Genomic DNA, 71,494 nt, shown 5'->3' with positions numbered 1-71,494 from the left:
TTGAAGAAATGTTGTTAACTAACTAACATGTAATGCTATATATACAAGGTGTGTGGATTGTTTTAATTTACTAAAGTTTCTAGTTTACTCCTTTTTATTTTCAATTAAACCAAACTAATATATGCTAAAAGGGTAAACTATACTAATTAATCCACATATTCTATAACTAATAAGTTTAGAATTGCAAACTAAACTAAATGTCTAAGATATAAACTAGAGTGCAAAATGCGGAAATAAAGTAAAAATACAGCAAAAGAACAATGCACAAGTACTGAAAAATAAAAATAAAGATAAAAATACAGAAAAATAAACAAAATAAGATAGAAGAGTCTGTAGTGGTTCACCAAAAAGATAAGCCAGGGATGGCGACCTCCCCACACTTAAAATATATCATCGTCCTCGATGCTCACTCAAGATGGGTGTGAAGAAGTGTCATCACCGGAAGGATGGGCTGCTGGTGTCTCTGTGGTGGTCTGAGGGTCTGCAGGCTGGATAAGTGTAGGAGGATCGGTCTGCTGCAGTGGAGGATCTGACTGTAGAGGAATCTCCGGGTCTGCAGCCTGGATCTGGTGTGGCTCCTCATGCTGTGGCACAGCCTGCTCTGGTCCTGCCTGCTCAGCCTGGTGATGAGCAGATAATTTATACGCTTTTTGACATTGTTTTTACATAGTTTTCAGTATGATTTAGTTAGTTTTTAGTATATTTTTATTAGTTTTTAAACAAAAACCATATTTCTGGACTTTACTATGAGTTTGTGTGTTTTTCTGTGATTTCAGGTATTTTTTGGCTGAAATTGAGGGACTTGAACAAAAATCAGATTCAGAGGTTGAAGAAGGACTGCAGATGCTGTTGGATTCTGACCTCCCTGCACTCAAAGTGGATTTTCTGGAGCTAAAAAACTCCAAATGACGCGCTCTTAATTGCGTTAGAAAGTAGACATCCAGGGCTTTCCAGCAATATATAATAGTCCATACTTTGCTCGAGTTTAGACGACACAAACTGGCGTTCAACGCCAGTTCCATGCTGTATTCTGGAGTTAAACGCCAGAAACAGGTTGCAAAGTGGAGTTAAACGCCAGAAACAGGTTACAAACTGGCATTCAACTTCAAGAGAAGCCTCTACACGTGTAAAGCTCAATACTCAGCCCAAGCACACACCAAGTGGGCCCCGGAAGTAGATTTCTGCATCATTTACTCATTTCTGTAAACCCTAGTAACTAGTTTAGTATAAATAGGACTTTTTACTATCTTTGTAAGGGATCTTTGATTAGTTTTTATGCTATCTTAGACTTTCATGGGGGCAGGCCATTCGGCCATGTCTGGACCATTATCACTTATGTATTTTCAAACGGTAGAGTTTTTACACGCCATAGATTAAGGTGTGGAGCTCTGCTGTTCCTCATGAATTAATACAAAGTACTACTGTTTTTCTATTCAATTCAAGCTTATTCCTATTCTAAGATATCCATTCGCACCCAAGAACATGATGAATGTGATGATTATGTGACGCTCATCATCATTCTCACTTATGAACGCTTGCCTGACAAACACTTCCGTTCTACATGCAAACAAGCTAGAATGAATATCTCTTAGATATCTAATACAGATGACCGAGTCCGAGATATTAGAATCTTCGTGGTATAAGTTAGAACCCATGGATGGCCATTCTTGAGATCCAGAAAGTCTAAACCTTGTCTGTGGTATTCCGAGTAGGATCTGGGAAGGGATGGCTGTGACGAGCTTTAAACTCGCGAGTGCTGGGCGTAGTGACAGACGCAAAAGGATAGTAAATACTATTCCAGTATGATCGAGAACCGACAGATGATTAGCCATGCAGTGACAGCACATTGGACCATTTTCACAGAGAGGATGGGATGTAGCCATTGACAACGGTGATGCCCTACATAAAGCTTGCCATGGAAAGGAGTATGAATGGTTGGATGAAGACAGCAGGAAAGCAGAGGTTCAGAGGAATGAAAGCATCTCTATACACTTATCTGAAATTCTCACTAATGAATTACATAAGTATCTCTATCCTATTTTATGTTTTATTTATCTTTTAATTATTAAAACTCTATATCCATTTGAATCCGCCTGACTGAGATTTACAAGGTGACCATAGCTTGCTTCAAGCCGACAATCTCTATGGGATCGACCCTTACTCACGTAAGGTTTATTACTTGGATGACCCAGTGCACTTGCTGGTCAGTTGTGCGAAGTTGTGACAAAGAATTAAGATTATGAACGTGCGTATAAAGTTTTCAGCGCCGTTACCAAGGAATGGAACCGTCACGATTTTTGCGCACCAAGTTTTTGGCGCCGTTGCCGGGGATTGTTCGAGTTTGGACAACTGACGGTTCATCTTGTTGCTCAGATTAGGTAATTTTATTTTAATTTTAAGCTTTTTATTTCTTATTTTCGAAAAATACAAAAAAAATTCTTCTTTTTTCGTTTTTCCCAATTGAATTTCGAAAAAAAAATAAAAAATAAAGTTTAATAAAATAATAAAACCAAAAATATTTTGTATTTCTTGTTTGAGTCTAGAGTCAAGTTTTAAGTTTGGTGTCAATTGCATTTTTTTAATTTTCTAAAAAATTATTTTCAAAAATTTCATACATTGCATTCTTCATGATCTTCAAGTTGTTCTTGTCCAGTCTTCTTGTTTGATCTTCATATTTTCTTGTTTTGTGTCTTTTCTTGTTTTTCATATGCATTTTCAATTTGTTAATGTCTAAAGAATAAAAATTTTTAAGTTTGGTGTCTTGCAAGTTTTCTTTTCTTGAAAATTTTTCAAAAATAAGTTCTTCGTGTTCATCTTGACATTCAAAGTGTTCTTGGTGTTCATCTTGACATTCATAGTGTTCTTGCATGCATCACATGTTTTGATCCAAAATTTTCATGCATTGAGTCTTTGGGTTGTTTTTCTCTTTCTTCATTGAAAATTCAAAAATCAAAAAAATATCTTTCTCTTATTTCACTCATAATTTTTGAAAATTTGATTTGATTTAGTCAAAAAATTTTAAAATTTAGTTATTTCTTATGAGTCAAATCAAATTTTCAATTTAAAAATCTTATCTTTTTCATTTTTCTTTCATAATTTTCGAAAATTCCAAAATGATTTTCAAAATTTTTTTTCTTATTTTGTTTCATAATTTCAAATCTTTACTAACAATTAATGTGATTGATTCAAAAATTTTAAGTTTGTTACTTGCCTAGTAAGAAAGGTTCAATCTTTAAATTCTAGAACCATATCTTTTTAGTTTCTTGTTAGTCAAGTAATCCTTTGATTTCAAAATCAAATCTTTTTAAATTTTTTTCAAATCTTTCTCAAAATAAATTTCAATCACATCTTTTTCAAAATCAATTTCAAAATCTTTTATAACTTCTTTTTTAACCTCTTATCTTGTTTTAAATTGATTTTCAAATCTTTTTCAATCAATCTTATCTTTTTATTTCAATCATATCTTTTTCAAAACTACTTAACTAATTCTCTCTCTAATTTTCGAAAATCCCTTCCCTCTTTTTCAAAACTCCTTTTTAATTACTATTTGTTTTAAATGTTAATTTGATTTAATTTTATTTTCCTTTCTTAATTTCCGAATTTTAACCTTAATTTAAAATAAAAACAAAAATATTTATATTTTATTTTATTTTATTTTCAAAATTCTCTCCCCCTCAGCTCTTTCTAATTATTTTATTTATTTACTAACACTTCTCTTCATCTCAAAATTTGAACCCTCTCTTCCTCTTGGTGTTCGAATTTCTCTTCTTTTATTCTTATCTTCTTCTACTCACATAAAGGAATCTCTATACTGTGACATAGAGGATTCCAAATTTTCTTTTCTGTTCTCTTCTTTTTCATATGAGCAGGAACAAGGATAAGAACATTCTTGTTGAAGCTGATCCTGAACCTGAAAGAACTCTGAAGAGGAAGCTAAGGGAAGCTAAAGCATAACTCTCTGGAGAAAATCTGACATAAATTTTCGAAAAAGAAGGAGACATGGCCGAAAATAATAACAATGCAAGGAAGATGCTTTGTGACTTTACTGCACCTAATTCCAATTTACATGGAAGAAGCAACTCAATCCCTGCCATTGGAGCAAACAATTTTGAGCTGAAACATCAATTAGTTTCTCTGATGCAACAGAATTGCAAGTTTTATGGACTTCCATCCGAAGATCCCTTTCAGTTCTTAACTGAACTCTTACAGATCTGTGATATTGTTAAGACCAATGGGGTTGATCCCGAGGTCTACAGGCTTATGCTTTTCTCGTTTGCTGTAAGAGACAGAGCTAGAGTATGGTTGGACTCTCAACCTAAAGATAGCCTAAACTCTTGGGATAAGCTGGTCACGGCTTTCTTAGCCAAGTTCTTTCCTCCTCAAAAGCTTAGCAAGCTTAGAGTGGATGTTCAAACCTTCAGACAGAAAGAAGGTGAATCCCTCTATGAAGCTTGGGAGAGATACAAGAAACTGACCAAAAAGTGTCCTTTTGACATGCTTTCAGAATGGACCATCCTGGATATATTCTATGATGGTCTGTCTGAGTTATCAAAGATGTCACTGGACCATTCTGCAGGTGGATCCATTCACCTAAAGAAAACGCCTGCAGAAGCTCAAGAACTCATTGACATGGTTGCAAATAACCAGTTCATGTAGACTTCTGAAAGGAAACCTGTGAATAATGAGACGCTTATGAGAAAGGGAGTTTTTGAAATTGATACTCTGAATGCCATATTGGCTCAGAATAAAATATTGACTCAGCAAGTCAATATGATTTCTCAGAGTCTGAATGGATTGAAGGAATCATCCAACAGTACTAAAGAGGCCTTTTCTGAAGAAGAAGCTTATGATCCTGAGAACCCTGCAATAGCAGAGGTAAATTACATGGGTGAACTCTATGGAAACACCTATAATTCCTCATGGAGGAATCATCCAAATTTCTCATGGAAGGATCAACAAAAGCCTCAACAAGGCTTTAACAATGGCAAAAGAAACAGGTTTAGCAATAGCAAGCCTTTTCCATCATCCACTCAGCAAAAGACAGAGAGCTCTGAGCAGGATCCCTCTAGCTTAGCAAACATAGTCTCTGATCTATCTAAGGCCACTCTAAGTTTCATGAATGAAATGAGGTCCTCCATTAGAAATTTGGAGGCACAAGTGGGCCAGCTGAGTAAAAGGATCACTGAAACCCCTCCCAGTACTCTCCCAAGCAATACAGAAGAGAATCCAAAAAAAGAGTGCAAGGTCATTGAATTAACCATCATGGCCGAACCTACAAGGGAGGGAGAGGACGTGAATCCCAGTGAGGAAGACCTCCTGGGACGTCTAGTGATCAGCAAGGAGTTTCCCTCTGAGGAACCAAAGGAATCTGAGACTCATCTAGAGACCATAGAGATTCCATTGAACCTCCTTATGCCATTCATGAGCTCTGATAAGTATTCTTCTTCTGAAGAGAATGAAGATGTTACTGAAGAGCAAGTTGCCAAGTACCTTGGTGCAATCATGAAGCTGAATGCCAAATTATTTGGTAATGAGACTTGGGAAGATGAACCTCCCTTGCTCATCAATGAACTAAGTGATCTGGATCAACTGAGATTGCCTCAGAAGAAACAGGATCCTGGAAAGTTCATAATACCTTGTACCATAGGCACCATGACCTTTGAGAAGGCTCTATGTGACCTTGGATCAGGGATAAACCTCATGCCACTCTCTGTAATGGAGAAACTGGGAATCTTTGAGGTGCAAGCTGCCAGAATCTCATTAGAGATGGCAGACAACTCAAGAAAATAGGCTTATCGACAAGTAGAGGACGTGCTAGTAAAGGTTAAAGGCCTTTACATCCCTGCTGATTTTATAATCCTAGACACTGGGAAGGATGAGGATGAATCCATCATCCTTGGAAGACCCTTCCTAGCTACAGCAAGAGCTGTGATTGATGTGGATAGAAGAGAATTGATCCTTCAACTGAATGAGGACAACCTTGTGTTTAAAACTCAAGGATCTCCTTCTGTAACCATGGAGAAGAAGCATGAAAAGCTTCTCTCACTGCAGAGTCAACCAAAGCCCCCACAGTCAAACTCTAAGTTTGATGTTGGGAGGCCACAACCAAACTCTAAGTTTGGTGTTGAACCCCCACATTCAAACTCTAAGTTTGGTGTTGGAAGGTTCCAACCTTGCTCTGATTATCTGTGAGGCTCCATGAGAGCTCACTGTCAAGCTATTGACATTAAAGAAGCGCTTGTTGGGAGGCAACCCAATGTTATTTAATCATATCTATTTTATTTTCTCTTTGTTATTTCATGTTTTATTAGGTTGATGATAATATGGAGTCACAAAAACTACTGAAAAAAAAATCAAAAACAGAATGAAAAACAGCATTAAAAACAGCACACCCTGGAGGAGAGGCATGCTGGCGTTAAACGCCAGAAACAAGCATATGTCTGGCGTTTAACGCCAGAACCAAGGATCTACCTGGCATTAAACGCCAGAAACAAGCTGCATTTGGGCGTTTAACGCCAGAAACAGGCAGCAGTCTGGCGTTAAACGCCAGGATTGCACAGCAAGGGCGTTTTACACGCCTAATTGGGGCAGGGATGTTAAGTCCTTGACCCCACTTGATCTGTGGATCCCACAGGATCCCCTCAGGATATGTGGACCCCACAGGATCCCCACTTTTTCTTCTCTCCTCTTCACACCTTTTCATAACTCTCTTCCCCAAATGCCCTTCACCAATCACTTCAATCACTTTTTCCCATCACCCCCTCATCACTCACATCCATCTTCTCTTCCCCATAAACCCCACCTACCTTTAAATTCAAAATATTTTCCCTCCCAAACCCAACCCTAAATGGCCGAACCTTAACCCTCCCCCCACTCCTATATAAACCCCTCATTCTTTCTTCATTTTCACACAACATAAACCTCTCTTCTCCCCCTTGGCCGAAACAACCTCTCTCTCCCTCTCCTCCATTTCTCTTCTTCTCCTTCTTCTTTCTTTCTTCTTTTGCTCGGGGACGAACAAATATTTTAAGTTTGGTGTGGTAAAAAGCATTGCTTTTTGTTTTCCATAACCATCAATGGCACCTAAGGCCAGAGAAACCTCAAGAAAGAGGAAAGGGAAGGCAATTGCTTCCACCTCTGAGCCATGGGAGATGGAGAGATTCATCTCAAAGGTCCATCAAGACCACTTTTATGAAGTTGTGGCCAAGAAGAAAGTGATCCCTGAGGTTCCTTTCAAGCTCAAAAAGAATGAGTATCCGGAGATCCGACTTGAGATCCAAAGGAGAGGTTGGGAAGTTCTCACCAACCCCATTCAATAAGTTGGGATCCTAATAGTTCAAGAGTTCTATGCAAATGCATGGATCACTAGGAACCATGATCAAAGTGTGAACCCGAATCCAAAGCATTGGCTCACCATGGTTCGGGGAAAATACTTAGATTTCAGTCCAGAAAATGTAAGGCTAGCGTTCAACTTGCCAATGATAGAAGAGAACGCACGCCCCTACACAAGAAGGGTCAACTTTGATCAAAGGTTGGACCAAGTCCTCATAGACATATGTGAGGAAGGAGCTCAATGGAAAATTGACTCAAGAGGACAAGCCCATCACCAAGAAAAGGATGGAGCAAATAAGAGATCATGGACCTCAACATGAGCATGAGGAAATTCCTCACCATGAAATTCCTGAGATGCCTCAAGGGATGCACTTTCCTCCACAGGATTATTGGGAGCAAATCAACACTTTCCTAGGAGAATTAAGTTCCAATATGGGACAACTAAGGGTGGAGCACCAAGAGCACTCCATCATCCTCCATGAAATTAGAGAAGATCAAAGAGCTATGAGGGAGGAGCAAGAAAGACAAGGAAGAGATATAGAGGAGCTCAAGAGCACCATTGGTTCTTCAAGAAGATGAAGACGCCACTTTCACTAAGGTGGACTCATTCCTTAATCTCCTTGTTTATTTATTTTCTTGTTTTTCGATTTTTAAGCTTTATGATTATTTATATTTGTGTCTTACTATATGATCACTAGTGTCTAAGTGTCTATGCCTTAAAGTTATGAATATGAATCCATCACCTCTCTTAAATGAAAACTGTTTTAAAAACAAAAGAACAAGAAGTACAGGGTTTTGAATTCATCCTTGAAACTAGTTTAATTATTTTGATGTGGTAACAATACTTTTTGTTTTCTGAATGTATGCTTGAACAGTGCATATGTCTTTTAAAGTTATTGTTTATGAATGTTAAATATGTTGGCTCTTGAAAGAATGATGAAAAGGAGAAATGTTATTTGATAATCTGAAAAATCATAAAAATGATTCTTAAAGCAAGAAAAGCAGTGAGTACAAAAGCTTCCAGAAAAAAAATAGCGAAAAAAAGGAAAATAGAAAAAGAAAAAGCAAGCAGAAAAAGCCAAAAGCTCTTAAAACCAAAAGGCAAGAGCAAAAAGCCAAAACCCTTTAAAACCAAAAGGCAAGGATAAATAAAAAGGATCCAAGGCTTTGAGCATCAGTGGATAGGAGGGCCTAAAGGAATAAAATCCTGGCCTAAGCGGCTAAACCAAGCTGTCCCTAACCATGTGCTTGTGGCGTGAAGGTGTCAAGTGAAAATTTGAGACTGAGCGGTTACAGTCAAGGTCCAAAGCAAAAAGAAGAGTGTGCTTAAGAACCCTGGACACCTCTAATTGGGGACTTTAGCAAAGCTGAGTCACAATCTGAAAAGGTTCACCCAGTTATGTGTCTGTGGCATTTATATATCCGGTGGTAATACTAGAAAACAAAGTGCTTAAGGCCACGGCCAAGACTCATAAAGTAGCTGTGTTCAAGAATCAACATACTGAACTAGGAGAATCAATAACACTATCTGAATTCTAAGTTCCTATAGATGCCAATCATTATGAACCTCAATGGATAAAGTGAGATGCCAAAACTATTCAAGAGGCAAAAAGCTACAAGTCCTGCTCATCTGATTGGAGCTAAGTTTCATTGATATTTTGGAATTTATAGTATATTCTCTTTTTTTTTATCCTATTTGATTTTTAGCTGCTTGGGGACAAGCAACAATTTAAGTTTGGTGTTGTGATGAGCGGATAATTTATACGCTTTTTGGCATTGTTTTTACATAGTTTTCAGTATGATTTAGTTAGTTTTTATTATATTTTTATTAGTTTTTAAACAAAAATCACATTTCTGGACTTTACTATGAGTTTGTATGTTTTTCTATGATTTTAGGTATTTTCTGGCTGAAATTGAGGGACTTGAGCAAAAATCAGATTCAGAGGTTGAAGAAGGACTGCAGATGCTGTTGGATTCTGACCTCCCTGCACTCAAAGTGGATTTTTTGGAGATAAAGAACTCCGAATGGCGCGCTCTCAATTGCGTTGGAAAGTAGACATCCAGGGCTTTCCATCAATATATAATAGTTCATACTTTGCCCGAGTTTAGACGATGCAAACTGGCGTTCAACGCCAGTTCCATGCTGCATTCTGGAGTTAAACGCCAGAAACAGGTTGCAAAGTGGAGTTAAACGCCAGAAACAGGTTACAAATTGGTGTTCAACTCCAAGAGAAGCCTCTACACGTGTAAAGCTCAATGCTCAGCCCAAGCACACACCAAGTGGGCCCCGGAAGTAGATTTCTGCATCATTTACTCATTTCTGTAAACCCTAGTAACTAGTTTAGTATAAATAGGACTTTTTACTATCTTTGTAAGGGATCTTTGATTAGTTTTTATGCTATCTTAGACTTTCATGGGGGCTGGCCATTCGGCTATGCCTGGACCATTATCACTTATGTATTTTCAAACGGTAGAGTTTCTACACGCCATAGATTAAGGTGTGGAGCTCTGCTGTTCCTCTTGAATTAATACAAAGTACTACTGTTTTTCTATTCAATTCAAGCTTATTCCTATTCTAAGATATCCATTCGCACCCAAGAACATGATGAATGTGATGATTATGTGACGCTCATCATCATTCTCACTTATGAATGCGTCCCTGACAAACACTTCCGTTCTACATGCAAACAAGCTAGAATGAATATCTCTTAGATATCTAATATAGAGGACCGAGTCCGAGATATTAGAATCTTCGTGGTATAAGTTAGAACCCATGGATGGCCATTCTTGAGATCCGGAAAGTCTAAACCTTGTCTGTGGTATTCCGAGTAGGATCTGGGAAGGGATGGCTGTGACGAGCTTCAAACTCGCGAGTGCTGGGCGTAGTGACAGACGCAAAAGGATAGTAAATCCTATTCCAGTATGATCGAGAACCGACGGATGATTAGCCATGCAGTGACAGGGCATTGGACCATTTTCACAGAGAGGATGGGATGTAGCCATTGACAACGGTGATGCCCTACATAAAGCTTGCCATGGAAAGGAGTAGGAATGGTTGGATGAAGACAGCAGGAAAGCAGAGGTTCATAGGAACGAAAGCATCTCTATACGCTTATCTGAAATTCTCACTAATGAATTACATAAGTATCTCTATCCTAGTTTATGTTTTATTTATCTTTTAATTATTAAAACTCTATATCCATTTGAATCCACCTGGCTGAGATTTACAAGGTGACCATAGCTTGCTTCAAGCCGACAATCTCCGTGGGATCGACCCTTACTCACGTAAGGTTTATTACTTGGACGACCCAGTGCACTTGCTGGTCAGTTGTGCGAAGTTGTGACAAAGAATTAAGATTATGAACGTGCGTATAAAGTTTTCAGTGCCGTTACCAAGGAATGGAACCGTCACGATTTCTGTGTACCACCTGGGCATGTGTCTCCGCCTCATGGTCGCTCGCCTCTGCCTCAGATGTATCAGAAGGGGTGTCAGGCTCGGAGGGGATGTCGCTGCCGGATCGGATCATCAACTTAAGGTGCTCATAGCGCCGCTTGTTGTGACGCTCCATATGATCCAGGCGGGCAAAGAGTCGATGCACCAGATGATAAATGGGCTCAGGAGCAGGTGGATGTGCAGTGGATGAGGCTGGTGCAGCAGTGGTGGCAGATGGGGCAGCTGAAGATGTGGCTTCCTCACCAGAAGCGGTGAGGAATGGGGTTCTGTAGCCTAAAGCCTGAAACTTCCTGCTGTGAGAAATGATCTTCTTGCAGTCTGCAGTAGTCGGCTTTGCATCAGCCAGCTCCCAAGGCACGTCAGCTTGGCGGCCTAGCTGGGTGATCAGATATGGGAAAGGGAGAGTGCCTCTGACATGGGCTCTGGCCATGTAATGCCTGATGAAACGTGGAAGATACAGGTCCTTACCCTCCATCACACACCAGATGAGGGTGATCATAGCAGCGGGCAGCTCTGTCTCATGAGTGCTCGGCATCACATAGTTGCTCAGAATCTGGTGCCAGAGCCGAGCCTCATCATTCAAGTAAATCAGCTTGATTCCCTTAGGCATCGCTGTATTCTTTCCCATGACCCATGGGATAGTAGGATCAAGGGCTATTCTCTGCTTGACAGCATCCCAGTCAAATCTCATAAATCGCATATCCTATTCAGCCTTTTAGTAACCGTCAGGCTAATCAGACTTAGGCTGAAGGTGGAGGATGTCCTCAATAGCTTCCTCAGTGACCAAAATATGTTTCCCTCTGAGGTGCACTACATCCAGGGAAGTCTTGAAATAGTTGCAGTAAAACTCTCTGACCCAGGAAGCATTGACCTCTGTCAAGTTTCTTTCCAAGAAGAACCAGCCTCTCTATTTTATCTGTTCAGAGGTGTACTGCTGTAGTTCTTCTGGAATTTTTAGAGTTCTTTCCAGGTATAGGTTCCTGAAAATGGCAAACACTGGATACTTAAGCTCACAGTATCTGTTTACAAATTTAACTGGATCTGTGGCAGTGAGGAGCTGGTCAGCCTTCTCCTGCGGGGTAAAGTGCTTTTCCCGCCGGGAGTCATCATGCAAAATGTCCAGGATGGTCATAGAGGATTCGCCTCTTTTCCTTTTTCCAGTGGTTGCTTTGCCCTTTCCTTTGTGCTGAGGGTCAGACATCTTGAAAAGAAGAAATTACAGGATATAATTGAAGAACAAAAGCAGGAAAACAAGTAGGCAAATAGAATAATAGCAATATAAGCACAGAGTGGCGAAAGAGCAAGAGAAGCATGAAATGAGTTGAATATATGTGCAATTTGGATTGTAATCGAGTGAAAAATTTTGAAAAGAAAAAAATGCAATCCAAAAGGAGTGATAAGCGAAATTCAAGTTAAATAGGAAAAATAATGATCATGCCCTGAGTTAGAAAGTTGAAGTAGTTAGGTTAAAAGCAAAAGAGAAGTTAGAAAGTTAAAAGCGGTTAATAGGTGAAAAGGAAGTTAGAAAGTGAAAGCAGTGAGTTAGTAAAAAGGAAGTTAAAGTAGGGGGCATGATAATGATTTCCTAGTTAACAATAAATTTCACAAGTTTAAAGAAAATAATCAACTCATAGTCAAGCAAGGATATCAGGTTATTGATGATAATTCATATAGATACCGGAGTAGCTAAAATTAAAATAAAATCATCAATAATGCAAGTTATTAACCAGGGAATCTAAAGGAATAAGAATGCGAGCCCGTGCATTCATGAATTGGTTTGGTTATAGCTAAGTAATGCAAAATGCAAAATTGCCAAAACCAATACATGAATGAAAATGAAACAATTTGCAAAAAATTGGGCAATATTCCGGCTAAAATTGGATGTTCCCGGGTAATAAACAGCAGGAAAAATCAGTTCATATAAATTTAAATAAAGCTGCAAATAGACACAAGTAACATGAACATGAAAGAGCAGTGTAACAGCAGCAACAAACATGGAAGAACAATATATGAACAATATGATCATCACAGGAAAATCAGAATTCCAAAATAGATAAAACAAGTAGCAAGAACGGCGCAATTATCAGGTCTAAATCTACTAACCACATCCTAGCTACCTAACCACCTAAAATCCACTACAAACATGCATCTCTAACTATCCTATTCTGAACAAAAATTGAAAAACTAACTAAGGAATCGAAAAGAGGAATTGCAGTATAGCGGAACCTGGTGTGTAGAAGTACAAATGTATGGAACAGAGATGAGGGCAGAGAGATGGTGGTGGTGACGCGGCGGCGCTGGGAGGGAGCACAGCGGCGCGGTGGTGGAGCAGGGGTGGGTTGGGGGTTGGGGTTTGGGTTGGGTGAGGTGGTAGAGGAAGGAAGGAGGGGGCGAGGGTTGTGGGGGCTATGGTGGTGGGAGACGGTTCTGGGCGGTGTGGCGGGGTGGTCGGGGCTGGCCACGGGTGGGGGGGGCAGCGGTGGTTTAGAGGGGTGGAAGAGGGTGGACGGAAGAAGGGAGGGGAAGAAGGGGAGAAAGAAGAGAGGGGGTGTCGGTGGTGTGGTGCGGTGGTCGGGATGGCGGTGCGGTGGTCGGAGTGGGGCTGGGAGTGGTGGTGGTTGGGTGGCAGAGGAGGGAGGGGGTTGTAGAGAGGAGAAGAAGAAGGGGGGTATGGGGGCGCGACGGGTAGGGTTTCGCGTGAAGGGGTTAGTATTTTTGAATCCACGCGAACGCGTGTGGCACGCGATCGCGTGACTAGGGTCAAATGGGTTCGACGCGGTTGCGTGATTGACGCAATCGCGTGGGTTGGGTAAAAGAAGGGTGACGCGGATGCATGAGGCACGCGACTACGTCGCTGAAAATTGTGCTAGACGCACACTTCCAGCGTCGTTTCAGCGCAACTCTCTGTCTCCATTTAGGGGGCCATAATATCCACGCGACGCGGACGAGTCGCTCACGCTTTCGCGTGGGATGAGTGTTTTGCAAGTGACGCGTTCGCGTCAGGGACGCAAACGCGTGGGCCGTTTTGTGCTAAACGCACACCAGCCGCACGATTCCAGCCTAACTTTCTGGGCGTTGGATATTTACGCCGATTTCCTTCTCACGCCCACGCGTGGCCTACGCGCTCGCATGGGGTGATCTTTTTTTTTAATGCCATTATGCAATTATGCAGTATGCAATGCTGATGCAAATGCTATGAATAATATCCAGTTTCAATGAAAGTAAAATAAAATAAAGACAAACAATCATGAAAATTGAAAAAGAAGCGATCATACCATGGTGGGTTGTCTCCTACCTAGCACTTTTAGTTAAAGTCCTTAAGTTGGACATTTGATGAGCTTCCTGTTATGGTGGCTTGTGCTTAAATTCATCCAGAAATCTCCACCAATGTTTGGAATGCCAACAGCCTCCGGGGTCCCAAACTAGGCATGTGAAGCTTTTGAGCAGCTTCAAACAGATTCTCAGGCTCCCGGGGTGACAAATGTCAGAATAGATTCTAGGATCCCAAACTTTGCTTTTAAATCCGCCTTTGTCTTAATCTATATTCTTCCATCCGGGCGGTTTAGAAATTGTATTCTCACCAAGATGACCAAACGCCTTCCGAGACCCATTCAATTAAACTTGATACCAATCCTTGCACTTCGAATTGAAGCTTGGAACCTTATTGAATCTTGCACACCAACTCTGAGTACGAGCCGTTTCCCTCTTACTCTTAAAGCCGCAGAGAGCTCTAAGCTGGCCATCTGTTTCAAGCAAACTATATTCAAGTGAAAAAGTAAAGATAAAGATTAAGGATTGTACCCACTTGAAGCTTGTATTAGGTGGTAATGGCCTTGGGATAGGTGTTTTCAGTGGTTCTGTAAGCTTTACTCCCTTATATTCTTCTATGAATTCCTCCACTTCTTTGCAAAATTCTTCAACTGCAACTGCGTCTTGATCAAAGTCTTCTATGTCTTCCTCGTCACTCAAGTCATAAGCTGGAGGTTGAGAGAAATCTACTTCGACATCATCTTCATATTCACTTGGATAAAGTTCTTCAGGCTCAAGGAGTTCAGTTGCAGATGCAAGTTCATGACTAGGAGAGGTTGATTCATGATCATCACTGCCTAAGGAATCAATTTCTTGGTTTGTTTCGTCCAATTTTTCACAAGGCATATGCTTTGGAGGTTGTGCACTATCCTCCTTGGCATCAAATTCGAACTTCTCGGTGGAATCCTTTATAGTTCTCGATTCCCATGGAGGTTCAGCATCTCCTAAATCTTCAACCACTTTTTCTTCTACAACTATTATGGCTTTCTCCACTTGTTCCAATACAAAGCCATGCTCCTCATTGTCCACCGAAGTTTCTAGTGTCTCCTCCATACTACGCTCTTCTTTTGATTCTCCACATGTAGCCATGGGAGTACTTTGAGTGCTCAGATGTTGGGAAGCTATTATATTTACTACCTCGGTTAAGGCAGTAGTGAGTTCCAGTACGTCCCTTTGCATCTTTGCTTGCCCTTGAAGAAGAACACGAAGTTTGTCATCCATTGGAGATTGGGGTGGATATGAGGGTTCATTGGTTGGGAGAGAGGGTTCATAATAAGAATGTGGTGGTTCTTGCAAGTAATTGGATTGGAATTGTGGTGGATAAGGATCATACGGTGATGAATGGTGAAAAGGAACTTGTGAGTGTGGTGGTTCAAAGCTATATTGAGAGGATGATCTATAAGCACAGAGTGGGGCTTGTTGGTAAATACAAGGGGGTCCACCATATCTATCAGCTTGGTATGCATTGTAGAGTGGTCCTTTCCCATGATATCTTGGAGGGTGTTGTTGCCTAAAGGGTTGATCAGATCCTCTTGGCTCCATCCATCTTTGATTGCTTAGACCTTGATGCATATTCTTGTTATAGCTTCCACTCCTTTCAACAAATTTAGAACCAAACTCAAAGCGAGAGGGGTGAGAATTCATAGTAGCTAATGGAAGTAAAAGGGAAAAACAAAAACAATTAAACAAGTAAAAGAAAAATATTTACAATAACCAATAATAAGGCACACGTTTGCAACTCCCCGGCAACAGCGCCATTTTGACGAACTGGATTTCCTATCGGTAAAGAAGTTTACAAATATAATCGCGTTGTAAGTATAGCTCCTAAACTAACAGAAAATCCTTTTGTACAAACGTTTGGTTGTCACAAGTAAAAAACCCAATAAAATTTATAAACCGAAGTATTCAAACCTCGGGTCGTCTTCTCAAGGAATTGCAGGGAGGTATGACTTATTATTGGCTATGAAAAAGGTAGAATTTTGGGTTTAAAAGGTTTGAACAAGGAAAATAAATTGCTGGAATTAATAAATTAATATCTAATAAAACTCTTGGCAAGGTATGAAAATTGGAAGTCCTATCCTAGTTATCCTTATCAATGGTGATGAGAATTTAGTTTTAATCCCACTTAGTTAACCTTTACTAAAGCAAAGGAAAGTCAAGTGGACTAATTAGTTAGATCCTCAAGTCATAGCCAACTCCTAAGGAAAGACTAGAGTTATCGGAATTCAATTCAATTAGCAAAAATAACAATTATCAATCATGATGAGTTTCACAACTCAAGAGTTACCAATTAATCAACCAAAGCCAAAAGGAAAAAATCTAAATTAAATTAAAAGCATTCATATAAATAAAGCAAAGCCAAGTCAAATCTGAAATACCTCAAATTATATTAAATAAAACATTCAAATCTAAATATGAAGAATTCATAAGCCAAATTGGTAACATGAGTCAGATACGAATAAAAGCATTAGAATAAATAAAAATATAAAAGGAATATTGAACCTGAGAGGAAGTTGAAATCCTAAATCCTTTAAGAGGAATCCTAATCCTAAAACCTAAGAGAGAGGAGAGAACCTCTCTCTCTTTAAAAACTACATCTAATCCTAAAATTATGAATGTATCATCTCCTCCTTTGATTCCTCCATTCTCTGGCTTATATTCTGTGTTTCTGGATTCAGAATTGGGCCGAAAAAGGATCCAGAAATCGCTGGGGGCATTTTCTGCAGATTCTGCACGTGGCGTCTGTCACGCGTCCGCATGGGTCACGCGGTCGCGTCATCTAGAGTTCTGCTCTTCCACGCGGTCGCGTCTATCACGCGTACGTGTCATTTGCGTTCTGCTCAAGGCACGCGTCCGCGTCAGTCACGCGTTCGCATCGCTGCCTTTTCACGCTAGGCACGCGGCCGCGTCGTCCATGCGTTTGTGTCGCTGCCTTTTTCTTCAAGACTCCATTTTTGTGTTTTTCTTCCATTTTTGTATGTTTCCTTTCTGTCCTCTAAGCCATTCCTGCCTTAGGAGATCTGAAAATACTTAACACACAAATCACGGTATCGAATGGTAATAAAGGGTAGTTAAAATTAATATTTTTAAAGCATAGGAAACATGTTTTTCACATATATCACATAATAAGGAAGGGAAAGTGAAACCATGCAATTTACATGAATAAGTGGGTGAATAAATCACTTGAATTGGGCACAAAATACATCATAAAATATGGGTTTATCATTAGCTTCTGAACCTCCTCCCTAAAGTCGACAACTTTATGGGGATTGGCAAGGTTGGTGGCAGAGGCAAAGGCAGAGGAAGTTGCCAACGCGGAAGAGCGGAGGCTACTGACGAAAAACGACCCCAACCCGAAGCAGCAATTCTTGTGGGGTTCAGAGGCAGTCTCGCGTCAAACCCTATCAGGATCTACCATTGAGGTCTCAGAGCCGGTTTCGTCGTTCCCACTAGGCAGTTGAGATTGCTGGGTCACGACATCTAACCTCTGGGTGTAATCCTCTTGTGTCACAGACGTTGTGATTAAGATAACAATTAATTGACTTTAAACCAAATAAATTTGAAACTTAGAATTAATTTAAACTCACATAATGGATCACAGACCGCTCGTCAGCAAATTTCTCGTTGTTGGCCTTCAAAGTATAGGTATATACTTGAAGGTATCCGCTAGTGTCGCCTCACGGTTCAACGACTTAGACTACTAATTAATATATCAACCAATAAAATAAATGAATAAATTAACCAACTAATTCAAGTAACTACTAAAAAATTAAATAATGACAAAATTCTTACCAGTCTGCTCTTCGTCTTCATGAAGGCCGCTGACCTACCCGTATACTTCGACGACCTAGGCGAAGTCCTGTTAGCGACATTCGTCATATGGCGATACTTGAACCCCTCATCATTGTTAAAATAGGCCTCCAGTTCTTTCTTGATGGCTGGACATATCTATAACGTTAGGTGGTCGCACCCTTACGAAAGTCGCTCATCATCTGCTGAAGTTATTTAGCTATCCGGTGGTCGTAGATCTTCCTGATCATGAGATTATGTTCTACATCCTATATGAATTTCAAGTGCACAAAGTGATTCAGCAACATTTGTTTTTTCCAAAGTTAGGAGTGAGACTCGAACCCGCGACCTCTAGGTGAGTATGGAGAGACTATGCCATTTGAGCTATAACTCGTTGGCGATTCAACAACATTAGTTAGTTGGAATAAAATATAGTTAATTAGTTCAATATTATTGGGTTCTTACCGCCCACTTTTGAAACCATCGATCTCTGGTCTCAACCGGGATCTTCGTGTAGGTCGGCCACGGGTGGTCAGACATCGACTTAATGACCTCAGAGATCTCTTATGTGCAAGCATTATTGTTTGGTGCAAACCTATTAGAGAAAAAAACCTAACATTAACAAATACATAGAAACGCATAAACTTAAGATTAACAAATTTAACCTTAAAAAATTGTATGTACTCACGCCTGCATGCCATCGGGCCAGATTCTCAACCGGATGACGGGCAGTGGTGGAGGGGCATCCTGCTGGGGACACTGGAGGAATCACCTACCATAGGCTCTGTCGCTGGATCTGCATGGGGCGTAGCAGAAGGAGACACGTTGTTCGGGTTTGGGACCATGATGAACTGCTGGTCCGCTGGACCCGCCTGTGATGTCACAGGGGTCAACGGGGGTAGTCGGAGTAGAGGGCGAGGACTGAACAATCTCAGGAGATTCGGTGGAAACTCTCCCTCTACCACGACCACGAGGTCCACTAGGTCTACCTCTACTACCTGTCGTCATGTCTGCAAAAAGAATGTATTATTAACACTAATCAACTTACAATTAAATTCACTAACTCTAAACATATTAATACACTCAATACAGTAAACATATTAATAACATCACAAACACCAATAAATAAAACATAAGAAAAAATTCAAGAAATAACAAATAATTATAAAAAATATGAGAAAAGATATGAATAACAAATAATTAGTTTAATTATAAGTTAGGAAGTCAAAGTTAAGTACGAATTATTCAATATTTAAGATTATATTGCAATGTTACAATCATACGAAAAAACTCAAGAAAAAAAAATTGTACATAGACATAACTCAAAACACTTAAAATAAGAATTTTAAGAAGAAACCAATTTATGTCACAATTAACACAAATATCTATCAACCCTAAACATAATTCTAAGACTTTCGAAAATATAATTTTAATTTTTCAATTTTACTCAAAATCTTACTAAAATTTCAATAGAGTCTCCCCTAAAATTTGGATTTTTCCATCCTTCAAAGGTTCCATCAAAGTCAAATATCCATCCAAACTAATATACAAGGCCACCCACCAAACAAACCAATGGAATTTACGTCAAAAATTAAAACAAAAAAATTTCTCATAGCTCATGATTTTCCAATCTAACAAAAACAAGTAAAAACAAAACACAAATAATAATCAAAAGTAAGAATAAATTCTAAATTATTATATGATAACCATGACACAAATCCTAAATTAATTTAACCCTAAATTAACATGACCAAAAAATATAAATTATAATTTAGTACTGTATGTTCTGATATTCTAATATAACAATTAATAAACACAAACATATAAACTAAACATGATTTTTGAACTAATATTCTCAGACATCCTGATTTCTAAAAAAATGTATAATACTCCAACTAACTCAGAATTATTCAACAGCCACAACCTTCACTAATCAAATTTCTAACACTAATAGAATAACAAACTAACAGATAACACACTAACAATTAAAAATTTTGGTTTCTAATTTTGAAATGGATGTCATGGAGATAGAGAGTGAGGATGTACCTAAATCTGGAGCGGTGACAAAAGGGCTGGGTAGAGAGAGAAACAAAGAAGCAGCGATAGAGCGGGACCAACGACGGTGGGCTGGAGCGGTGGCGAAGGGGCTGGGCTGGGTAGAGAGAGAAATGAAGAAGAGGGTTTAATTTAAGAGAGAGAGAGAGAGAGAGGGTTTTTGAAATGAAGGAGAGAAGGTTCGCGCTCTCAATTTTAGAGCTGAAACCGTCGGATTCACCATCGGATAAATCTGACGATAACCCACTGCGTGTCACCAAAATACAACATTTAACTAAAATATGTTACTGTCGGATTACTGTTGGAACAATCCGACGGTAAATCTGAGAAAATAGTTCGCGCCTATTCCATACCTTTTTCGTCACCAACCTTTTTTGCATACAAAATTGTCCCTAAGGTTTAAAACCAAGTTTTAAAATCATCCTTTTTACTTAAATATTAAAATTTTGGACCAAGTTATTCATAATAAAAAAATTATAAAATAAAAAAAAAAGAGAAAAAAAAAGAAGGGGAAAGGGAAGAAAAAGAAGGTGGAAGGGAAGAAGAAGAAGAAGCTGTCTACGATCAGCCTCTGTTTCCATCGCCACCTCTGTACGTTTTGGTCCCTAAAGTAAGGACGATTTTAAAACTAAGTTAAATCTTAGGGACGATTTTTTATGCAAAAAAATGTTCGGGACGAAAAAAATTTTTGACTTATACCTTAGGAACCAAAATCGTACTTAACCCTTTATGTTAGTTGTCATACTTTATCTTCTCATATGGTATTTTTTGGATTGTAATAATTAAAGAAAAAAATTTTTAAAAATGAATGAGAATGAGAAACACAAAAAATATAAATTAGTTTTATAATAATGATATATTTGAATATACTTAGTAAAGAGATGTACCAAATTTGAACTTACTTGGGTTTAGAAAAATGAATAATAACGAAAAATACAAAAAAAATTAAATATAAAATTATGAAGTAATTTATAATCATGATATATTTTGAATGTATTTAGTAAGAAAATGTGACAAATGTAAACTTATTTGAAGGAGTTTTCATTAATTGGTATGAGAGATTCAAAAATAAAGAGTAGTAGAGTCTTATGTAGCATGCATAAGTAGACCAAATGTAGTAATAAGGGTATTAATATGTATAAGTTGTAGAATTTATAATTTTTAACTGAAAATTTTTTAATTATTATTATTATGATACTTTTAATGTATATTTATTATATTTAGTTAGCTTTTTATGTTTTAATTGAATAATAATAGATAAGAATTTTTTTTATTTTTTAAAAATCTTTTACTAAAAGATTATTAGTTGATTTTCAAATTTCGCTAAGTAACAAAAATTGCTGACATGGTATCGTTAGAAGAGGAAATATGGCCTAAACACACTATAAAAGAAGGGCAAATCACCCATATAAACTATAGGCTTGAAAAAATTATGTAGATCACCCAAATCAAAATACAATTTGCACATGTCCCTAATGGACATTCTTATATATATGATACAGGTAGAGTCGAATTATCCATGCTGGTACTAAATCGAATGAGCATCAATCGAATTAGTATGTACACGTGTAAATCGAAGGAGGTTGATTCGATATACTCATAACCCTAGTAAATTGACTGAGGCAAATTCAATTTACTCATGCCAATAAAAAACAAGTAAATCGACTGGAGATGCTTCGATTTACATGGAGGAAAGCCAATGAATAAAACTACACAGCTCAATTCGATTTAGTATGAACATACGAACTAATATAAATGGATGGAAGCAAATTTGATATACTATGGTACAAACGTATATAAATAGTTGTTGAGTGTGAATTCTTCATCATAGTAAGCATCACAATGGCTAGTGATGAGAGTTTTTTAGTTTTGGTGCACTATAGATGATAAATTAAGAAAAAACGCGTTCCAGAATTAAGTTTACTAATAAGGAGCCGCTTAGTGTTTTTCTCAAACCTTCAACGAGTTTCACTGAGTTTCAGAATACTATAATCTGAAGACTGGGGCTGCAAGGCGTGAAATGGGTGGAGAAGTTATTCTACAGAATTCTGATTTCCATTTTGCAGGATGATGTGAAGTATTATTTGTTTGTTATAGGCAGCGACGAAGATTTACAAGTTATGTTCCATTGTCGTCGCCAATTCCCGGAAGTGAGGACCCTTGAGTTGTTAGCCAAGCTTGTGGATGTGGTCTTTACTTCAGGAGGTTCTAACCAGAATTCTCAGCATTCTACCATGGCAACCTGCTCTAGTTCGAGGCCTGTTGGAGCCTCTTCATCTCTACCTGTGCTTGAGCCTGAGGCAGTTTTGGTTGCATCCCCGTCCTTCGCTGCTAAACCGCACTCGTGATGGAGAAGTGGGCGACACTGATGTGGTACCGAAATCCCGACAGGGTGGAGCACCGAATGGTGTGAAAGATGTATATCAGGATGAGGATGATGATGATGTGGAGCCCGCCACAATTACCGATGATAGCAATGATGAGGATGCGAGAAGTACTCCAGCTGGGGGTGGTGGAGTGGCTAGTTCAGGAACTCCGCAATACCCCCCACACTTTTCAACTTTGGACTTGGATGCCATGAGATAGCAGGAAAAACCTGCCGTGCCTAGAGGCTTTATGGCCAGAGACACACAGGATACAGGAGGACTAGCTGAGTTCCAAGTTGGCAAGCAGTTTCAGGATAAAGGGGAAGCCGTGCTGAGCATGAAGACTTACAACATCCGACGTGGGGTTGAGTATAAAGTGTTGGAATCCAATTATCATAAGTACCATGGGAAGTGTAAGAAATTTGGCAACGGGTGCACATGGTTGATTCGTATTAGTCTCCGCCAGCGCAGGGATATTTGGGAGGTAAAACGGTACAATGGACCGTATACTTGTCTGGCCACTTCGATTTCTAGTGGTCACAGGAAGCTTGATTACCATGTGATCTCGACTTTCATACTGCCTATGATTAGAGCTGATGCTGCCGTGTCGATATAGGTACTGCAGAATGCGACAGAGGCCCATTTTGATTTTTGACCGACTTACAGGAGGGGTTGGATAGCTAAGTTGAAGGTCGTGACTCAGATTTACGGAGACTGGGAAGAGTCATATAATGAGTTGCCGCGGTGGGTGCTAGGTGTGCAGATGATGATGTCGGGTAGTGTGGTAATGTTAAGGACGAGTCCTGTGCAATTGGGTGGCTAAATCGATGAGGAGCAAGCTTATTTCCACCGTTTTTTTGGACATTCTCACTGTGTATCGAGGTCTCTCGATATGCACGACCAACAATATGTGCAACTCCATCCAAGCGATATATTCGATTTGGGTCGTCTTTCATTTTTGTGGTATCAAATTTGTAGCACAGCCTTATTTTCTTTGGATTTTGGGATGTGGTGGGGGTAGGGAGGTGAAATGTAATTCAAATGAATTTAATTCGAATTCTATATATAGGGTGAAAGAGAGTAAATCGAATTAGGGGCCAAAGATTTACATTGAAACTACATTGTATATAAATCGAATTATGCTGCTTCGATTTACCTCAATTCGAAAACCATTGCTAAATCAACACTCCCTTATTCGATTTACTATGGGCGAGCTCAAAACCATTTGCTTCCCTAGTAAATCGAAACTCCCTGTTTCGAATTACATTCTTACATACTAATTCGACATACATTGATTCGATTTACTATTATTACTCGTAATTCGACAAAGCCTAATTCGATTTATATAGGACTTGTAATTCGACAAAGACTGATTCGATTTACATAGTTACATGCATTAGGGACATGTGCATAAGATTTGGGTGATTTACGTAATTTTTTTAATCCTATGATTTATATGGGTGATTTTTCCATAAAAGAATTTAGTATCAACTTTTATATAATAAGAATAGAAGTGAAATTTGAATTTGACAGATGCTTTTCATGTTAACCAATGCTTTTTCTCAAGAGATTTTAACTTTTTGGAATTTAGATTTGACAGTAACAACGTTAAAACGAGCAATGGACAACGTTATTTACTCAAAGTCAAAATCTGATAAAATTATGAACTTTGGCAAGAGCAAGAGAAGCTCATACGGCGGCAGTAAAAAATAAAAACTTGTTCTTCGGCCAATCGCAATCCGTTGTCACAGCCAAGGACAACAACAAAAATAAGAGGAAGTCTCCAAATTTGAGAGAAAATAACAGTAATGACGGTATATTTTCCTTCACATCCGGCGTAATTCTTCCATTATGGAAGTGAAGAGCCGGATTCTTCCATTATGGAAGTGAAGAAAAAAGAAATATGGGTTGATGAAGAAAGAGAAGAGTGGATGGTTATAGTGATGGAATTGATGAATGGAGAAGTTTAGTTTTTGGAAAAGAAGAAAAGGGTCAAGGGTAGAAAAAAAATTTAGAATTTATAATATATTTTTAACTATTTAGTTTCATTATTTAATTGAATTTTCATATCAATGTCACTTAGAAGTTAAAACACTTAATTTACATGTAGATAAATCATTAACGGTATCACTAAATAGAAAGTCTAGGGAGCTAGTAATTTTTGTGTTTTGTAGTAAGCATTTAATTATTAAAAGAAAAGAGTGATCTTTCATCATTAGATATAATCTCACACTGTTAAAAATATTATTGATGACTAATTAATGGTTATAAAACACAAAAGTTACTGGCTCTCTAGTACTCTTCGTTACTAAATAATTGACTATTGGTTAGATTTGTCTAATAGAAATTATTTTTTGTGGGCACAATTTAGTTTTAAATTTTCTATGATCAATGTTATCAGTGTTTATATTTTTTATAGTTAGTTTTGATACTTTAGTTTTTTTTTATATAATAAAACAGGGCTAACAAACTAAATTATGAGACATGTAAAAGACATTCCGCTAAGGCGCTATCATCATCATTAATTAAAGGATGTAGTTAACACGTATTTTAAAGGCTAAAAACACATAATAAATTTATTATTAAAAAACTTTTTAAATATTTGTATTTAATAAATACAAAACATTAAGGACTAAAATTAAAGAGTGATAGTTTGTTTAGGAGATTAAATATACATTATTTATTTTTTTAATTAATTAATACTGTTAAACTACTAAAATGAAATGAAAATTTATATTACTAAAAAAAATAATATCAAAAAATATGAATGACAAATAATTTTTTAAAAAATTAAAAATATAACAAAAATAGTCAAATATTAAACATATATTCTTAAAAAATTTTGAAGATCGGATTTTGACACTAAGCTTAATTAAAAAAAAAAGCCTTTTTATTATTAAAATTTGGTGATTTTATACTATAAATTTATTTTTTAATTTTTTTTATGTGGTATTTTGTAATTTTTTTAAGAGTTTAATTTTGATGTATTGATAGTGTAAAACATTTTACACAATCATGCAATTATAACCCTTTTTTTGAATAATCATTCACACAATCAATGTAAAAGGTAGTTATTTTTGCTAATATGCCATTATGTGATTAGATGCACATGTAAATATGTGATTAGATGCACATGTAAAACGGTTTTACACAGTGCATCAAAATTATTATTTTTTAATACTGAAAATATTTAAAAAAAACAAAAAACAGAAAACAAATTTTGTTCATTCTAAATAGTTTGCCTTATTAATACATGTAAATTAACTGCTGGGACTAAAATCCCGCGAATATTAGTTAATAGCTAGTATCTGAAAACTGAAAAGCATGCAAACCTAATCCACTCAACAAGTCAATGCACTGAATGACCCTCTATTCCTCCTTGCTACTTCCATTATGAAATTATTACACAATCTTTGAAACCTAGTCTTTTAGATTTGCGTTGACTTGGTTTAATTTCATCTTAACTCAGTGTGTAGTGGTTTTGTTCATTCAAGTTTGAGAGTAATGGAAAGAAGAATAGATACACGTTTTGAAGCTGCCCAGAAAGCAATAAACTCAATTGGTTTGGGTTTTGACATAACCCAAGATATAGATTTTGGTAACTGTAAGAAGGGTTCACGGTTGATCCTCATCAATGAGAAACAGTGCCGCCATCTTGATATTCCTGAAGGCCTTTCAGTTCCAGATGTCCCTGACTCCATCAAATGTGTCAGAGGGGAATCCAATAGAGTCCACTCTGAAGTTCTCACCTTACAAGAGGCATCTTCATCTTCGTCTTCATCTTCATCTTCTCTTGCTTACTTGCTTTAGTTTAATAAACTAATCCTTTCGATGTTTAAACATGTTTGAAGATGTTGGAGCACTTCAACCAAGAAATGTGCTTGGGAGGGAAAACTGCGTCTGGTCATTTCTGTGCATCATTTGGATTATCTGGGAGATGCATAAAAGAGTTGACTACCATTAAGTCTCTTGCATATGATGGATGGTTCATCAAACGTTATGCCATTGAGTTAGAAAGGTATCATGGTGAGCTCCAAGACCATGTTAAAGAAGCAGTGCCATCCTCATGGGACCCTGAGTACTTGGCTAGGTGAGTCTGATCTGTGCTTGTGACTTCAAAATGATGTTTAATTAATTCTTTTTTATTTTCATCATCAAAGGTTTATAGAGCGTTTTGGAACTCATGTTGTGGTTGGGGTAAGCATGGGAGGGAAGGATGTGATATATGTTAGGCAAGATGATCCATCATACCTTCATCCAACTAGTATTCAGAAAATTCTCAAGGATACAGCTAACAACAACTTCATGGATTCTGCAGAGAATAATTGCGTTGCTTCTCAAGAATTATGCAACACCAAAGAGGTATATATCCATGGCTGCATGCCCATATTTACTTTGCATCTCGTTCAACTTTCGCTACTGGTTTAGTTGCCTCTCATCTTTGTTTCCAGAATATTGTTGTGATACACGATAGAAGAGGTGGTAGAAGAGGAAAGATGTATCATGGTGAATGGTTGGATACTTTAGACTCAGAACCTGATGTGATATCAATGATTCTTCTGCCTCTGACAACACTATTGAGAAGTATCCGAGGAAGTGGATTTGTGAGCCATGCCATAAACCTTTACCTTCGTTGTAAGCAATTATTTGATATATTAGCTTCACCACAAAACAGAATATGTGCCATGAATATCTGAATTAGCTGAACCCTGCACATGAATTGTGACTTTTTAAACAGACAAACCTCCAACTGAAGACCTTCATCAGTTTTTCGAGTTTCAGCTGCCAAGACAATGGGCACCTGTACTTAGTGAAATTCGTCTCGGTTCTCATTGGAGGCACCAAGTCAACACCTGGCTTCGATTTAGTATCTTTGGCCCTAAGCTTTACATAAACACGATTCCTGTGAGTATTGAATCATATCATCAGCATTGGTATTGGTGAATTTTCAAGAATGTTGCACTCACCTTTGATCACATTAGGTTGATGTAGGCAATAGACCAGTGATTGGATTGAGATTACAATTGGAAGGAAGAAGAAGCAACCGATTGGCAATTCACTTGCAGCATCTGGCTTCTCTGCCAAAGTCGTTTCCACTCTCAGACAACGCGAACGCTTACTTGTCATGTGACTCTTACAGCTGCAGCAACCACAAGAAAGTGAAATGGAACTGCTTCTCATATGTGTGTACAGCTCCTGTTGAATCAGATGACAGTCTTTCCATGGTGACAGGAGCACAACTACAAGTTGAAAAGAAGTGCCTGCTTTTGAGGCTGCGCTTCTCCAAGGTCATCGGCGCCACGCTTCAGAAGCCACCTCAGTGGGATCAGTCCTCTAACATTGGCTATTTCAGCCGCAAGTATGGTGGCATATTGTCATTCATTTCGAAGGAGGGACAAAAGGGTCGTCCGAAACCTGGTGACAAGACCATTGGCTCTAATACATATTCTGCTGCACGCCCTGCTCCGGTTCACACTCCTAAGCTTCAAAGATTTGTGGACACAACTGAAATGATCAGGGGACCAGAAGATACTCCGGGATATTGGGTTGTTTCTGGAGCAAGGCTTTCTGTCCAGAATGGCAAAATATATCTGCTTGTTAAGTACTCACTCTTGAGCTTTGTTGTGCAATGTGAAACTCAAGCTTCAGAGCAGTGCTTTATATAAGGCTTATTTGAAGTCAAAGTTGTTGAATGTGTCTGCAGAATCTGCTGGTTTTTTGCTGATTGTCTAGGACAAATGTTATCAGAATTTCAAGCTAATATTGGATTGATTATATATATATATAGTGAGACTGATTCAATGACTTGTGTAGGTTTGTTACTTAAAGTGACTCACTTTAGTCAACGTATTTAACTAGTATAAGATCCTAATACTATTAGGCCTGTAATTTATTAATCAAAATTTTTCGCTTTGTATTTTTTTTTTGTGACTAGTAATTTGACATGGTCAAAATTATTTAATGATAACAATCAAATTGGTATTTCAATTTTTACATGATTAAATTAATTCCTTAATTGATTTAATCAACTTTTCAGCAATATTAACTTGTTTGGTATTTGTATGTCTATGTATTTTTATAGGAATAACAAGAATGAATCATTTTTATCTTGTTTGGTATCTATTATAATTTATAAATAGACTTAAGCAAGCATGAAGCATTATAAATTTAACGTTAAAAGAGAGTGATTATATTTGCGGGCTCTACGTTATTGTCATTGTCGTCTTTTTTCCTTCATGTTCCTCCTTCACCTCCTCCCCCTCTTCCTTTTTCTTCTTTCTTTTTCTTCTTCGCGTTTCTTCTTCTTTACGTGTTTTCTCCTCATCGTCATTCTTTTATTGCTGCTGTTATTGCTGCATTTTTTTCTTTTTCTCTTTCTCTCAATAATTTTGCAACATTGTAAGTTTCTTCTTCTTTTTTATTTGATTTTTCTTCTCTTTTTCTTGGTTTTATTCCTCTCAAGAGAATGAAACAAGAAGAATTATAACAAAATAAAATAAGAAGAAAATGAAAAAGCAGTAGAACATGAGGAGGAAGAGTTTTGAATTGTGCAAAACAACGAGATTAAATGCACCTTAATTCACTTAGAAATGAACTGAAATTACATCCAAAATGAACAGAAAATTAAATTTCAAATGAACCGAAATTACTTAATTATGACGATATACAAACAAATTCGTTTCAAAACAAGCACAGATCAAATGCAACTTATTTAAATCCAGAATGAACCGAAATTACTTAATGATTGCGTTCAAAAACAAACACACAAACAAAATTGAATGATCATAAATTCACTAAAAAATGAACCAAAATTACATCTAGAATGAACTTGAAATTACTTAATGACGACGATACACAAACAAACTCGTTTCAGACCAAGTGCACCTTATTTAAATAAAGAATGAACCGAAATTACTTAATGATTGCGTTCGAAAACAAGCATATAAACAAAATTGAATCATGAACAAAAATACATCCAAATCCATCAAGTGATTTTGCAGCATTATACATTTCTTCTTTGTTTGATTTTTCATGTTTTTATTATTGTTAAGAGAGTAAAACAAGAATAATTATGAGAAAAAAATAAAAAAGAAAAGATGAATAAAACAAGAAGAAGAAGAATCTGATGAGGAGTTTTGAGGAGTTTTTTATTCTTCCTTTTTCTTTTTTGTTTGATTTTTCTTCTCTTTTTCTTGGTTTTATTTCTCTCAAAAGGGAATGTGAGGAAGAAGAGTTTTGAATTGTGTAGAACAACAATATCAAATGCACCTTAATTCACTCAGAAATGAACCAAAATTGCATCCAGAATGAACTGAAAATTAAATTCCAAATGAACTGAAATTACTTAATAATGACGATACACAAACAAATTCGTTTCAAAACAAGCACAGACCAAGTCAATTTTAAACAAAAACACATCCAAATCAATTTTGGATCAGACAATGTCATCAATACAGCAAAATTCGATGATAACGATAACAATAACGACGACAACGATAACGACGATACGTATTAGAAGAAGACAATGACGATAATGATGATGATCATGATAATGATGATAGAGGAGAAGGATGAAAAAGAGGGAGGATAAGAAATTCTAATAAGAAAAGGAGAAGAAGAAGACGTAGCATCAGGGGTGAAAAAGAATGTGCGTGCCTAAATTTGAAGGAAGAAGAAGAAGAATGCATGAAAAAAAAGTGTGTAAATCTAAAAGATTTGGTTGAACTTGGTTGATTAAATTACTTGGATGTAGAGTTTTATTCTATTTGATATTATTTTGTCCGTAAAGTATGAACTTTATGATGAGTGTGCTTCTAAAAAAAAGGCTACTCTGAAGTTTTATCTCTGTAGCCCCTCACAGGAGGAAAAAAATTACAGGAGCTGGCTTTTGACCATCTCAAAGTAACCATTATTCACTAACCAATTAAACTAATACTCTTGTATCTCTAGCCCTAAGCAGTAAGCACCAAGATCTCAAGTTGAAGAAACTAATGCTTTCTTTTACTTTTTCTTTTCTAATCTTGTTTTACCTTTTATTATTATAGAAGAGGCTCAAATATCAATTACTTCAATTTAAGCTTCTCTGCTGAATAAACCCCTTCAGTAGTCCTCTTTGCTTTTGGTGGTGAATATTTCTTACTCTCTTCTTTACCTTCATCATTAAATGCCTTACTTGGTTCTGGATTTGCATCTTTGTCTTTGTCATTCCTCCTATCATAAAACACAGATTAGAACAACAAAATAAAAAACTAAAGGAGGCCAAATCAAAGAAGAAACAGAATAAAAAATACCTGACAACCTAAAAAACGAGTCAAACACGAACCTTAGGTGCAAAAACAGGAATAACAAACCAACAGCAGTGGCACCACCAAACACTGATTTCAGTATTAGCTTCTTTCGGGGTTTTGACTTTGATATTTCTGCAATTTTCTCTTCTTTCTCATCTAAATTGTCAAAGGAGTGCGCACTCTCGTTGTCCGGATTTATTACTTCCTACACAAGAAAATTGCAAGAGGCTCAATCTGCATATAATGGAAAAGAAAAGTAAGCATTGCTTGATAAAGCATCAGAAAAACTTACTTGAACAGGTAACTCAGGCTCAAGGGTATGTTCTGTATGGCAAACGAGAACCATGTCGTCTTGACTTGATTGATTACCATCATTGCATTCAAGTTCTGAGCTTTGATTTGTTATGCAGATCCGAGTGTTAGATACATCTTCATCATAGTTGGCAGGAACAGTGGCATCATTGGTGATCATATCTATTACTCCTTCACTTCCATCTTCACAGTTATCCAAACTCATAGCATTTGATGCTATAGCCTCACTATCATTTTCTGGCTGTTCATCATCTACAAGTGACTTGAAATCAGTTGCACCAACCGCATACGCTTCAGCAGTTTCTTGTTTATGAGTCATAGTTTCCTCATGTGAGGATTCATTGTTGTCTATAGCTCCACTTTTTGTCATAGGAAATTTTCCTTTCTGGTCCCATTTACAAAACTGGGGTAGTGAAGAGGACTGGCAAGACAGCAGCTTCCCACATTGGCTACAGCTATTAAGCGACGATGAAATTGAATCAACTTGAGACTTCCAGTCCTCATATACAAGAAACTTTTCTGATATAGTTGCATTTATGTCATTGCTGTCGGAGACAGCTCTGTTCGAAGAATCAGTCTTATTACATAGGAAGCAATCAGGAGAATATAATGAATGCTCGGTTTCCTCAAGTTCCTTGACAAAATATGTATACTTTCCATAAGTGATTTCATGTTCAATTTCCTTATACTTCATTTTCTCCTGTGATTCATATTCTTTTATACCTTCCCACTGATCGCTTTTCTGATAATCATTCTCTGCTTCAAATTGGTCTCCCAAGTTCAGTACTTCATGTAGAACCTCCATATTCTCACCAGCTCCAAAGCATCTACCATTTTCAATACTCAATGGAGTTGCGCATGAGCCATGAGAACTAGCACTTTTATGTACATCTGCTGGAATATTTTCTTCAATGAGCAGATCCTGGTCCCAACTATCTTTCGCATTTGAGCTAACATCTCTTATCACTGACATCCTGTTATTCATAGGAGTTCCAAGGATCGAATCATTATCTCTTAATAATTCATTCTGTGTGTAACCAAATTCCATCATTCTACTTTCTTGGCCCCTAGTATCTAAATGAGGTATACCACCACTAAAGTCAACATGTACATTCCCGGAATAAGGAGTCTCAGAGATATGATATTGTAATAATTCCCTTGAGCATAACAATTGAAACTCATCATCAGAAATTCTTGGTCTCTGCCGGCTTCGACTGCCCAGTTCATCTAAACTGGTGGACATAAAATCATTTTCAACCATTGAAGAAGTTGAATTGCACTGTATCTCTGATTCATAATCACACAAGTCATCAAAATGATGTACTAGATGTCTGATTTCTGTGTCATTAGATTGGTCTGAATATGTTTCCCAATCTTTGATCGAGTCTGTAACGGAGTAGTAGACCTACAGAAGCATCATTGTTTTAGAGATACAAGTAGCAAAATCATTTAGCAGTGGCTCAAGGGTACAGAACATGAAACTCACATATGTGACCATTCATTGGCAATATAGTAATTTTGTTTTTACTTATTAGTGAAAACAAGGACACACCTCCCTGGATTCTTGCCCTGAATTCTTCTGTAAGTAATAAGTGGAAGAATCTGCAGGCCTTCTGTGAGACAGCTCTATGCTTTTACGTATGTATCCAACCACATCCTTCGGCATGGTTACGGCACAAGTAACATTAACAATATCAAAATCTGGAACCTGGCAACATGTTTTTATGTTATCAAGAAGCAAAATTTAAAGGACAAGATACAAGAGCAGGTGACTGGAGTTCATAAGTGATATTTTATGCAACTTACTTACATCTATATCCTTAGACCTTAATTTTTTGGAGAATGAGCGTATACACATGCATACTTTTCGAGTATTTCTTCTCTCAACAACATCTGATGGAGAGAATAGGTCAACTCCAGTCAATTCCAAGATTTTGCAAATCTGTATAGGAAAAAAAGAGAGATAACTTTGATACCCATTCATTAATGTCTGTTTTCACCAACCAAAATTTGAAAATATTTAGAACTAACTGAAATGAGGCTCCAGAGTTTCTCTTTCTTCTACTAACGTACTCATATGCTTAAATCAGTAGACATGATTTTGGCAAATCTTCCTTTGAATTCTGTCGAAAGGAAAGGTCATGTAATAATTTACCTTCAGGAATGAATCAACATTAGAATAAGGTCTATATCTCCCACTGTTACTCTTAGAAGCAAATGGCTGGCTTTTGGAAGCTTTTATGTGTTTTAGCTCCATATGCTTTGCCAACAGCAATTTCCACACCACTTTTGACACTAAAAACCTATAAACCAATTAACTTGTATTTAGATTCCAAACAATATACTGAAATGCCAATGCAAAAGCTTCATGTTCAGCTCCATTCCTCTTGGAGTTTAATCCTTGTACTAATCATTTAAAGTGGTCCTAGTTTTAGCTTTTAATTCAATTAAAGATATTAAGGCTAAAAAGTAGCCTCTTTAATTTATGACAGGTGAAGTCAATTAGTCAAAGTATTTAATCTCAAATTGATTGAATCTTGCTGGAGGTTTGCTTGGACTAAAACATACCATTTATTATTCTTTACAGTAACCAATAACCATGTAACTTCTTGCTTATTGGGAAAAGGTTCAAAGAGGAAACAACTATTGCATGGTGCAAACAATTATGGCAAAAATTCTGGTTCTTAGCAATTTCCAAAACTTAATTACATACCAAAAAAATAGGAATAACGGAAAGTGTAGGCTAACAAAAGAAAAAGAGAGAGAGAAATAGAGAAAGTTAAGTACAGCAATTCTCCATCAGCAAGGAGTTCGGATATAATGAGTTGCTCATTCAATCTTATCTTCAATACTTCCCCGAGCCAAATTCTCGTTTGAGTCTGTAAATTGAAGGCGAAAAAAATGACAGTGACACGAAAAATAAACATAAACTAACAGCAAATCCAGAGAATAAAGAAACGATAAAGTCTAAGAATAAATCATGGATTACTTATGTTGTTACCGCCAGAGAATTGAGATAGTTCCAAGACTGAACTCAACCTTAGCGATAAACATAAACTAACAGCAAATCCAGAGATAAACTAACAGTTCCAGGAATACATCTATCTATTTTGATCCTTATTAGATTAAAAGAAAGAAATGAAGATGCAATGCAAATCCAGAGAGTGTTAATCCTGATTCCAATTCCCTCAACTTGAAAGTTAAAATCAATTTTGATCGGTGACAAGATGACACAGCAAGAAGCAAACACGAAAAACGAGCAAGATCGAAAGAGAGAGTGAGAGAGTGATAAACCTGCAGAAAGGCATCATCGAGTTCACGAAAGCTGGATTCCGCTGAAGAAGGAGAAGCAGTTTTAAGAAGCTCCGGCGATGGAGCAGTCTCCGATGACGAATCTTGGCAAACCATGGCTTGGTTTTCCCGCCAAACAGAGAGAGATGAATTGCAGTTTGCAAAACGAAAAGAAAGACACGACAACCTAAACAAAGAAGATAGGATTGGACAAAAAGTGAAGTGCAGGTGAGCAGGTCACATAAGACAGTGCGAGGATTCTGTGTGTCCTTTTTGTTTTCTTTTTATTTAGCAAAGTACCCTCCCCAATCCCCATGCTTTCTCTCTTCATCTCTCCTTCAACTTCAATTCATTGTGCCGCTTCCGCGGATAGAAATACGGGTCAACATCTTCATTACCCTACTTCACCAATCACATTTACCCTCCTGTCTCATACAAAAATTATACAATTTTTTAGTGCATCTCTTATGTTATGTTATGATATAGTGTTACTTTAATTAATTTTAGAAGAAGAATGGTCACATGGTCTCGTTATGGGATTCTGTATTCAGTATGCACTGTAATTGGAAGCTTATGATTATGGGACGGCTTTCTTGGAACATTGTAGATCAGAAATACTACCATTACTAAGGTTTTTCTACATATGAACCAAAGAACTCGCCTTATAAATTAAAAAGATGTTTACCAATACTAACAAGGTCCAATCCAACATTCCTTTTTTAATTCGTCCAGTTAGATATAATTATTAATATATATTTATCAATTAATTTAAATTTTTAAAGTAAACAATTTTATGATTTGATATTAAACAATTCATGTAAATCCCAAAAAAAATTACATGAAAAATTGTATTAGTTACAATTATTTATATACTTTTACTATTACTTTAAATTGTTAGAATAATTAATATATTGGAATTGACTAATAAATAATATTGGTATTGTTTTCTTCGTATTAATAGTAACAAGGTGTGCCTACATTTAAATGACGACGCATGTTCGGTGCAGTATTCATCGCAGTTTTCACACGTTAAACAAAGGACGTTAATTAAGGTTAAATAAATAATAATTTTTTTAAATAATATAAATAATTATTAATTAAATTAAAATATATTATATTTTTAAATTATTTATCTAAATTTTAATATTAAAATAATTATTCATATATTTAATAAAATAAATATTTAATATATTTATTAATTATATTATTTAATATTTTTATTGTCTATCTATATTTTTTAATTAAATATTAGTATATGGGCCTAATGGATATTAAATAGCAGTAGCAAGTACAAGTAGGAATGCGTTTGGCATCGAAGATAACAACGTGGATGAGTGGAAATCAGGCACCGATAAATGTGCACAATATCCACCTTCTCCTTATGCGACGATTGCGTTACGTGTCCCTTCCATAGACACTGCCTCTATTTCTGTTTTCTTTGTCCCATCCTTGCTGTCTTTTTTTTGTTTCTTTCCTTTTTTTTTTTTTTCTCTTTTCTCTTATTTCTACCTTTCACAAATCACAAGTTTTGTTTCTCCTTACAAAAATATTGGCAAATTTTGACCAGACTTCTATCAGTCGGATAAAATATATCAAAATCATGGATAAGGTTGTAATGCATTGTTGGTTTACCGTGAAACCTGCAAATAAAAAGAGATAAATAGATAGAGGATAAAAAACCTAAATAAGCTAAAGGGAGATTAATTTTACAGAGATAAACTAAAGCAAAATCTGATTCATCAATCAATCAAAGAATATTTCTATATAGTTCGAACTAAATAGGTTCGAATTCACTTTCCAAGTAATTCGAACCAAATAGGTTCGAATTACACTTATAGAACAAAGCAACATAATTCGAACTAAATTGGTTCGAACCCTAACTTAATAATTTGAATCTAATAGGTTCGATTTACACTGAAGAAATATTTATAAAGTAATTCGAACCAGTTTGGTTCGAATTACTCAGAATTCGTTCCAGCAAGCAATTTAAGTTACGAACATAGTTTCCGCATCATGTCTTAATAAAACTTGTAAAGTTATTTTTGCTGGTGTGCATTAGACATACATTTCGTTTAAAACTGCGGTGACAGAACATATTCATTAACTAAAATCTCATTCAAAGTACATCGCACTAACGTTAACGATTCTATCAGTCACCAACTACAAGCAAGAAAACCGATAATAGTAGAATCTAAACGCGAAATTGAAATAACAAAAGTACCAAAGCCACCAATACACCTAATCATGTCCCCGTGTGTGCTCTGCTCCTCCGAGCTGTGGGCAACTCCGACGTGTGTGGTCGGGCTGCCGACAAAGCCCACATCTCTTTGACCGGTTCGGATCTGCCTCGTCCATATTGGTCCGTATCCGAGTGGACCTGGGACGACCCTCTCTCGCACGCCTCTTATTGGGGTCAAGGATGACAGTCGGCCCGTCATATGGTGGCCAGAAACCCTCCGGAATGGGAGGTGTGAAACCCATCTGATACACACTGAAAACCGAACTAAGACGATACACCTGGTGGACATAAGGCTCCCATGTAAGCCGTGAGTAGGCACAGCATGCCAGTGCGTGGGGACACGGGAAATGAAGTGCCTGGAAGTATCCGCAGTCACATGTGTGAGATGCAAGCGAGACTCTGTAGGTACCCAGTGAGAAAGAACCAGTCGGAGTTGTCTCTGCGACGATGAACTCGGAGTTATCCCTGTCGTACACAGTTACCGTGAAGCACCTAGCCGTCTTCAAGTTGGCCTCTATACACTTCACCAAGTGCTGACTAAATTGTTGTCCGGTACCCATCTGCGCCTCAGCCTCCCTCCCTTTGCGAACAAATAATTCGGCCAACCTTCCGTATGTTGCCTTGACTAGCGAGCACACAGGAAGGTTTCTGACACCCTTGAGGATCGAGTTCACACACTCAGATATATTCGTCGTCATGTGTCCGAATCTACGCCCCTCATCACAATGCTATGTCCACAAGGAATACTCAATCCGGTTAGCCTAGTCACACATCGTCGGGTCTTCGGTCCTAAGAATATCAAACCAGTACTGGAACTCGACCTCGGTCTTAGCGTACGCCGCATTTACAAGTAGCCTCCTTGCGTCTTTGACCTTGAAGGTGAGGGCGAAATTTGCCACAACATGTCGAATGCAGAATGCCCGGTATGCAGACGGAGGTAACCAGCCTCCGTCAGGAGCCTCAAGGGCGGCTTTGATGCCGTTATGCCTGTCCGAGATAACCAGCAGACCCGGCTGCGGTGTCACATGCTCACGCAGGTGGGAGAGAAAGAAGGACCACGACTCAGCATTCTCACCCTCGACTAATGCGAATGCAACAGGGAGTATGTTGGAGTTCCCGTCCTGTGCAATCGCGACAAGCAACGTTCTCCCATACTTGCCATACAGATGGGTGCCGTCAATACTAACTAGGGGCTTGCAATGACGGAATGCCTCGATACATGGTGGAAAGGTCCAGAATAGTCTGTGAAAATAAGCTCGAGACTCGTCCAACTGTCCACCGACACGAACAGGGCTCGTCCTTAGCACTGCAATAGTACCAGGCATCGTCAACTGCACTCCTAACACCCACTTTGGGAGCTCGTTGTACGACTCATCCCAGTCACCATAGATGAGGGCAACAGCCTTCTGCTTCGCCAACCAGACCCTTCTGTAAGTCGGCCTAAACCCAAAGTGTGCGGCGGTGGCATTTATGAGCACTTTGATGCTGACGGATGCATCAGCCCTCACCATTGGCATAATGAATGCCGATATGACATGGTAATCCAAACTCCTGTGGTCGCTGGAAATGGAGGTGGCGAGACAAGTATGCGGTCCGTTGTAACGTTTGACCTCCCAAATCCCCTTGCGCTGTCGGAGACTGAGCCGAATCAACCATGTGCACCCATTTCCGAACTCAGAACACTTGCCCACATACCGGCAATAGTCAGACTCCACGACCTTGTACTGTACCCCTCGCCGGATGCTGTAAGTCTTGACACTTAACAGGGCCTCTTCTTTATCCGAAAATTGCTGACCAACCTGAAACTCTATCAGACCTGCAGACCCTTCAGCATCTCTAGCGCCAAATCCAGCCGGCTGCCCAGCAACCCCCTCCTGCCTCATGGCATCCAAGTCCAAAGAGGAAAAATGTGGAGGGTACTGCTGCGTGCCAGAGCTAGAACCACCGCCCGGCCCAGCAGGCTCACTTGCTCCAACATCATCGCCACTGTCATCAGCAATCATATCCGGCTCGACATCATCGTCCTCTGGATCATCCAAGAATCCATCTCCAACCCCAGCCGGTGCAGCACACTGTAAAGATGTCGGCAGATACCCACCTTCACCGACCTTGTCGCCTACACTGCCGATGAGATCAACAGCGAACGAAGGGGAGGCGACAGGTTGGACGGGTGGCTCGTACGCAGGGACGGAGGAAGATGCAACGGCAGGTCTGGAGCTAGAACCGGCTACCGTGGCTAAAGTGGTGGTATTCCGATTTGAACCCCCAAGCTGGACACCGCGTCAACCAACTTTGCCAACAGTTCTGGTGTCCTAACCTCTGGAAACTGCCAGCGACAATGAAACATGACCTGCAAGTCCTCATCACTCCCGATCGTGAAACAATCGTACTTTACGGTGTTCTGGAGCACCGTGATTGAAAATCGATAAAAAAAACTTCTTAACCCGTTTCACACCTTCCAGACCGAGTTTCGGCAGTACAGAGCTAACAAGGTCCTCATACCTCGTCGTAGGCGTGACGATAATACAGAGAGGATCCTTATCAGTGAACTTCACACTGGAACGAGTTTTCTTCTTAATGGATCCTCTGTGGTGAACCAACACAGTGAAACTCTCCTCACTAGCCATGTAACCCCACTCTAATAATAGCAACTCATCTTCACACCATATATATACAGCTCTCCTCCTCACTAATTCGAACCATGCTAGTACGAAATACGGTCTGTGTAATTCGAACCAAGCTGGTTCAAATTATGGAGGTTGAGTTCGAACCAAGGTGGTTCGAATTATGTGGCTATGGGAACATGTGTAATTCGAACCTATTTGGTTCGAATTACTTGGAAATTGAGTTCGAACCTATTTGGTTCAAACTATATAGAAATGTCATTTGGTTGATTGATGAATCAGATTTTGCTTTGGCTTATTTGTGTAAATTTGATATCCCTTTGGCTTGTTTAGGTTTTTTACCCATAGATCGAGGTCTAAAATTAAATAATACCTTTTGTCTGTTGTACATCACCCGTTCATGGATCCAAAGGGTAAAAAACACAAATAAACCATGGGAGGAAACTTGTTACATGAATAAGCCAAATGGAAAAGTGACTCACGAATCAGCCAAAGCCTATTTTTATATAATTCGAACCTATTTGGTTCGAACTCCATTTGAACATAAATCGAACCTATTTGGCTCGAACTATACAGTTATAATTCGAACCTAATTGGTTCGAATTACTCTTGATTACGTGCCTCCAATAATTCGAACCTAATTGGTTCGAACTATGAACAATTGGGCTATATAAGGAGTTCGAATCAAGCAAATTCGAACTACTTATCCTTTTCCATACCCCACCAAATCTCAGAGAAAACGACCCAGATTCGATCCGAGAAATAGTAGAACCGAAGACTCAGCTGATGGGGGACGATCCTGCAAGGCTGTACCGGTTGGACGGGGTTGCTCATATAGCCGGGGTCATCAACGACGAGGTTAGTAGATAGAAAACTTTATGCACACGGTTTATCTGAGTTAGTGGTTTTGCATGTGGTTTTAGTGGCAGTTTATGTTAGTGGTTTATCGTGGTGGTATTGTTAGTGGTTTGTTGTAGTGGTTTTATATGCGCTTCTGTTAATGGTTTATGTAAGTGGTTTATGTTAGGTGGTATTGTTAGTGGTTTGTTGTAGTGGTATTGCAAATGGTTTATTTTAGTGGTTTTGCATGCGGTTTAGTTGGTGGTTTAGCGTAAGTAGTTTTTTGTACGTGGTTTTATATGCGGTTGTGTTGATGGTTTATGTAAGTGGTTTATGTAATTGGTTTATTGTGTTAGTTTATTTTTTGGTTAGCAGTATTGTATGTGGTTCTAATAATGCGGTCCGTTTAATGCGCAGCCACAGCGATGCATCAAGAGCATGCGGCGGCAACAAGGCATGCCACTCGATGAGCATTATGTTTCCTACTTGCAGATGGCCGGGTTATACCATCTGGCTAGGCTGAATGATAGATGGTTCCGGTTAGATGAGCCCCTTGTCAGCGCCTTCGTCGAGAGGTGGCGTCCTGAGACGCACACCTTTCATATGCCCTTTGGAGAGTGCACGATCACGCGTTATGTCAGCGGTTGCCTTACAGACTTCCATGTGTATATCGAGGGTGGACGTCCAGCTTGGGTGTGGTTCGAGGAGTTGCTTGGAGTGATTCCTCCTCCGAGCCAGGTTCAGAAGTTCGTAGTAAACTGCACCTGGTTCCAGGAGACTTTCGGAGAGTGCCCCGAGGGAGCCGATGAGGAGACTGTGCGAGGGGCGTTCCTATTCCTGTCGAGGCGTCACAGAGGGGTCCTGGGCGAGTTCCTGACATGGATCGAGTCGACGACGTCCCTGATAGGCGTCGGGTTGAGAGGAGAGCTCGTGTTAGGACACAACGGAGCCAGCGTGAGGGGAGGTGGCTAGAGCAGGCTATCGACGAGGCTGATGAGGCAGGTAGGGGTGGTCGTCGAGGACGAGGGCGTGGAGGCAGACGGAGGGCACCCGTTGCGGGCTAGGACGATGGTGAGGCTGGTGGCCTTGGTGGACAGGGGTACGCCACCGGAGATCCCACTGCCCATGCTGAGGCTAGACTTGGGGAGGGGACGCTCGGAGATTACTTTGTTGGAGTTCCCCCTGACGACCACACACGTCAGGAGAGTAGGCCATGGGTGAGTCCAGGCAGCACGTTTTCAGACTTACTTGCCGGTGTTGGGTTTGATGAGGATCTTGGATCCCCCTTCTTTGATGACATCAGTGCCATCATGCATGATGATGAGGCTGTCCCTGGGCGGAGTCAGACGACGGGGACACAGGTACCGTTAGATGTCGATCTGAATGAGCTGCCTTCCGTGCCTCCTCCTGAGTATTTCGCTTTGGGTGGTACCCCAGCTTCGGCACATACTGCTGGGTCACATTCAATTGCCGGGCCATCCTCATCCCGACCGGTACATGTCCAGCCTAGGACGCCTGCACAGCCAGCCCCGCAGGACGAGGACGAGGACGAGGAGATCGAGGATCAGGAGCCGTTTATCCGGAGAGGTCAGAGGACACGGGTTCCACGTCGTTGCTTCACGGGGTCGCACCTTTTTAGATGATTTCTGTGCCGAGTTGTATGTTACCTATGTTCGTCTATGTATTTTGTTACCAGTGTTACTTCGTATCCACCTTTAGATGTATGTGTGTGTTACTCTGAAAACATCTGTACTTTGCATTTTGATGTTATTTAATTGCCGCATCATGTCTTGATTAATTTAACTCGTAGAATAATTTATTCCCATGCGTGTTCAATACACATTTTGTTTAAAACTCCTTAAACGAAACATATTCATCAATTCCGATCCCATGCACGTAACATATTCAGCTCTGTTCCTTACTAATTCGAACCATCTTGGTTCAATTTGCATTTAAAGTAATTCGAACCAATTAGGTTCGAATTAGTTGAGGCACGAAATCAAGAGTAATTTGAACCAATTAGGTTCGAATTATAACTATGAAGTTCGAACCAAATAGGTTCGATTTATGTTCAAATGGAGTTCGAACCAAATAGGTTCGAATTATATAAAAATAGGCTTTGGCTGATTCGTAAGTCACTTTTCCATTTGACTTATTCATGTAACAAGTTTCCTCCCATGATTTATTTGTGTTTTTTACCCTGGATCCAAATCCCGAATCTGTATTATCTTTAAAAGCATAGTTTATATGAACGAACTCTACTAATAACTAAAGCAAGTAATCATCAATTTGCCAGAGTTATAGGACGACTAACATTAAACAGAACATATCATTTATGAAAAAAACTCCAAACGAAAAAAAATATTATTTTTAGTCAGTATCTTTAATTATTAATCTAATTTTTTAGTTTAATGAGAGGTGTTTGAGATTCAGTTCAACTTGAAATTCAATTTAAATTTTAATCTATTTTATTGGATTCTAATTTATTATTTTTATTTGATGTTATTTTTAGATTAGATTCATATTGTACTTCGGATCACTCGATTCATCGAAAAATTACTTTTTATGATAAAAAATATATATTTTCAAGTGAAATTAATAATGTCATATTATATTTTTATATTTAAATTAATATTTTTATATTATACGGTATTGATTTTGTTAAAAGTAATTTATTTTGATATAAATATGATATAATATTTATTAAATTTAATTTTTAAAAATAAAATCTTATTACTTTAGTATATAAAATTTAAAATTTTGTATATACTAATTTTATATCGGGTTAATCCTATTTAATCCATTTTATTTCGGGTCGCATCAAAATAGACCCTATGACCTTTTAGACATAAATCAGGATTTAATTAAATTTGGCTCGATTCATGAACATTACTAAATATAATAATTTAATAATATATTTTTAGTCCACATTTTTAAATATTATTGACTAATTGCTGGTTAAAAATAATAACTTCTATTTGTTTTTTAGCATTCCTCATCATTTATGGTAACGGTGACTTGTTGGGCCAAACCTGCCAAAAAAAAAGGCAAAACGGGGAGAGATTTTGGACCGACCAAACTTTTAAAACCTACCAATCCCCGCACTGCCGAACCTGCAGCATTTGGCGGTGCAAGGTGGGCTGTCTTTTTTTTTAGGTTATTTTAGTAACTTTAAAGATTAAGTGTTGTTTTGGTCCCTAAAGCTGAGCGTGAAAATTGAAACCGTCCCTCATCTAATTTTCGATTTAGAAACGTCCTTAACGTTTTTTTTTTTCGTATTAAAATCATCCTTTTAAAATTTTTTGGACAAAAATACCCTTCATCACTACTGGCACCTTTACCTCCACCACCGGCACCGGCACCGGCACCGGCACCGACACCGGCACCGGCACCAACACCAACACTAACACCGGCACTAACACCGGCACAAACACCAACACCTCCACCTCCACCTCCAAGAATAACAGCATCAACAGAGAAGAAGAAAATCAACAAATCAACACAAATTTAACACAAGCAAAAACAGAAAGTAACAAATCAACAATGGAGAAGCAGAAGCAGAAACTCAACAATGGAGAAGCAAAGCAGAAACTCAAGCACAAAGCAGAAAATTCAACAAGAAAGAAAAGCAGAAGCAGAAAATTCAAGCACAAAGCCAAATCAACAGAGAAGCACAAAGCCAAATCAAAAATTCAAAGCACAAAGAAGCAGATGCAGAAGGCGAAGCAGGACCACCGGCAGCTCGTGGGCGACGGAGTGACGGCGGCTGGGTAGATCGGCGGTGGCAGGAGCATGCATGAACGGCGGCGACACACTCCATGGCTGGGTAGATCGGCAGCTCGGGCTCCCCTTCCCGGCGACGCACTCCACGGTGGCGGCAGAAGCATGCATGAAGGGAAGGCGGCGACGTCTTCCTCTGGTCGTGGTTCTGGCAGCGGCTCGTGGGCGGACTGGAGACTATGCAGGTGTCGGATGATAGCGGCGGCTATGGCGAAGGACTCCTCCCCTCCCTCCCGCGTTTCCTTTCCCCCACCCCCCACCCCAACGCGTTTCCTTCCCCCCCCCCACCCCCAACGCGTTTCCTTTGCCCCCTCCCCCAAAACGCTTTTTTTTTTTTAAATTTTATTTTTTTATTAAAATAGGGGTAGTTTAGGAATTAAATTAAAAATTTTATTAAAAGGACGATTTTAATACGAAAAAAACGTTAAGGACGATTCTAAATCGAAAATTAAATGAGAGACGGTTTCGATTTTCACGCTCAACTTTAAGAACCAAAACAGTACTTAACCCTAATTTTAAAGATGATATAAATACAAAATTTGGATTAGGGATTCACACTTTCACCGTTTCAAATGCAGCCTCCTTACTCCCTAAGCTCCCTCTTCACTCTCGTCTTTCACTCTCGCATTCTTTGCAGCGACGACAGCAGCAGCAGCAATTCCATTGCATAGTCACATCAGCGTCCCTTGCTCAGAGCATCGGGGAAGGCGTCTCCCTCTCTCATAGCTCTCCATCTCATCCCTAGCTCTCTCTGTGTCCTCCCTTTCTCTCCCTCACATTCATGGTAGCAAGATACAGTCGTCTCTCCTCTCTCACAACTCTATCTCTCGTCCCTAGCTCTCTCTGCGTGTGTCTCTCTCTCCCTTGAATTCACGGAGGCAAGGCGCGCTCGTCTTTCCTCTCTCAGTTCTGCGGCAGACGACGGTGAAGTGCTCCTATTCTCTTCCGGAAAGCTCCTCCTTTAGTAAGCTATTTGTTTATTTGTTTATTTTTCTTTTATTTTTTCTGTTTGTGGGAGGGATGTTTAATACTTTGATTATTTTATTTGATTGCTGATTCTGTTTATTATTGACCATTGATTTTGTTTGATACTTTGTTTATTATTGAATATTGATCAATAATAAACAGAATCAGTAATAAAATAGAATCATCTAAGTATCAAATATCTCTCCCACAAATAGAAAAATAAAAAATAAACAAATAGCTTACTTGAGGAGGAACTTTCCAGTGGTCAAAACAGAATCAGTAATCAAATAGAATAATCAAAGTATCAAACATCCATTCCACAAATAGAAAAATAAAAAAAAACAAATAAACAAATAGCTTACTAGAGGAGAAGCTTTTCGGCAGAGAACAGGAGCACTTTACTGCTATCCGCCGCATACCTGAAAGAGGAGAGATGAGCGCGCCTTGTCGTCGCGAATGCGAGGGAGAGAGAAACGCGACACATAGAAAGTCAGAGACGAGAGGTAGAGCTGTGAGAGAGGCGAGACGACGGTGCCTTGTCACCGCGAATGTGAGGGAGAGAGAGACATGATGAGAGAGGGGGATGATATGGAGAGTAGGGGTGTGCATAGCCCGGTCCGGTCCCGAACACTTTAGGGGCTAATTTGGTGTGATTTCATCGGGTCTAGGGTCGGGTATGGGTCTCAAAAATAGACCTGGTCATTATTTTGGGTCGGGTCCGGGCCATAGCTTAGGTCACCCGAAATTGGCCCGGTGGCCCGGTCATCATACATAATTAATATTTTGTGTTATTAGTGATGGATGATGGCTATTATTATGTGAAATTTAAGTGTTGTAAACCTTAATATTTTGTGTTATTAGTCATTATATATAAGACTATAAGTTAATATTTTATGTTTAAAATGCATAAGACTTTAGACTAATGCATAATCTTGTGTTATTTGTATTGATTTAAATATTTGGTGTTATTAGGCAATATTAGTATTGATTATGGTTATGCTTTAATTTTAGAGAAGAGTTGGTTCTTATTATATTTTTCTAAGTGAATTTTACCATGTCAAATAATGATTGGAGTCTTGGAAATTTGGATATTTTTACATGCTAACTTACAAGAAGGATCAAGGTAATATAATGTTAATGGCCCAGTTTTCACCCGGTTTTTACCCGGTATAATCATGGCCCGAAAGTGTATAGGTTTCATCGGGTCTAAGATCAGGTTCGGGTCTAACAAATAGGCCCGGTATATATTTCGGGTCGGGTCTGGATCACATCAAACCCGGTTTCACCCGGCCCATGCACACCCCTAATGGAGAGCTGTGAAAGAGGGAGACGCCTTCGCTGTGCTCTAAGGTAGGGACGCCGATGCGACTGTGTAATGGAATTGCCACTTTTGCCACTGCTGAGAGAGTGAGAGACGAGAGTGAAGAATGAGCTCAGGGAGTAGGGAGGCTGTGTTTAGAACGGTGAAAGCAAGAAACCGTAATCTAATTTTTGTTTTTATATCATCTTTAAAATTACCAAAATAACCTAAAAAAAAAAAAGGCAACCTGCTTAGCCAGCCCGCCCTGCCAAAGTCTGCGGGTTTGCAAGTCCAAAATATCTCCTTGACCCATCTTTTTTGGCGGTTTGGCCTGACGAGTTCAGCCTATTTTTCTACCACTAAAATTTGGATACCCATTTAATTGTAGGTGAAAGTGAAGATGTGATTCCTCAAGGTGCTAGGTGAGATACTTCTAGAACATATTCAAATTTTATTGATTTGGAAGTTGACAATTAATTTATGTGTTGATTTATGAATTATGTTTGTGTGTTTTGACTTAATTGTAGTTTAATTATTAGATATAAATTTATGTATGGATTATTTATTTAATTATTTATGTTGTATTGTTGTTGTGTTTGAAACTTAGTAAGTTATTATGGTTAATTTTATGATTTAAATGTGTTTGAAATTTAGAATAATATTATTTTGAGATGTGCCATTTCGTCTTTTGGCGAAATGGGATAACGAGTTGAATCCATATCAATTTAATAAGATGGATCGATCCACTCCATATTTGAGTGGGCTTTGGGGGACAGGCAGACGGATTTCCTTTGCCACTCTTAATTTATAGTAACTTGGTTAATATAAATTTAAATTGAATCAATTTATCGCTATAAAATAAAATTTTCACAATTGTAATGCATAGATTTTAAATTTAATATAATATCTAAAAAAACATCAAAACATAATTCTTTTATTTTTATTTAACATAAACTTAAATAATTAATTAAAAAATTATATTTGGGATACTAAATGTTAGACATAATTCGAAAATTTTTAAATTTTATTTAGTTTTAAAATAAATTTATTTTATATAAATTTAATAATTTTTTTAATGATTATTCATGCAATTAATGTAAAATGTAGTTATTTTTTTAATATGATATTACATAATTGGATATAGGTGTAAATTTAATTTATACTTTAAAAGCATCAAAATTAATTACATTTTATATTATCAACATATTTTTTTTTAGGTTAAATACTATTTTATTCCTTAACATTTGGATTAAATCCTAGGATTTAGTCCGTAATATTTTAAACGTCAATTTTTGTCTTAAAAAATTTCAAACAGGTTCAATGTTGTCAGTTAACAGAGTAAGCAATATAGACATTACAACCTTATCACTTAATTCACGTATTCTTTTGTGTGTTAAAAAAATATAATTAAAACATTTTTGTAACACTTCTTCTTCTCAACTTGCTTCTTATACAAAACTCAAAATTCTATCAATCAATAATCAATGTTTCAAGATTAAAGAAAAAACTTTTAAATTGGTCAATAAATTTTGTTTACAAATTAAAATTAAATATTATTGTCTCTTCAATATGCGATTTGTTTGTGTCAAATTTAATAATAAGATAACCTATTTGAAATTTTTGAGAATTGTAACAAGACATCTGAAACTTTTTTAAGATTGAAATAAAACTTTAAAATGTTAAAGACTACATTAAGACTTGGCTCAAATAATAAGGACCAAATCCTTTACTCTTTTCTTTTTCTTTTCCTTTTTTGGGTTTGATTCTTTTCTATTTTGGGCCCATGTCCTATAAGTATCATTGTTACGAAAGTTGTTGAGTTTTAGGTAAGGGCCACATAGGATTATTGAAAACGTTTCTAGCTGTGGGCTACGGCTACCAAATCAGCCCAGACTCACCAAGGTTTGCCATAAATCATAAATTCCATACTGATCTATATCTAAAAATGTCATAGGGTCCAGGGTTGATACCAAAAACACGCCTTTGCACATTTGATTTTCCTTTTCTTTTATTTTTTTTTTAAATTTAGAAAATGGAAATTGTATGCTCTGCCCGTGCAATTAAATTCTTACAAAAAGAAAATATAATCTTAAAAAAAAATTATTATTGCTAAAAATTGGAATTAATATATTGTCACCAAAATTTGTTTTGAACATTCTCTTCTATGGTTCTACGTAAAAAATTCAAATTAAAAATTAAACACATTTTGAAAATGTAAGACAAATGCATTTTTTAGCCTGCATTTAGAAAAGAGATTGAACCAAAGAAATAAAGATTAAATTAAGTCTTTGTATTATATTTAGTGTAAAATATATAAGACTAAATTATATTAAGATAAATATAAAAACTGATTGATAAATTTAAAATTAAAAAATTTAAATGACAGTATTTTATAAAAAAATATTATTAAAATTTTAATTTTTATTGTAAAAATTTTAATTTCTTATATGTGATCACCAAGCACAATACTAAATCCCCAATCTCCAGTATCATGGCAGTCTCATAAAACAAATGCAGTCTTACGGTATTTGGTTGTAGTGTTATAGAAAGCGTGAAAACTGAGAAGTGATGAATCGAACTAGGACAAAGAGGCTCAAAATTTATAATTTTGTTAAACGGGAAAGGAGAAAATTAAATAGTTTGTTTAAAATAAATAAATAAATAAATATTGATGAAGAGACAGAGACACATAATTCTGCGAAGTGGCTGTGGCCTGTGGCTGAGCATGCGTGTGGTGCTGTAACGCAAAAAAGCGGTTCTGTTTGGTTCTTTAATTAATTTGTCCAATCATTCCATATTATTCTGATGATTCACCAAAGCAAAATCATTCATTTCATTTTGGACGTAAAATCATTAGTTTACAGTCTTGAAAAACAGCCTTGTTAGTTGTTACCGACATTAAATCCTAATAATAATAACTGAATTTCTTTCCTGACTTGAATCCATTGATTGCGTTGTTGTGCAATGATGCAATGTGCTACACTGTCACTGCTCCAAATCCTTCACATATCAAAATGGTGACCAAAGCGTATCTCCTTCCTGACATTAACGCTGTGGTGTCATATGCTCTCACCAGTGTCAATCCATGCCATAATTGTTATTATTTAATTTTAATTTCCACACACATTAACATAATAATTTGCATTTTGAATTGAGCCTAAAATAAAGTGATGCTTTCTTTGAAGATGTGGTTCAGAATCCAGGCTGGGAATTCATTTGATCTTGAATTAGACCAACAATGCATTATGCATACATTACCATTACTATATAATATAGTTTGGACCATACCTTAATAATTTAATATACACCAACCAACCATATACAATGTAAAATAAAATTACTGTCTGATGAGAAGGAGACAGAGAAAATGACAAAGAAAAGTTAAAAGATTACGAAATTGGCAGAGTGAATGGGAAATGAATGGATCTATTCATTCATAGTGTAAATAGAAAACAAAGAAATAGGAAGTAGGCAGGAGCGAGCAGGCAAAGGCAGATTTGGGATCATAACTGTTGCTATCTATTTGGATGTTCACTCACAGTCACAGTCACAGTCTCTACTCTCTACAAACGGCCACGATCACCCTCAATAAACTTCCAAATCAAAGCAGGCACACCAGCACCCAACAGTTTCCATTACTTTCACTTTCTAGCTTTCTTTCCTTGCCTAACACAACAACCTCTTGCTTCTCCATATCTTGACTATAGTGACACATCAATATCACTGTTTTTTTTTATTTTATTTTATTTTTTGTCTTTCATTGCTCACTTCACCTCATTCCTATTGGGCTCTCTGGTGTTGTAAGGGGGAAGCTACTTCTCCGTTGAAGTTGCATCATTTCTTCTCAATATTAAAATGCACAATGCCATAGACATAACATGCATACATAGCTATCATATGCCAAGCCAGTTGGTCCACATTGACATGCCACCAATTTATATTGCTTTGTCGTCTTGCTTTGTTTGCACCTTGGTCTCCGTTTTGTTCAAAAGAAGAAAGAAAGGGGCATACCCCCGTATTATTGTTATGTTTTTTCTTTTCTTTTTTTCAAACTTGGTTCATATATTAATATATGAGAGTGGTAACATTAAAGAAACAGGAACATGAACCAACGAAACAACCACCTCTTTTCTTTCTCGTTTGCCTTTCTCTTCTTTTTATGGCTTACTCACTGCCAAAAAAATAAAAAGTGAAAGAGAAATACCCGTTTGAATGAGACTGCGGGACAGTGTAGGGCCCCCCTCTCTGGAAACTTTACTTTCTTGCACAACAGGTAAACTAGACTAAAAACATGTCTTTTTGATTTTTGTTTTTCTACAACCAAAAATTGTATGTTCAATTCTACTATCATCAATCTTTGACTGTCTCTCTGTACAGTTATTAAACCCCTCCTAGGTCAATTTGAATCCCACCCTACCCTCTTCCATAACCATATCCATTTGCATTTTTCTATTTACCTCTATACCCTTTTTCTCTACACCCCCACAATGGTCCACATCCACAACAAAAAGCAATAAGAAAAAAGAAAGGAAAAAAAAAAAAAGAATATTTCATCACATGCCAGTGATGCCATAAGATGTACAAAGCTATTGTGTGAAAAGGAAAATGCCTTCCCCTCCAAACTGAAGAACAAAAAAATAGCATCTGTTGTGGAAGTTTTCTCCCGCCATCTATTTCAACCATTGTATTTTGCAATGGCTATGAGAAAAATTTTCCCACCAAGAATGTTGCAGGGCCTCCAATTCCAACTTAGACAAGCAACCATTTTTACAAGGAATGCTCATGGTTTTTCCAGTGGTCTTATTCCCCCAAGCATATCATGTGTCCTCTACAAAGATTCTGTGTATGAAATCCCTGAACCTTTTGGAGTATAGCTTAGGATCAACGGCTGAGATGGAAGTGGGATCCACTTGCAGTGACTTGTATGCATGCTCTAGCTTTTTGCTAATATCATAGTCTTGTAAAATGTCAATGATACCAAAGTAGAGGATTACATCAGAGATCTCACTGCTACTCTCTGAAGGAGTTGAGTTGCTACTACTCCCACCACCACTACCTGCCACCACCAACTGATCCAATCCACCACCCTTACACACTCTCTCAGCTCTTGCAGGCATGTTCATTCCAAGCCGGATTAGAGGTCCCCTGAAAAATCAAGGACGAATCACAATTATGGACGAGTTCTCGCATAATTTTTAGATTGATAGATATTATGGATGGAGAGAGTAATTATCAATTTATGTAAGTTAAAGGTTGCCATTAGTTAGGTTTAAATCAAAGAATGAGGAGGGAGCAAAAACAATAAATACTCATGCATATGTCAAGAAAAAACGAAAATGCTTATGATATGTCACTGCCCCGCAAATATGTATGTCCCAAGATTCAAGTCCTAAAAACGACCACTGATCCATCAATGTCTTTGTCAGTTTAACATTTGGCTTTCTTTACAAAAGAAAGCTATTGCCCTACCTAAAAGATCAACTGGACCCCACCGGCATTTGTTGTCAATTGTCAACAAAAACTGTCAACAATTTCCCCAACGGGATCATTGATTCATTTCTTTAATAAGAGTTCAATAAGTTCATAGATGGATAGGTCTAAAGACTAGAGAGAATGGCAAATATAATCCTCTTTCACCTTTCAGTTCTTTTTACATGACCATGTACTATTTGACATTTAAAGACAGAAGAACTAGCCTCTCTGGTTAATTTTTTAAACCCGGGACCATTTGCACCAAACCTCAACGACACAGCACATGCACACAAGGGAAAGCAATTCCACCAACATGTACAAACAAGATATTGATGTTATAGATTGATACGCCATTCTCTCATGAATCATCTAGTAGTAAATTTAAGTTACTGAGAATTAATGCATGATTACAAGAATCCACCAAATGGTCCTGTTGGACTATAAATGCCTGGTCTGGAATTACCTCAACAGTTTTAGACAGAACAATTAAAGCGCATCAAGATTTCCAAATCACCAACTGTTTCTATAGGATATTGATAATGATCATAAATTAATGATAAAGAAATGCAAACTATTCTACGCTAGAGAGACAAGAAGGATTTCTATATACATACAAAAAGAAGAGGACATAAATAGAAAAGAGCATACCTGCATATGAGCACCTCATCATCATGGGCATCTCTCTTGCCGGCTACATCCATAAGCATGCAGATTTAGTGAATTCACATGAAAGGATAAGAACTAGAAAATAAATATATATATATACCTCCCCTCAAATCATCTGGTGAGGTTTTCAATTCATCAAATGAGCAATCATCACGAAAATGAACGCCAATGAGAAGACTGTAATCCATGATCCCCTCTGCTTCCAGGAACTCAGTGTCTCTATCAAGTTGCCTGAGTATAAGCCACTATAACATAAGACCAGACTAACCCCAAGAGCAGCAGTTAACGTTGAATGTAAAAGCAAAACAAGGAACTCAGAAAGTTTGGTACTGTACCATTTAAGCTCTTGAAACCACGACTGTTCTAGGCGAAAGACAAAATTGAGATCAAGGTCCTTGAGAGTGGTAGTCTCGTCAATCTCCTCCTGGGGCTTATCTGTTATCCGGCCATAAGAAGAACCTTTGAGGTCAAACCTCTTATGGATGCGATACTCCGAACAAAATACATTTCCCATTACGATGAACCGAGTCTGTTTTGTCATAGCATTATGAGCATTACAAATTTTCATCACACCACAACAGGGAATTTGGAAGGTTAACCAAACCAATAACTCCAAAACTCAAACGGGAAATCATACCTTTTGACCCCCAACAGGCTTGACACAATGTACCCCAAGGAATGCTGTTACCAGGGAGTTCTTGTACTGACAAACATGCTGATAGTAACTTGGAAGCATCCTAATGAGAACCTGACATGGGCACCAATTAATTGTTATTGAATACCCAGATAAAAAGCATGGTGACCAAAAGTTTTACCTTGCTGAACATAATAAATAACAGAGTTTTTCACTTGAAAATTACGGGATTCCAACTTCCAAGTCTATACTTGGCTAGGAAAGCAACAACTACTAACCTTGACCTCAGATTTCTTGACGGTCTTGATTATGAATCTGTCATCTTGAGTGAGATAAAACAAGCTTCCACTTTTGCCAGGAGAAGACATCTCTCTGAGTGTGTCACTTCCGCAAATGGCAAGCATGTAGTCCGCAGGATCTATGGCAAATAATTCCCTTAGATGTCTAATTACCCAACCAACCAACCAACAAAAACAAGTAACCACCAAAGATATAGGCAGAATTAGTATGGTATACACAACAAAAAAATCTTTCCTCACTCAGAAATGAAGGCAAGTAAAAACAACAACAATTAATAAAATTGACTCATAATAACAATAATGCCAACACACCTGAACACCATGGGACAATAGTCTTTCCACCTGAAGTCCATTGACTGATGCCGAGGCGTAACCTTGGACCCTTCCGGCGGGAATCTCGTCCAGAATTTCTCGTTCGGATCGAAATCCCCTGGCCGGAGATCTCGCACGATGGGGGTATACTTTCCAACAGTGTACCTAAAAATAGAAACCAACTCCTCGAAATATAAACATAGAAAAATCAGATAAAATTGGAACCCAGCTGCTAAAAAAGAAATAATACACCTACCTGATACCAAGTTGAAGATTAACCATCAAATCATAGTTCTTGTGCCCCTTGGACACAGTTTGACCTGGTTTCTTGAAATCACCATCAAGAGACCAACAAGGACTCTTCTGAGAAGAAACCCCGCAGCTACTACTCTCTCCACCATTCTCAGACTCGCTGCCGTCCCTGTAAAACATAGAAGCTTCGGCATTATCAACAATGTCACAGGTAATGTCACCAGCTTCACCATCAAGCTCCCAAATGCAAATCCTGGGAAAACTGACGCTCCTTCTGCCACCATCGACCGAACAGCGCACGCTCTTCTTCCCTTCTTCATTGACAAACTCCTTCCCCCAGTTACCGGCACAGCTTCTTCCGCTTCCATCGCCCCAAGTGAACACACCCTTCCCTTTGGGCACTCCTTCTTCCCAGAAACCTTCGTAGCGGTTCCCATTCGCCCAAACCAAAATACCTTTCCCCGAAATGACACCGTTCTTCCACTCTCCGATATACTCATTTCCGTTCCTCCACACGTACCTTCCCTCGCCGTCCTGCAAGTTGCACTTCCACCAACCTTGGTACACGTCTCCGTTGCCGTAGCGTTTCTCACCGAAGCCGTGCTTTCTGTCGGCGACCCATGATCCGCGGTACATGTCGCCGTCGACTCCAATGAAGGAGCCGAAGCCATCGATCCGACCGGACTTGAAGTCTCCCTCGTAGGTGGCGCCGGAGGGCCACGAGAACCTTCCTTTGCCGCAGGCCTTGCCTCTCCGCCACTCTCCCTCGTACATGCAGCCATCGGACCATAGGTACTTTCCGGCGCCATGAGGAGCGTTCCCAGACAGGGTGCCGATGTAGATGTCGCCGTTGGGAAGTGTCTTCTCTCTGGCGGCGGGGGTAGGGGAGTCGTCGGCGGCGGAGGAGGAGGAGGGAGAGACTCGGCGAGAGGCCGGTTGGGATCGTGTCCGAGCAGGTTGTATGCAGGCTGAAGGGAGAAGAAGGTTGTCGGTTGTTGTGAGTGTGTGTGAGTGCTGCTGCGATTTTTTCTTCTTTGGAGTAGCAGAGTTGTTAGGGTTTAGATGAATGTCTTGGTGAGAGAGAGTTAAGAGGCCCTCTTGCATTGTTATGACCGGCGGCGGCGAAGATGAGTTGCCGGAAAGTGAAGTGCTAAGGGCTAAGGCATAGGTAAAGCTATCTTGGTTAGTGGTGCCTTCCACATTGGGGATCGCTAATACCCTCTCACTCTCACTCGCTCACTCTCCCTTCCCAACATACAACATACATAGACATAGGCTCTACCAAATTCCACGTGAATTTTGGTACCACTATTGTGTATCCCCCGCGCCCACAGGTATTACACTGTTAATATTAGTATTCGTAGGGATCTACTCTACACTCTATGTGGATTGCCTCATTGCATGCCCTTCTTATGTCTTTTACTTTACACCGCATGCATTCACTCCCACATCTATTAATTTCTCTATTATATGCTACTAATTTCTCCATTAATCAAAGTGGGTCATCAATCAAACACATAGTGGACATCACGTAGTAATTCCACTCACTACTCATTACTAACAAGGCTGACTATGCTCATGGAAAAATTAAGACCATGCATGGTTTTCCACGGATTTATCATTTTCCTTTTTTTAACTAATGTGTGTAATTCATTTGTAAATACTTTAAACATCTTTAGAAAATGTGTTTCGATGTCTAAAAAAAGACTTATTAAAATATTTTTTATTTTTTTGGTGTCTAAAATCTTTTTTATTAATAATCAGATATATATGAATGTATGTTGTTAGACAAATCCTTTTATAAAAAGTGGTAACTTATATTTATGGGAAAAAATTAGTAGTAATTAGAGGGGAAAAAAGAAAGAACGAACGAAACCATGGGTTAGTAGGGGTGGTACACAGTAATTTTGTTGGGGCTAGGAGAAGCAAGGAGTGGGGAGTTGGAAATAAATGGGTTTGGTTCACAAGTCACAACGGCTATGATCATGAATAAGGCTTAGGCTGTGTGGTTGTGCGGCACTGTGCCCCATGTTTAAGTTTAAGCCAATCATAACGAAGGAATTAAGAAACTCTGCGCGGGAACATGCCCACTTCATTTATTGTGCTCAACTAAATTAACCACCTTAACCTTGGGCCAACTTACCTAAATCAACATTAAACTAGTTTCTTTCCATAAACCACTGGCGTTTTCTTTAAAAAAAATAAATATATATTTTTTCCCCAGCATGTGAAAAAGGTTCAAATGTTTGGATATTGTTCTTAAGAATTCGATCATTTAGACTAATGTAAAAATTGTTTTATATCCTAAATAAAGGACACAGAAAGAAAACAAATTATATATACAAGAAGAGTCGAAAAATGAAGAATAAGAAAAAGAAGAGTAGAAGAACGAAGAAGGGAAAAAAGAGTAAACTATTATATTTTCCTATGAAAGTTGAAAATGCTGATAAATTTATTCATAAAAAATATTATCATTTGTATTTATAAAATATGGATTTCATAGAACAAAATTATTTAAACACTAAAATATTATATAAACACTCTAAATTACCCTTATCATTATTCACATCATCTTTTCCCTCCCCACTAATCACTCCATCATTCTCATCTGCTCATCACCTTACCACCACCACTAATCTCATCCTCTATCTCTCACTAATAAGTAATAATCAATTGATTTTCAAACAATCCTAGCAACAATTTTTTCAGCCGCGAGCCACCTCTTCTTCTCCGTGACAAATGTCGCGGTCTCTATTTCTGTTCCTGCAGCTTCCAGCGTCAGCGACCACCACTGTCGTCCTCCTTCCATTGTAGCCACCCCTCCTTCTCTCCTTCCCTGTCTTGCCCTCGCCGACCAGAGGACCTTCGCACCAGCCCCTGCTTCGCCGTTGCCAGCAACCCTAGAGCCGCAGTGCCTCGCCTCTCCTCTCTTCACTGTCGACCGCCCTCACTTACCGTGGCTACCTTCTCCTCTTCACCGAAGTGCCGCTGACAGGCCACTGCACTAGCCGTCACCACCGCAATCCCCTTTGCGAACCAAAACCGTGGCGAGCTCTCTCTCTCTTCCTATCTCTTTCGCCATCTGTTTTAAACCACCGAACCCTAATTCACTTCTCCTTCTCCTCTTCGTTCCCTTCTTCTTTTCTCTTTAAGAACCAGAGACCTCCGAACCACCATCACAGCCCTGCCATTATCGCCGTCCGTACTTCCAACCGCCAGAACCACCGCAAACCACCGTCGTTTCCACCATCTGCGACGAACCCAAGTCACCCTCACCGTCCCAGTCGTTCTTTCTCTCGGTCTAGACCATCGCCAGCGAGCCACTCACCAGTCTTGCATCTCCTCCACCGAACCCTAACTCAGTCCCTGTTCTCGCTCTCTCTTCTACTCCAACGAGTTGTCGACAATGTCACCATCATCATCAGCTTCTCAATCGCCAAACCTTCAGAACAACTGTATAGCTAGCGTTTCTCTCGCCGAAATAGAGCTGAAACAGAACAAGTTCACCCCTACCTCTCAGAGTTTGGCTCAGGTGAGGATTCCTCAATTTATTCAATTCCTCACATGGGCTGTTTGAGTTTGACAATTAATTTGTTGCAGGGGCATTAGGTGGTAGCACTCTGTTCCGAGTTCAATGAAAAGTTGAAAACGATGATGATGAGGGTAATTTGGAGTTTTATATGATTTTTTAGTGTTTAGATAATTTTGTTGTATGGAACCCGTGTTTTATGGGTACAAATGGTAATTTATTTTTTTATGGGTAGATCTGTCAGCGTTTTCAACTTTCACAGATAGAAATGATAGTTTCCTCGAAAAAGTTAAAAAAAGAAAATAAAGAATTCGTAGAAGGAGCACAATTGTAACAAAAAAAGACTCATCAACAAAAGAAAAAATTATAAAAAGAAAAAAATGCGTAATTTCATCTACATATATTGTATGAATAAATTTTGTTCTACAATAAATTATTAAACTAAATTAAGTAAATTTGTTGAATAATAACTATTTTCAACTATAAACAATTAAGACGCTATAAAAATTAATAAAAAAAATTAAACAAACGTTATATCCATTAAAGATAGGTTTTATCATATAAAATATTCAACCGTTTATCTTTTTGTTGATTCTATTTAAAAAATTACCAAATTAATCTATTATTATCATTAATTTTTGATATTTCAACCCATCTATATAATAACAACAATAAAATTTTTTCAAAAGCATCACTAAACTTTCGTAATCTTCTTTTATTAATAACAAACTTCACCTCTATAATCTCCATAACACAACATAACAGAGCAAAAAAATATCTCACCTTTACTAATACTACCATTGTGACTATGTTGACAACTATTATTTTTTATTAAATTTTTAAAGTGATCATTGAGATTCATGTTGTACATTGATTTGGTCCATAAAGTTCTAATAACACTATGATCATTCTCGAGATTAAGTTTTGAGTACTATAGTGGTCCTTCAACTCATTTTTTGGCAATGACTCAACAAATAGAGTGATGAGTTGACACTCCCATGTCACGCTGGACAATGATGAAACGACATCGTTTGTAATCAAAGCAAAAAAATATTGTTTTAATAGTTGTGGGCACGAAAATGGTTTGCACACACTTTAATTGGGAGCCAAAAGCAAACGATGTTGTTTCACTCTTGTCTAGCGTGGCAAGGCAGTGATGGCTTACTACTTCATTTGTTGAGTCACTACTAAAAGGAAGTTGAGGGACTACTATGGTACTCAAAACTCAATCTTAGATACAACAATAGTGCAATTGAAATTTTAGGGGTCAAATCAATGTACGTCATAAATCTCAATGACCACTATAGAGATTTAGTCTCATTATCTTTTCTTTGGAACACAATAACCAATGTCATCATTGGCAGCCACAATAATAATTAAACACACAAATCATAAACAAATTATTCTAAACCCAAATTAAAATTAACCATAAATGATCATGGTTGTAATTTCACCTCATCTTCTTCTTGCAAGGAATCCATCTAGCTTTTGACTAACAGTTTTTGATCTCATGTATGTACAGACAGATGGCTCTACCACCAAAGAAGTTAGTATCAAGGAAGCCACGTGCTCTTCTCATGCAAAATGGAGGCATCTGATGAAAAAGTCGAGGCTGGCCTATATTAGGAGATAGTTACAGTTTTTTCTTTATAGCTGTTAGAATCTATTTCTGTTAGTTAGAGTGTTGTAACTTTTTTTTACTCTCTCTGTACGTGATTATGCATATATATATATATATATATATATATATATATATATATATATATATATATATATATATATATATATATTAAAATGCCATGCACCGTAACAAAATTGAGTTTTAAAATATTATGTAGGAATATTTCATTCATCTATTCTTCTTTTGAAAACTTTGAACTTTTTTTCATTATCTTCTATATGGTATTACGAGCTTTTTCGATCCTTGCTCATTTCTAATCTTTCTTCAACCTTGTTCTTGTTATTTTTTGTTCTTTTAATCCATTCTCTTATTATGGCAACTTCTACTGAAACCATAAACAAGAACCAACTTATTCCAGTTCCTGATAAACTCACTGAAAATATGTTTTTTAGATTCCATGACACCAAATTGCTCTATCCACCATCCTCTCCTAGAACTTTGGTGATCATCTTGATCCCAAAAAATTTCTCCCAAATTTGCTTTCAACGCTGACAAAACAGCAGGCAAAGAATATTCAACTTACACAGCATGGACTCAATAGGATTATGCAATTCAAACATGGTTTCAATCTTCCATGGATATCTCATTTCAGACTCAAATTGCTAGTTGTGATCATACTCATTAAATCTAGAAAAGGCCCAACACTCATTTTACTGCGCACACCAAATCAAGAATCAAATAATTGAAGACTTAATTAAAATCCACCAAGAAACTCACCCTCACCACTACGGAGTATCTTCTTCAAATAAAAAAGATTGTTGATCTTCTTGCAGCTGTAGGTTCACCTCTTACCGTTTATGAAACATGTTAATGCAATTATTGATGGTTTGAATTATGACTATAAGGCTTTTTGTACATTCATTTTTGGAAGAAAAAAAAATCATGGAGCATTCCAGAACTTGAAGCTTTTCTCATGGCTCAAGATGAAATGAACAAACAACTCAACAAAGAAGAGACCCCTTTGGTTCAGGATAATTACACTCAAACACACTCTTCCACACCTACACCTATTAATACTAATTCTCAATCTTCTTTCACTAATTCTTGTTTTTTTGGTTCCAATTTTCGAAGATTTGGTGGCAGATAAGGAAGAGAAGGTCATAATTACCTTGAACGTTGCAGTTCTTGGCAAAGCTCTAATTGAATTTAATGCCAACTTTGTGGCTGTCTTGGTCATGGAGTGTGATAGTGTTACTTTTGTTTTGACTAAACTTTCAATAACCCAAATTCTTCCTCCTAAAAACTCCTGTCTCCTCTTGCATATACATCCTTTTATAATCCTCAAGCTCTCATTGCTACTCCTTCTTCAGTGTAGGACAATGCATGGTACCCCGACTCTGCTACATCAAATTACCTCACCCATGACAAACAAAACCTCCTTTCCAGCACCAAATATTGTGGCTCTGAACATGTTGCCATAAAAAATAGCATAGGTATTCGTATCCATTATATTGGTAACCCAACTCTTACATCCCCTTCTTCAAAGATTCAATTTACTTTACTTAATTTATTGCACGTTTCTAACATGGCAAAGAATTTCATTAGTGTCCAAAAATTTGCTGAAGATAATGGAGTATACTTTGAGTTTCATGCTCATCATTGTTGTTTCGTTCTTCACATAATGATCATATTCTTTTGCATGGCATTGAATCTAATGAAATCTACAAATTCCAAAATGTTTCTATCCCTAAATCTCTTACTTTATCTAAACTACAAGCCCTTTTTACCAACATTTCTTCCTCTGACTATGGCATAAGCGCTGTGGTCATGCTTCTTCGAAGGTCATTGTTGTAGCTCTTTGAAATGCTTCAACTCCATACTCTCAACCTTCCAACCCCTCATCCTTATGTGATGCATGTTGTAAAGCCAAAAGCCACCAATTACCTCATCTATTAACATATACACTCAACCTCTTGATCTTATCTTTGCTGATGTGTGGGGTCCTTCTCATATTTCTTCTTCACCTAGTTATCAATATTACTTGTCCCTAGTTGATGCATATTCTGGATTCACTTCCATTTTCTTGTTGATCAATAAATATCAAACTTTTACTGCCTTCAAACAATATAAATCCTTTGTTAAAAATCTTACTGGTCGCACAATCAAGAGCCTCCAGACAAATAATGGAGGTGAGTTCACCTCTAATGCCTTCAAACATTTCCTTCTCTCTTCCGACATCACTTTTAGACTCACATGTCCTTATTTTCATCCTCAAAATAGCAAAGTTGAGCGTAAGCATTGTCATATTACCGAACTTGGTCTAGCCATGCTAGCCAATGCCTCTTTTTCTCTATTTTTTTAGCCTGATACTTTCACTAGTTTCACATAAATTATCAATCGCTTACCTGCTTCTTCCTTAAACATCAAATCTCCCTTTGAAATTCTCCATCATGAACGACCAAATTACACCTTCTTTAAGGTCTTTGGTTGTCTTTGTTATCCTTATCTTCGATGTTACAATCGTTACAAACTTGAACATCGTTCTAAACCATGTGTTTTTCTTGGATATGCTACGAATCACAAAGGTTACAAATGCTTAGCTTTTGATGGCAAACTCTATATATCTCATCATGTCCAATTTGATGAATCCATCTATCCATACCACACTCTTTTTTCTCAAGAAACCACTCAGCATCAGTTCTTTGCCCCAACTTTTATTCCTTCTTGTCCTTCTATTCCTATAACCTCTTTTCCTACTCATCCACCCTCTCCTCCTTTATTATCTCTGCCATCCCAAATAGATGTCACTTTTTTCCCACCTACTACCTCTGCTACTCATCAACAATCTCCCTCTATTCATTTTATAGCCATTTCATCTCATGTTCCCATCACTGGAATTGAAGTTCCTCTCCCTCTACCCATTCTTGATCCACCACAACCTCTTAACACTCATCCCATGCAAAAATGTGCTAAGTCTGGCATCTTTAAACTAAAGTTTTACCATACTACTCTTACCTCATCACAAGACTCTTTACATATAATTCCTTCCTCTGTTGACCAAGCCATGCAATATCCTAAATGGAAAAATGCAATACTTGAAGAATATAGTGCACTGCTCAAAAACAAACCTTAGAATCTTATAGAGCCACCACCAAAAGCCACTATCATTGGCTGCCATTGGATCTTCACGGTCAAACAAAATCCAGATGGATTGATAAAGAAATATAAGACGTGTCTAGTTGCGAAAGGCTTCCACCAAAAGGAGGGCCTAGATTTTGACCAAGTCTTCAGTCCTGTCGTTAAACCCACAACTATTCGTATCCTTCTCACTTTAGCTCTCTCAAAAGGTTGGCAAATTCGTTAATGTGACTTCAATAATGCCTTTCTTAATGACACTTTAGGCAAAGATGTTTACATGATTCAATCACTTGGATTCTCATCTTCATCTACTTTCTCTATGTTTAAGCTTCATAAGACTTTGTATGGCCTTAAACAAGCATCCCGTGTCTGGTTTACTACTCTAACATAAACTTTAAACAAATTTAGGTTCCATCACACTAAGTCAGATCACTTACTCTTCATTCGTACTAATTCATTTTCTACTATTTACATACTAGTTTATGTTGATGATATCCTTTTGACAAGCACTGATCTAGCTACAATTTCTTTGTTAAGTTCACAACTCAATGATGTTTTCTCGCTCAAAGATTTAGGAATTTTGAATATTTTCTTGATATTGAATTTATGTTTTTAACTAATCATCATGTTGTCTTGCCTCAAACTAAGTACATTAGGGAGCTTCTTAATCGGGCAGGGACAACACATACAAAACCCATGCCCACACCTATGACCACCAACCTAAAACTATCAAATCAGGGTGATGATATCTACGAAGACCAAACTCTATATCATTCCATCGTTGAGGTCTTCAATATGCTACGATTACTCGACCCAGAATTGCATAGTCTCTAAATAAAATAAGCCAATATATGTATCACCCTCTTCAATCTCACTGGTCTGCAATAAAAAAGGTATTGCGATATCTTGCGGGTTCATTGTTTCATGGTTTAGAATTCTTTAATACAAATGATTTGCGTTTGATTGGGCTAATAATTTGGATGATAGAAAATCCACATTTGAATTCTGTGTCTACTTGGGGAGCAACTTAATTTTTTGAAGCAACAAGAAACAGGTGAAACTGAAAGTGAGTCACGACAGCACGAAGGTGGAGTTTCGGAGTATTATGTTAATAATGGAGGAACTCATTTGGTTGCAGACCCTTCTTCAAAAGCTTCATGTCCCTCTCTCTCACCCTCCCGTTATCTACTGCGACAACCTCGGCACCTGTTTCTTAGCTGCAAATCCAGTTCTACATGGGCGCTCAAAACACTTTGCCTTGGACATGTCTTTTGTTCGAGAAAGGGTCGAGAAAAAGTTCTTCTTTGTGGAACACGTCCATCTAATACACAAGTCATTGATGTTCTTACGAAATTGCTACCTGAAACCAGTTTTAGATTTCTAAAATCCAAACTCAGGTCCTCTCTTCTAATTCGCTCCCGAGTTTGAGGGGGATATTAGGAGATAGCTACAGTTTTTTCTTTATAACCGTTAGAGTATGTTTTCGTTAGTTAGAGTCTTGACTCTTGTAACTTTTCTTTATTCTCTCTGTACGCGACTCTGTGTGTGTGTGTGTGGGGGTGCAGGCCCAAGAAACAAGAAGAGAAGGGTGGGGTGAAAAAGATGCAAGCGTATAGATGAACTTTAATTTTTTTTGAACTGGTCGAGGTAGCAAAGAGAGTTGATAACGTGATTGAAGTTACAGTAAGACGGAAATTTGACTGCTTCTTGATATATTAATTAAATGTGTGGCGGTGACAAAGATGATGAACAATTTTGCATTTGAGTGGAGGCTATGACTACTTAATTAGTAGTTATTAGAAAGGAAAAGTCTAGGGGGCCAGCAATTTTATTGCATTTTGGCCAACATGTAACCAGCAGAGAAATGTGAGCCATTGGATGATATCTTACATCAATCTCACACCATCAAATCATCATTGATGGCTAGTTGATGGCTACCAATCACAAATGTTGCTGGCCCCTAGCATTGCTCTATTAGAAATTAAGGATATGGAGTGAGTGTATATTGAAAAAAGATTATGTGATTTGATTATTAATAAAAGTTGAATTTAAAGGATAAAAAAATTGATAACGATAAAAGAAATAATTTAGAAATTTAATATAATTTTTAAACAAAATCAATAAAAAATATTTTTTATAGATATAATAATTGTTTTTTAATTAATTTTAAATTTTTTATAGTAAAAAATGATTATTTATTCTAAATTTGATTGTAAAAAAACACGGTGGAGAAGGGTAAACCATAAGAATAATCAGATTAGTAGTTAGTAGTTTTAGGTTGTATGCATTTATTTTAATCACGTGAAGAACTCACTTATTTGTGGCCACAAATATGGATTATTTTAGTAAGATGCAATTCTAGCATAAAGCATGTGACGCTGGCATAGCTTAGTGGGCCTCAGTCCTTCATTCAACTAACAAAACACATTCAATATTCTCAAGTTTTGAACTTCTGATAAGGGAAAGCTCAATCAAAACCAAATCTACTTCTATTAAACTAACTCCTTTTGCGCAAACCACATTCAAAATATTGCCTTGTTAGACAATTGTCGTCACAAAAATAAGAATTAAATTAATATGACATGTTAACCAATAAAATAACAAATATTATTATCTATTATCTATAATAATAATAATATATAATGGAAATATAGAAAAGAGTTGGTATATAAATTCTTTTTCTTAAAATATCATCTATTATATATAATTCATAAAAACTTAATTGTACTGCTTGATCAGAATGGAACTCCTTAAATTCCCAGACCCAGGTTCTGAATCTAATGGCCAAGTAGAAGAGCTGGTGATCTGGGTCTTCCTGATGGCTATTTTGTAATGTCTGATTAAGAGGGTATTATGTTCTAGTGGAAAATATAAAATATAAAATAAAAATAAAAATTACTATATAAATAATAATATTATCGTACCATATTTTGGGTCAATGATTTCTGGGCCAGATGGTGATCTCAAACGACAATAATCCAAATCATCCACCAGCCGAATTCCAAAGATAACAAATTTGTGTTCTTTTTTTATTCCCCAGGAATTTTGTTTCTATTATATATTTGTTAGCTATCACATGGGTATTACTACTAATAGGTTTAATATATAACTTTCTTGAGATTTTATAATAGCTTAGCCCTTTGATCCGAATTGGAAGAAGAAATCGCTGTTCCATACTTCCATAAATACTTTATTTTTGCCTCTTATACCAATTTAACATGCTTTATTGCTTCATAATACATGTTTTTATTATCCTTGTCCAAATTAGACGATTATGAAAGTTATAAAAATAATATTTTAATCAGAAATATTTTCCCCTATAGCATAAATTAATATAATTTATAATGATGTATGTCGTTTAAAGTCATTGTTAGATGAGTGCTAAGAACTATTTTTAGTTTGTTGCATATCTTTATAAAAACATATTTAAATATAATTTTGTTACTTTATTGGTTGTATTTCGTGATCAACGGAGTAAAATTTTAAACATAGTATATTAGATGCATTATATGGTGATATAGCATATCGTTGAATAGATCATCATCATCATCCTTTGTTCTTTGCTATGAACACAACCAAAGTAATTACAACTAGACTTAATTAAATAAAAAATCTCTGGGTGTCACGGGGAGAACCACACAATTTTCTGGCCTCTAGTACATGGAAGCCACTCTTATTCTTCTTAATGGAGTTGATGCTAATTAAATATTTTTCACCTACTCCGTACTAACTAATAATAATGCCATATTTCCATTAATTGTAACTTGAATGCAAACAAGATTATAGTCAATGGAAGAGGTTTCCTCTTTAAAAACAAATTAGAGTTGGATCAATGTGGAGTTCCTCTTCTATGCATTCTCTGGTGCTACTGTGCTAGTATCTATTTTATGCATCAGGAAATTAAATACAACAAGTTGGAATTAGTGCGTGATAAATTAATAAGATGATCCAGGTTAAATAAATCTAATTAAAATTATTAGGATTTAATTAATATGCATCGTAAAAGTAGAAGATTATTATTATTTGTAGAAGATTTTAAACTTTTGATTTAAATAAATGCATAATAATTACATCGGAAATTAAATTTTATGCATATTTTTATAATAATTTTTTTATTAATAATTTTAATTTGTATCTTTAAGAAATATGTTAACTAAATTTAAATTATTAATATGCAACTGTGTTATAATTTGTACTATTTGATTTGATTATGTTAATTAGGGCATACTATAATATCCTGCTTTTATATACTATGTATGTATGTATGTACGTATGTATGTATGTATGTGAATTTGATTTGATTATGTTAATTAGTGCATACTACAACATCCTGCGCGCGCGGGTGTTTGTTTAAGGTAAATAAAAAAAAATCATATTTAAAAAATAAAAACAATATAATTATATAGCTTTGTATTTGATAAATAAATAAAAAAATATTTTTATATATGTGGGTTTAAAAATTAACATTGTTTAAAAAAATTATGTGTAAAATTAATTTATGCTTATTAAAATTAAATTATTTAATATAACTCCTTATACTAATAAATACCTATATTTTTGTTTTTATCATGTTTACATTTAAATTTTAAAAATCTTTTATTAAAAATAATTATTGCGAGTTGTATTTATTAAAAGTCAATTTTATTTTTGTTTACGTACCAAACATAGTTACCAATTTTTTTTTTAAAAATTGAACACTTAATATGATTCTTCTCCAATTTTAATTTATTTGTAATATATGTGTTTTTAATCCTCATAAATTATTAATAAATTTATTTTTAAAAATTCTTTTACTGGTAATGATTTGGTGGAGAAGGATCATTCAAAAAGTGATGTTGCAAAAGAAAAAAGTAAGTAAAATATAAAGATCTTTTAAAAAGAAAAAAAAAATGTCAAACAAAAAAAGAAGAGAAAAAAAATGGTATGTTGGTTGATAAAGAAGATAATAATACTAACAAAGTATACTGACATAACAAAAACAGTACAAATATATAGAAGTTATATTATCCAATTTTTTTGAGTTAAGAATAGTGTTATTTTTCGTATAAATAGACATGGACTGAATTGAATATTCAATCTTAAAAATTATAAAAGTTACCTTCAATAGCTTAATGCTGAGTGCTTCTCACATGTCACTGATTGTAAAGCTATATTTCTACCGAATAGAGCTCCTAAGGCAATCAAGATTCCTGTTAATCCAGTTTCCTATTGGACAGGTTTAGATATAATAAGAGAAAATAAAATAAAATAAAAATGCTTGATTCATGAACGTCAAGTCTTTGGATTTTCTTCGTTGTTATTTATTTACGTGTATATACGGCATAGAAGTGAGTCAAGCCAGCTCATGAGCCAGTTCGAGCTCGACTCGTTAACAGTTCGATAAGCTAAGCTCGTGAGCTGGTGACCAAGTTTGAACCTGAAATTGAGCTCATAAATTAAATGAGTCGAGCTTGAGCTTGGATAAGCTCAGCTCATTAGCTCGTGAGCTGGCTCGATTATATATATATTATAACAATCTTAATTATTTAATATTTATATTTATTTTTTACATATAATTTTAATATAGGACATAAATAAAAAATTTATAATTTATTGATAGATAAACAATATATAAAATTGATCTTTTCAAATATTTTTAAAAATATATAAGTTATAATTTATTGATATAAAATTATAGATTATGTATCTATATTTCTCTTATTTGAGCCAGCTTGTGAGCTCGAGCCAGCTCGTGAGCTTTTGGTGAGCCGAGTTTGAGCTTAAGAAATAAGCTCGATTGTTAATGAGTCGAGCCGTGAGTCAAGCTCAATTTTCGTGAGCCGAGTTTGAGCTTGGCCTAGCTCAACTCAGCTCAGCTCACTTCCAGCCCTACGTGTATACTATGGTCACTATTATTTTTGTTCATATTAGTTGCCTAACTTGTCATATTCAATGTTTTTAATGTATGGTGAATCTTAATCAGAATCAAACTATTAAATGGTGACGTATCACACTAAAATTATTATTACATTTGTGATAAATCATGGTCACGCCATTTGGATTCCATTTTCTTTTGGATTTCCATGTTTAATTTTTGGATAAATATATACTCGTTTAACTTCAAACAAACTCTATCGTTATATATATATATATACACACACACACACACACGAGAGAGAGACTCTGACAAAAAATATTTAAAACATTTTTAAATAAAAATATTTGATCTTATTTATTAAATAAATTATTATATATTAAATTTTTGCATAATATATATTAAAGGTGTTGTTATACTTTTAAAATCGTTAATTTAATTTTAATGCTAATCTTTTAATTTGTTTAAAATTTAAATTTTTAACCAAAAATTTCAGTGAATTATTTTATTTTTTATTATTTTTATAAATTTTATAATATTATTTTTCTTCTTTCATTTCATTATCATTTAATTTTTTTCATTTTACAAATTTAATTATTTTTAATGAATTGGGTTTTTATTTATAATTCTCTTAATAATTTTTTCTAATTTTTGAAGATCTATATTTTAATCTACAAATTTTTATTACTAATTATTCTACTTTTAGTCCAATAATTCTTATTATTTTTTAATTCTTTGAATAAAATTTATCATGAAATTGAGATTTTAAAAAAAATTATTTTATATTGATTTAAAAAATTCGAATTAATATTAGTTATAATCATTAATATAATTATTTCTTCTTTTACATCTTCAATTTTATTCATAATTTTTATTTTATTATTAATTTATGTTTTTAGAGTATATTTTTTAAATGTGACTAAATAAATAACTTAAAAAAAATATTTTTGCAATTTTTATGAGTGGTGTCCATTCCGAGGACGTGTTAATCGGCTTCAATAAGCATGAGGCAACATAAATATGTGAATAGAAAAATGTTATGAACCCAGGTATAGATAAAGATTGAGTGGAGTTTTATTCTATTGAAGAAACTGAAAAGGCGCATCTATATTAAAATGACAAGAGAGTAAAGATTATAATAAATACAATCATTAAATAAATTTTACATTTATCAATCATCAACCACTCTTCCAATCTTGCACCGAAAGGTAAAACTTTAATAATGAAAGACCACCCTATATATTACGTTTCGCCCAACAAACTTCAGAAACAGATCACTTCCATGGCTCATTAGAATAAACATTAAGAAAAGAAAGATAAAAAAAGTGCATATATACGTTGGATTCCCCTTTAATTTCCTACAAGGTATATCTAGCTTTATCTTGGTTAAATACTGTGTTTCTCCAAGTTAAACTCAATCCAAAACCCAACTTTGATTTGAGCTTTTGACTGCGAAAAAAGTTGCAGTTGGAATTGATTAGCCACTATATATATGTGCACTCAAAATTACCTATATTCATAGCTAGGCTTTAAATTACTAAAGCAATGATTATAAATATGCCTAGGATTAAGGAAGGTAGAGTAGGCAAGGATCACAGGAAAATTGAATTGGGAATTAGTGTTTCGGGTCATGATTATCACTTATCAATATCAGTATCATTAGTAGGTAGTTGGCCAAAAATGTCATGGCATGCTTCCCAGTTGCCCTTTTCTCTAGCTTCCCAGTATCCACCAACATAACAGTATGTATGGCTATTTTTGTCCATAGCAAACCACCTTGGCTTCCAACCCTTTTCTTGCACCTTCCTTGCCTGCCAATACAGTCAACTATCAAAAACCACCAAATTCATCTCATTCACTACATATATTAAAGATATAGAGATATTATATTAGAATGTTTGTTAGATATTTCCGAAACTAATCACCATATTTACCATCCTATATAAAAGTATAATTCAATTGTAATCAGCCGTTTCCACTATTTAGCAAATTTTTTAATTCTTGATTTTTCTCTCAGCTATATTTTATTCACAAACCACCATGATTCTCAATGAGTTTCAAATATTTGATTTGATTAAGTTGCACCAATGATACCTGCCGTTGTCTTTGTTCCAAACGCAACTTCTCAGCATTGGCCTTTTCATACTCTCCGTTCTCCAAACACCTTTGGTCAGGTCTTAATCTTGAATCGGTTGGTGGCAACTTCTCCTGTTTGTCAACTCAAATGTAATTAAACACTAATCATCAATGAGGATTTGTTCTAGGATTTTGTCAACAAAAGAGAATATTACATAGATTCACATTGTTTACCTTTAGTTCAGGTGTGATTTCATTTAGTGTAATAGCAAACTTGGTAAGGTTATATCTTGTTTGGTACTCGGAAGGCTCACTCTTCTTCCATATTAGATGTGATTTTGATGACTCATTAGACCCTTCTACTTCTCCTTTACTAGAATTCTCTAAAATTTCATACTGCAAGCTTTCATTCCATTTTCCATACACAGTTGCCACTTTTTTGCCTTCCTTATCTTCCACTACTCCACGTACCTGCAGCAAAACTTGATTACAAAGCATGAGAAATATTACATGTCTACGGACTATGAACTAGAACAAAAGTTATTCAACTCATCATTTTGGAGAAATAAAATCTGCATACATCAACCCTTCCATATGGTTGCTAGGGGTAAAACCAAAAGCATTATTGTTGCTACCATATAAATATATAGAAGAAGCACCTGGTGCGGGTTTCTCTCGATGATTGATTGCTCCTTGAATTTAAGCATACAAGAATAATCGCGGTTCCCCTTTATCCTCATTGTACCATAATGGTCACAATAGAGTTTTCCTAATATGAGGTTGTAAATTGCTGTTGTTACCTGATGGTAGAAATGTTGAATTAAATATCTTAAACAGAAAACTGGCAATCTTTTGGAAGAGACATTGTTAAACTAACAGTAATAAATGCACATCAATCAAATCCACATATACCTTGCTCCACTGAAAGACTTCACCATCATCAAACTGCAAAGTTATTACACCAACAGGATCAAGATGAATTGAACGACCCCAAAATTTACTTTTTAAATTGCTGTCACCCCAAATTGTCCATCCTCTTCCCTCACAATGGCATGCTAATATCATTGGGTGATGACTGACCTATCTCAACATGAGCACCGTAAGTATTTTATTTCCAGCCACCAGTTATTTTCACAACTAGGGGGAAAAAAATGCCTTTAGCATGATGTTGAGACAATGATATATCCTTGCAAATGAACTTTTAACAATAAGATATAGAGTATATACACATATACAGTACCTATAACTCAATGCAGTACTAATTGTTAATGCCAAAGTAAGTATAGGATACCTTCTCAGATATAAAGCGAATGCCTTTTTCTGGATACAATGCCTCATATGTCTCACCCAAGAGTGGATTGAATGGTTTGCAAGTCCTGCCATCAATGCAAGCATACCCTGAAACCGCAAATGCAGCCACACATATCATCCTCATGACATTGTTACCCTGTATACCATGTAGAATAGTAGTAAGAATCAGTTATAGACAACAATTGCCTCCAAGTGAATTTTGTATTAACTATGTCTAAGGCATATCTTGCAAGAAGGAAATAACCATTTTGCCCCAAGCATATGCTTGGTCTAGAAGGTAAGAATACTCCAAATCTTCAAGACATTTCTGCAATGAAGAGAGGGGTTCATTGAAATAAACCGGCAGACAGATTCTTGTAAGGTCCTTCCCGATATTATCCTTTAT

General features: G+C 36.9%; 5 protein-coding genes, 1 non-coding gene and 1 pseudogene across 10 annotated transcripts in view; 2 read left to right on the top strand and 5 right to left on the bottom strand.

Moving 5' to 3' along the window:
* Positions 1 to 4,392: 4,392 nt before the first annotated feature.
* LOC148572323 (small nucleolar RNA R71) lies at positions 4,393 to 4,500 on the bottom strand. The gene has a single exon (XR_015880491.1). It is a non-coding gene; the product is annotated as a small nucleolar RNA R71 (small nucleolar RNA).
* A 17,275-nt stretch (positions 4,501 to 21,775) lies between these two features.
* On the top strand, positions 21,776 to 22,525 carry LOC148572322 (uncharacterized; annotated as a pseudogene).
* Positions 22,526 to 25,622: 3,097 nt separating this feature from the next.
* On the top strand, positions 25,623 to 28,110 carry LOC107630905 (MACPF domain-containing protein At4g24290-like). 2 transcript variants are annotated; one of them, XM_016334190.3, is made up of 6 exons: positions 25,623 to 26,064; positions 26,157 to 26,395; positions 26,466 to 26,667; positions 26,757 to 26,940; positions 27,044 to 27,210; positions 27,288 to 28,110. In XM_016334190.3, exons 1-6 carry the CDS (start codon positions 25,810 to 25,812, stop codon positions 27,969 to 27,971), a joined length of 1,731 nt encoding a protein of 576 aa, XP_016189676.1. In that variant the 5' UTR covers positions 25,623 to 25,809; the 3' UTR covers positions 27,972 to 28,110. The 2 variants fall into 2 exon arrangements, with proteins under 2 accessions (XP_016189676.1, XP_088362631.1); XM_088506505.1 differs by having other exon boundaries at positions 25,630 to 26,064; positions 26,538 to 26,667.
* A 1,925-nt stretch (positions 28,111 to 30,035) lies between these two features.
* Positions 30,036 to 34,855, bottom strand: LOC107630904 (uncharacterized). Of its 4 annotated transcripts, none has more exons than XM_088509445.1 (8): positions 34,200 to 34,855; positions 33,693 to 33,784; positions 32,937 to 33,208; positions 32,716 to 32,847; positions 32,458 to 32,613; positions 30,886 to 32,310; positions 30,629 to 30,798; positions 30,036 to 30,516 (listed from the first exon to the last, which is right to left on the bottom strand). In XM_088509445.1, the coding sequence occupies exons 4-8, from the start codon at positions 32,761 to 32,763 to the stop codon at positions 30,369 to 30,371; spliced, it is 1,947 nt and encodes a 648-aa protein (XP_088365571.1). In that variant the 5' UTR covers positions 32,764 to 32,847; positions 32,937 to 33,208; positions 33,693 to 33,784; positions 34,200 to 34,855; the 3' UTR covers positions 30,036 to 30,368. The 4 variants fall into 4 exon arrangements, with proteins under 4 accessions (XP_088365571.1, XP_016189675.1, XP_016189674.1 ...); XM_016334189.3 differs by having other exon boundaries at positions 33,061 to 33,208; positions 34,200 to 34,841; XM_016334188.3 differs by having other exon boundaries at positions 30,597 to 30,798; positions 33,061 to 33,208; positions 34,200 to 34,835.
* Positions 34,856 to 36,434: 1,579 nt separating this feature from the next.
* LOC148572321 (uncharacterized) lies at positions 36,435 to 37,133 on the bottom strand. The gene has a single exon (XM_088507453.1). The coding sequence runs from the start codon at positions 37,131 to 37,133 to the stop codon at positions 36,435 to 36,437; it is 699 nt and encodes a 232-aa protein (XP_088363579.1).
* A 13,091-nt stretch (positions 37,134 to 50,224) lies between these two features.
* Positions 50,225 to 54,957, bottom strand: LOC107630903 (phosphatidylinositol 4-phosphate 5-kinase 2). Its single transcript, XM_016334187.3, has 8 exons — positions 53,585 to 54,957; positions 53,329 to 53,493; positions 52,996 to 53,161; positions 52,721 to 52,831; positions 52,419 to 52,612; positions 52,184 to 52,314; positions 52,066 to 52,108; positions 50,225 to 51,090 (listed from the first exon to the last, which is right to left on the bottom strand). Exons 1-8 carry the CDS (start codon positions 54,682 to 54,684, stop codon positions 50,763 to 50,765), a joined length of 2,238 nt encoding a protein of 745 aa, XP_016189673.1. The 5' UTR covers positions 54,685 to 54,957; the 3' UTR covers positions 50,225 to 50,762.
* A 14,166-nt stretch (positions 54,958 to 69,123) lies between these two features.
* The window catches only part of LOC107633551 (oxysterol-binding protein-related protein 1B-like), a 3,897-nt gene continuing 1,526 nt past the window's right edge, over positions 69,124 to 71,494 (bottom strand). The window contains exons 4-10 of the mRNA XM_088509079.1: positions 71,354 to 71,494; positions 71,090 to 71,245; positions 70,711 to 70,878; positions 70,458 to 70,598; positions 70,033 to 70,269; positions 69,817 to 69,930; positions 69,124 to 69,533 (exon numbers count right to left, since the gene is read on the bottom strand). The exon at positions 71,354 to 71,494 is cut by the window's right edge and continues 185 nt beyond it. Coding sequence (XP_088365205.1) covers positions 69,360 to 69,533; positions 69,817 to 69,930; positions 70,033 to 70,269; positions 70,458 to 70,598; positions 70,711 to 70,878; positions 71,090 to 71,245; positions 71,354 to 71,494 — 1,131 coding nt within the window. The 3' untranslated portion in view covers positions 69,124 to 69,359. The remainder of the gene's footprint in view (positions 69,534 to 69,816; positions 69,931 to 70,032; positions 70,270 to 70,457; positions 70,599 to 70,710; positions 70,879 to 71,089; positions 71,246 to 71,353) is intronic.

Source organism: Arachis ipaensis, chromosome B3 (assembly GCF_059453495.1).
Source record: "Arachis ipaensis isolate K30076 ecotype BB chromosome B3, ASM5945349v1, whole genome shotgun sequence".
Classification (NCBI taxonomy): domain Eukaryota; kingdom Viridiplantae; phylum Streptophyta; class Magnoliopsida; order Fabales; family Fabaceae; genus Arachis; species Arachis ipaensis.
Note: the sequence above shows the minus strand (reverse complement) of the source record. Positions and strands in the feature narration are given on the sequence as shown.

What these genes read in the sequence shown, in the direction of transcription:
- LOC107630905 (XM_016334190.3), top strand. Translation starts at nt 25,810, where the DNA reads ATGGAAAGAAGAATAGATACACGTTTTGAAGCTGCCCAGAAAGCAATA. An exon ending in GACCCTGAGTACTTGGCTAG is followed by an intron (nt 26,396 to 26,465) that starts GTGAGTCTGATC and finishes TCATCATCAAAG; the next exon opens with GTTTATAGAGCGTTTTGGAA. An exon ending in CATAAACCTTTACCTTCGTT is followed by an intron (nt 26,941 to 27,043) that starts GTAAGCAATTAT and finishes CTTTTTAAACAG; the next exon opens with ACAAACCTCCAACTGAAGAC.
- LOC107630904 (XM_016334188.3), bottom strand. Translation starts at nt 34,313, where the DNA reads ATGGTTTGCCAAGATTCGTCATCGGAGACTGCTCCATCGCCGGAGCTT. An exon ending in AGCCTGAGTTACCTGTTCAA is followed by an intron (nt 30,799 to 30,885) that starts GTAAGTTTTTCT and finishes TTTCTTGTGTAG; the next exon opens with GAAGTAATAAATCCGGACAA. An exon ending in CTCGTTTTTTAGGTTGTCAG is followed by an intron (nt 30,517 to 30,596) that starts GTATTTTTTATT and finishes GTTTTATGATAG; the next exon opens with GAGGAATGACAAAGACAAAG.
- LOC148572321 (XM_088507453.1), bottom strand. Translation starts at nt 37,133, where the DNA reads ATGACGACGAATATATCTGAGTGTGTGAACTCGATCCTCAAGGGTGTC.
- LOC107630903 (XM_016334187.3), bottom strand. Translation starts at nt 54,684, where the DNA reads ATGCAAGAGGGCCTCTTAACTCTCTCTCACCAAGACATTCATCTAAAC. An exon ending in AATCTTCAACTTGGTATCAG is followed by an intron (nt 53,494 to 53,584) that starts GTAGGTGTATTA and finishes TTCTATTTTTAG; the next exon opens with GTACACTGTTGGAAAGTATA. An exon ending in ACCAGATGATTTGAGGGGAG is followed by an intron (nt 52,109 to 52,183) that starts GTATATATATAT and finishes TTATGGATGTAG; the next exon opens with CCGGCAAGAGAGATGCCCAT.